Genomic DNA, 69,516 nt, shown 5'->3' on the forward strand with positions numbered 1-69,516 from the left:
CGGTCACGGGCAGGCCGCCGGCTTAGCCTGGTTCGCGCAAGGCTAGTGCCGATGCGCAGTGCCTCCGAGGAGGATCTCAAGAAAAAAATACTGCTACAACCAATTGCACAAGAGCACACATGTCTAGTTTTTTTTATCCTTTCTCAAAATTATTCCCTTAGGGCAGTCCTATGGTAGAAACTAGGGGTAGTTTCTAGAGCATAGGATACTGTACTAGCTAGTCTTCCCGGTGGAGAAATTTCATCTGTTGTCCAGATAAAAATGAACCAATCAGTCTTGGCTCCCAGGATCCTCGACGCAGACAACACGGCCGCTCCCTCCTTGCACAGCAGCACAGCGAGGCGGACCGGCCCCGCCTGGAGCATGCGAGCTCTAGGCGGTGCGGGCTGGCGCGATGGCGAACACGTATGGGTCTGTCACACCTTAAAATTTTTAAATTTCATGATGCGATTGAAATTTAAAAAAAATCTCTTTTCTAAAATTTTTTTCCCAACATTTATTTTCTTTACAGGGAATTTACGACAAAAATAAAAATAATTGATTGTCTTTTAAATTAAATAAAGTTGTTCTCCTTGTGTTGCATTCATGCTTCAGTGCATCATTTATTTGTTTGAGTTTCAATTTGAATTTGAATTCCTTGAGTTCGAATTTAAATTGAATTTGTTTGACTCTTATAAAAAAACGCAAAACCTTTCCCTTTACCCTCTTCTTTTGGCCCAGCCCAACCTTTCCACTCTCCCCTTCCTTTTCCTTTTTCCTCCGCTTGGCCCAAAACTCACCGCCGGCCCCGCTCTTCTTTCCCCAGCCCGTTTTCTCCTTTTTTTCCAGCCCAGTTCGGCGTCCCCTCCTCTCTGCGGCCGACAGGTGGGCCCTACCTGTCGGGGCCGTGCCCTTCCTCCCGTGCGAGGCGCGGACTCGCCTCCAAGTCCGGCCGGCGCAAGCCTCCCGCTCCTCGCCGTGGCCCGCACGCCAAGGCGCCCCTCGGCTCCTATAAATAGCGCCGCGACACCCCCCCCTCTGAACCCCTCTACCCGTTCTGCCCTCTCCAACAAACCCTAGCTCGCGAGCCGCCATTGTTGCTCGAGCTTGGAGCTCTACGCTGCGCCGCCGTTTCCTCGACGACCTCAAGCCGCCCCGGAGCTTCGTGTTGAGGTAGAGAGGCCAATTATTGGTCGTTTTCACATTTGCACATATATTTTGGAGGTACTTCGTTTTTGCAGGTTTTTGACCAATTTTGGAGCATGAAATGGCGAGGCCCACGATCACGCGATGATACGAAGAATGACGAAGGCCAAAGCCCGAACAAAGGGTCGAAGGCCATGATGATTAGAGGCCTATTCATGCACATCCACCCTCCAATGAAGCCCAAAAGACAAAGCCCACAAGATAAGATCGAGATGCTTCAGGGCTAAGCAAAGCAAAGAGATATTTAAGGAAGGATTTTCCATCCTATCCTTCTCCTCGAAGAAATCTCGAAGATAACGACGCCTAAAGGGATGCAATCGTGAAAGACATAAATTCTAGAAGATTCCAGGAGACTTGGGGAGAAAGTTGAGCACCAGCCGGCGAAGGAAAGACCCAGGCCGGCCGGCCTAGGCTCATTGGGCCGGCCGGCCCAGCCTGTTTTTAGGTCGGTTCGACCTCCCCTTTGACCGAGGGTTTCCTGAGGCTATTTAAAGACCCCTCCCCAAGGTTCACGCAGAGATCAATTCGGGAGACGACGCCAAGGAGTAGAGAAGATAGAGGGACACCTCTCGGAGAGCCGAGGGTCGTGCTAGTTGTCTAGGGTTTGCCCTAGCCGACGTGGGAACCTTGCAAGGAAGACCACGTCGGAGTTCTGGAGCTAGGATCATCAAGATCAAGGTAGGGCCCCGGTTGTGATCTTGTGATGTACTATCATTCGTGGTGAAATTATTTGTGTTTCCGAATGTTTAGCGACCATGTTCTCCTCTTTCGATTTCGTTCTTTTCTTTGGGTTCGCTTCATCCTAGATCTATTATCGAGATAGATCACTTAGCATGATCTTGTAGTCATGGTGGCTAGAGGTTCATGGCGGAACTACCAAAGGGGGTTCGACTTGCTTCAGGGTATTTCGTTCAAAAGGGGGGCGTCGTGACAGGCCGTCTCCAAAGAGTAGGCGGAGTATCGAGGGATCGGATTGGAGATTTTGGGTTTAAAGAGGCTTTTCATTGAGATTCACATCTATCTTACTTCACTTTATCTAGCTGGAACTACAACATATGCATGATCTAGGTGATCTAGATTGGTTATCTCTAACTTTCTCTTGCTACCTTCGTTGTTTGTCCTGTTTTTAGTAGATTAGATTCGTTTTCACCATCTCACACAAAGGAATCTCTATGCTAGTAGATTGTTTCTTGTCTCTTTGGTTCCGTGGATTGATAAACCTTGGGGGAATACTCTGAGGGAAAAGCTACACGAAACCGTGCGCTTGCGGTATATAAATCGGGGGCGCTAAGGAGCGTCAACAAGCTTTTCTGGCGCCGTTGCCGGGGAGCCATCGATTTAAGATCCAATCTTACTTGCATTCGTAAATATTTCTTGATTTTTCTTTTTGACCTTTTTAGATCTCTTATTTTTCTGAGCTAACTAAAAAACGGATCTATTCCACGAAGATCAATCTAATCTAGAGTTTGCTTTATTTTTTCTTTTATGTTTTAGATCTTGTATATTCATCTTTTAGATCTCGTATATATTTCTTTTTCACTAACCCCTAACAGGAGATGGACGGGAGCCTCTCCAACAAACCCGAAAATTTTGTGGATGATCCAGAAAAAATTTACAGGCAAAGGAGACGAGAAGCACGATCAAGGTAGCCAGAACTAGTAGATCCAGAAGTTGAAGCCGACGATTCATCGTCTTCACCTCAAGCAACTCCACCAACAAGTCCAAAGGAGGCGTCACTTCACCAAGGGATGGCGCTACCGGAGCCAGAGCGTACGATCGGAGAGCTATGCACTCCAGACGTTCGGGACTTGCCGATCCAAAATCTCGACAACATCGGAGTTCCGTTCGAGATCAAGACTTCAATCATAAGGATGGTGCAAAGCTCGCCCTTCACTGGAAAAGAAGACGCTAATCTACATCTTCAAGCGTTCCTCCAACTATGCCGCACCTTCGACATGCAAGGGATGACACAAGATCAAATAAGAGCGAGGCTCTTTCCGTTCTCTCTACTTGGGAGAGCGTTGCAATGGTTTCATTCTCTGTCACCGCGCACGGTGCAAAATTGGGAGTCCTTGATGAAAGAATTCATGACGGAGTTCTACTCGCCGGGCAAGACCCAGATTCAGCGCAACAAAATTGCAACATTCGCGCAAGCCCCGACGGAGACTATTGCGGAAGCCTATGAGCGCTTCAACGACTACATCCGCGCCGTACCTCATCACAAGTTCTCAAGGGAGGATGTGGTCCAGAAGTTCTATCAAGGCCTCACTACTGCATCAAGGGGGATCATTGACGCATCGGCCGGAGGTTCTATCATTGAGCTCACGCCTACTCAAGTTTTCAAACTATTCAAGAAGGTGGCGGACAATGACGCATGGGCATCATCGGGGCGCCTGCAACCATTCCAAGCCATGGGCGCCGCGAAGAGTGTATTACAAGTGGAACGCGAAGAAGTGCTAGAAGGGAAGATCGACTCGCTCATGAGAAGGTTGGAGAAGATGGAAGTGGAAAAGAGAGAAGCCCAAGCTATCGATTTGAAGGCGGCCGAAGCAAGGTCTACATGTGAAGAATGCGGAGAGTACGGCCATGTGCAAAAGAATTGCCCGGAGGAAGCCAAGATGCTCGACTACATGAAGAAGGGAGAATGGATTCCGCCGACCAACTTCCGCTACGAGCAAGGTAGACCCCAATTTAATGCAAGCTCTTCCATTCAAAATTCGGTGCCTCTTCGTATACAATTGAAGGAGTTCATGGAGGGGCAAGGCAAGATCAACAAGGACACCGTCACCAAGTTCAAGGCTATGGACAAGATCTTGGAGAACATTGATGGCAAGGTGATGGAGGTCGGGAGCTCTAACCTTCAAGTACTCAACATGATGAAGATGCTAGAAACACAAGTAGCCCAGCTCGCCGGACGCCTATCTAGCAACGAAGGAAAATTGCCCGGGCAACCTCAAAGTCCGGAGACGGCTAAGGCAATTCAAACTCGCTCGGGAAAGGAGACCGAAGAACCCGAACATGCAGCAGGAGCAAGGAAGCCTAAGCCAAGAGTTGAAGTGGAGACCATCATCAAGGAGAAGGCACCTACTCCTATGCCAGAGATAGTCACCGAAGAGCTAGAGTTTGAGCTAGATGATATAGACACCAAGATTCTACCGCCAAGGTCACGATACCGCAAAGGTTAACACGAAGATGAGCAATTCAACAAATTTGTTGACATGGTACGCAGGTTGAGCATCAATATGCCGCTCTTGGACGCTCTACAAGTTCCGACGTATTCTCGCTACTTCAAAGACATCATGGGGAACAAGCGCGAGATACCGCCAAGCACTGTCAAGCTAACCGAGGAATGTAGCGCGGCAATCGCTAATGAAGCTCCTGAAAAGAAAAGGGACCCCGGATGTCCTACCATCCCGTGCTCCATTGGATCTCTTATGATCGAAAGAGCACTTTGTGATCTCGGTGCAAGTGTGAGCGTCATGCCAAAGAATGTGTTCGAGAAGCTATGCTTACCAGAGCCGGAGCCCACCGCCATGTGCCTAGAATTAGTGGACAATTCCGTTCGTTATCCTTTGGGAATCGCCGAAGACGTGCCCGTGAAGATTGGAGAACACTTAGTCCCCGTTGACTTTGTGATTCTTGATATGGGAGAAGGGAGCAAGGCGCCTCTCATACTTGGGAGGCCTTTCCTCAAGACCGCAAGGGCAAACATCGACGTTGGCAAGGGGGAGATAAAGTTCGACATCAATGGCACCACAAGCGAATTCAAGTTTCGTCCACGCCACGAGGTATGCAACATGATCAATGTCAAATATGTTCCGCCTCACCGCCGTGTCACAGAGGAGAAACCAAAGAAAGAAGAGGAGCCGAACAAGAAGGAAGCGAAGAAGGAGATAGAAGTCGTCGCGTCCATCGCGACAAAGAAGATCGTTGCACCCGTCAAGAAGAAAGCTAAAAGCCCGCCTGTGAAGACCAAAAAGAAGACTAACGTAGAAGACAAACCCGTACCAAGGATTGTGCGGAAGTGGGTACCCAAGACTGCAGCGCCATCACCGAGCGTTGGTCCGGAGTGAAGAAGAAGAAAGTCTAGCTATAGACTATAAATGAAGCGCTTTGTGGGAGGCAACCCGTTCGTCGAGTCAAGAATAAAGCTACCGGGAGTGCAACCCGTTCGTCGAGTCAAGAATAAAGCTGCCGGGAGTGCAACCCGTTCGTCGAGTCAAGAATAAGCTGCCGGGAGGACAACCCACGAAAGGTTTACGTAAGTGAGTCAAGAATTTTGCTACGCAAGAACATGATATACTTTTGAATAATTGGTAATTCGGTCAATCAATTCGATTTGGATTTTATTCGCTTGGTCATTCCGATGTTATCTCTTATTTTAAACCAATGACATGAGCCATCCTATGATTTATTTGCCTCTTCTTGAGAAAGCCACATCCAAAATTCCATACCTATTTTTGGCAACCGTCCTGTCCATGACGGCCGGACCAAGTTGAGTTAAAACACACGAGTAGAGCCGCGCTATGTTTATATCATTTGAATTCTTGATGCGTAGGTTCGCACAAACATAGAGAGAATTTTCAGTTTCATCACCATAGGACTAGAATTTTCCTAACCTTAATTATTCTCTTTTTCAAAATTCTCTCTCTCATTTTGGCAAAAATTAGAACCTAAACTCAAGACCCACGGTTGAATTCGAGATTGTTCGCTATCAATTCATGAAAGTGAACGATTCCGGTGCAACCAAAATTAATGTAGTCGGGAAATATTTTCGACTTACAAATGTAAAGATGTTTCAATTCCCCTCTAATTATTCATTTAAACTCATTGCATGCTTTGAGTCAATTCTGAAATTTCGAAGTTAGAGGAGGATTAAACATCTAAGCATCATTTAGAAAGGGTTTATGTGCTTGATTAACATCCATTGATCAAAGTGAGTTCACGGGAAAGAGTTGTGCTCTCTACCTACCACCACATGCAAATAATTCAAAGGAGGGAGCAGCCATGCATGGGAAGGACAAGTGATTTTCAGCAAAGATGGCACCATGTGATGAATGATTAAGCATGGGACAAGGTGAATGACACAAAGTGGAGAAATAATGTTGCAAGTGGACATCAAAGGCAAAGAAGGAGTGGTTCACATGATTTGGGCAGTGCAAAGCATACAAGATATACTGGACAGAAGCAAATAATTGCACCACGAAGCCACCAGAGAAAATTGAAGTGGAGAAGAGGGAAAAACACCCTAGGCCGGCCGGCCCCAAGGCCCTAGGCCGGCCGGCTTGGCCCCTATTTAAGCCCTCTGGTGCTCCCTTTGGCAGGTATACTCCTCACTCATTTCCTTGCTTATGTTCTTCAAGTTCTTTGCCCAGAAACATCAGTTAGATCCCTGAAAAATTCGTCCACCAAAATCTACTCCAAGAATCTCAGAAAATTCACCACAATTCCTAGTTTGTTCCACTCTTCGATATATTGTTCTCCCGCCGGCAAGAAACCCCCGGTGTGTTTGTTTTTGAGTGTGTGCAGCAAGGAGTCACCATGAGTGGCCTCATGAAGTTCATCGCCGGGAGGAGAAGGACACGTTCATCAACATCCGACGCATCGGCAAGTTCTTCGCGGAGGCACTCGGTCTCCGAGTCTCCGTGGAGTATGGAGGAAGACAACCCCGCACCGAGGAGCGACATGTTGCTCCTTGGTGGGATGAGAGACCCGAGAAGCTCCTCCATGAGATTCACCGAAGGAATGCCACCTCCTCCACGGCGTTCGACAAGGTCATCCGCACCACCACCATACAAGCCCAAGAATTCAGAATATGGGTTTATTATCTTGTCGAAGGAAGAAGAAGAAAGGCTCAAGTTCATGAAGGGAAGACTACGAGCAAATTATGATTTTGATGATGAAGCATTGGTGAAGCTGGGATTTCATCATGACATCTATGAGCTATTGGAGAACATCGGTTAGAAGTTATTTTCCGACGGTGTCACGGTTGATATGCAAGAAGAAGTGGCTCTTGAGATGTTCATGACATTAGAAAAATCAACGGAAGCGGTGGATGGTGAAGAAGTTTCATGTCTGAAATTTAGGCTCAAGAATGAAGAGAAAGTAATCACCTATGGTGAAATAGGAAGCTTGCTCGCATTCAAAAATAATGCATATGAAATGGTGCAAGTTGAAGATGGAGAGCTTGATGAATTTTGGACAAAAATAGCAAAAGATGTCAACCGCCAAAGAAAGAATATAAGTAATGTTACCCTCCAAATATTCCACTCTTGGTTGAGCAAAAAAATTCTCGGGAGGATGAGAGAATCAAAGGTCACCGACCAGGAATTAAGTTGGATGTATCCTGCATTGGTGAAGAAGCAAGTAATTGATCCCACCAACATCATGGTTGAAAGGTGGCTTTGTGAAGCATCATCCGGCACGGGAGAAGTTGGTTCGGGATGTTATCTCACAATGATAGCCCGAGCAATGAATCCGAGGTTACGAGTGATCCAAAAAAATTTTGTCCCGGGAAGAGATATTGGGATTGATCATTTGAGGCAAGGCCATTATATCGGAGGAGATGAAAAGAAGGGATTTACTATTTCTGAGATGGATATTTCCCTCCCCGATCAAAGGCTGAAATTATTTGCAAGAGGGAGGACCGATTGGCGAGTTGAAAATATTGGAAAAAAGGTGAAGAAATCAAAAGGAGGAAGGTTAATTGAAGGGACATCGGTATCGGCACAACAAGAAGACTTGGAAGTAAACCTTCCACCGCCAAGTTCTGCTTATTGGAGAAATGAATTTCAAGGTGCATCAAGTGGACAGGGATACCCGCAAGGATGGACGAGTCAATGGGAAGGAAGCCAAGAACAAGCATGGGGGCACGCTGCGGCGGCACCCCCACCATTTAGCAACTACGGCTACCCACCCTCGTCATATCAAGGAGAGATGACCGACCCGTCATTTGGGGCACAATATTTTGACCTCCCTCAACCAGAACAAGGAATGAGAATTATGGGTGCTTATACAAGAAGAAATATGGAAGATATAGATGCCATCCGGAGGCATACAACCCAACTAGAAGATGGAACTGCAGGAATTGCATATCAAATGGGACTTCTAGGCCTGGCACCACCGGAACAATTTAATGGAGGAGCATTTCAGCAGTATTATGATCAATGATACAACGCAAGAGCCAATCAAGGAGATTGATCGACGGCATGACCATGAATAAAATACTCGCACGTGTGGTTTGGATTTTCTATTTCTTTTCATTTAATTTCAGCATGTGTGCAAGCTTGTGTGTGCGTAGCAATTTTCTGTTTTATTTATTTCAGCATGTGTGCAATTTGTTTTCTTTTGTCTTCATCACCATGATAAATAAATGCATCACCTACGCTTTCATGTTATGGTTAGTAATGATGATAGAAAGTTTGTGCCATGTTAAAATATGATGATCGTTGCCGCTTTGTCTACTTTCTTGTGCTTGGTTTATGTATGATTAAACTAATGCTCTCTTTAACATGATCTGAAAATTAATTAAATGCCGGCTAATTCAATTGTGGAGGTTATGATAAATTAAGACCCATATCTTTTACTCTTGCTCTCTTACTTAAGCTTGTCAAGGAAAATTTAATTTGGATTTAATTCTGAGCTAACCTTGTCAATAATACCTTTTGCAATTGCTCTACCCTTCTACAAGCCTAAATGATATATCATAACAAACCATAGAGCAAGAATTATTTTCAGGTGAATTAATTCATGATTTATCTTCTTTGGTACGAGACTAAGAAGCTGACCATTCCGTATTTTTGCGTACCTATCTTTTGCTAGCCATTCTATCCATGCATTGTGAGTTTCTATACCGGGAACATCGCAAACCTCGCTGGATATCCACCCCTAACCAAAAACATCTTTTTGTGAAACACCTCCTTGACCACAACCTATATATTGAGTATATATTTATTTCGACGGCAAAATAGTGGAATCAAGAGCAAAATTCAGTAAAACATAAGCTTGGGAAGCATCAAAGAGTTCGCAGAAGAAAAATCCGAAGAAGTGGAGGCCTACAGGCAGTAGGCCGGCCGGCTCAACACCTCTAGGCCGGCCGGCCTGCCCCTTTTCCTCCTCTGTTGGCTTCAATATTTCACGAGGAGATGCTCCCTTGAATTCCAAAGTTATGTCCAGAGAAAAGGTTTTGTGCACCCACTCCATCAAGTTATCATCACTTCATTGCTTGAGGACAAGCAAAAGTTCAAGCATGGGGGGGAGGTGGAGTAAGTGCATTGTGTTGCCAGTGGTTCTGAGGAGCAAAAAGAAAGAAATAAAAAAAGAGGAAGAAAGAAAAAAATGAAATAAATAATGATGAAAAGCTCCTCGGTTCCGTTTGCTTCATTAAACCCCAGGTACTTTGAAGATTATTCTATACTCAATTATTCCAACCATGTGCAATCCGATAACAAGGACTTTAGTCGTGCCTTGGGATCAACCGTTGCCATTTGCACATATCCACCATCTAAAGTGTGTGTTCCATTCTCTCCCTCTCCACAAAGAAATTATTTTCCAATAGTCTTTTTGACGAGTCTCGGTAAATCCATAAGAAGTATTTCTTGTTTTGATAATATCTTGATTATAATATCTTTTGTTAGGACTAATCTTTCCAGAACTCCAGATAAAGCCTCACACATACATATGAGAGAAAGAAATGAGAGAGTTCTAGCAAGTTTGAGAGACAAGATGAGCTGAGAGTTTCCATGAGCAAATTGCAATGGGGTTTGAATTATTGATCTTGGTTTAGCATTACTTATGGAACTTACTTTCTTAATCCTGAGACTTGTTTAATTTTGAAAGCATGTGCTTAATAATTGTGGTGAAGCATTTAACTTGTATCTACCTTCCACATTGAAAAAGCTAGTTACAACTTGAACTATTAACTGCAAAATATTTTTGGGAGCATTGTGTTTTCTTGTGTATGATCAAGTGCAGGGATTGGATACTGAAAGGCAGCGCTGATTTTTATCAAAGACTTACTCGAGGACGAGCAAGGTTTAAGCATGGGGGGAATGTTGGTGCTCCTTAAGTATCCATTTTATCCCCTGTTTAACATTGATAATGGCATGAATTTAATATCAAAATCACTAACCATCCTAACCTCGGCCCAATTATTGGTCGTTTTCACATTTGCACATATATTTTGGAGGTACTTCGTTTTTGCAGGTTTTTGACCAATTTTGGAGCATGAAATGGCGAGGCCCACGATCACGCGATGATACGAAGAATGACGAAGGCCAAAGCCCGAACAAAGGGTCGAAGGCCATGATGATTAGAGGCCTATTCATGCACATCCACCCTCCAATGAAGCCCAAAAGACAAAGCCCACAAGATAAGATCGAGATGCTTCGGGGCTAAGCAAAGCAAAGAGATATTTAAGGAAGGATTTTCCATCCTATCCTTCTCCTTGAAGAAATCTCGAAGATAACGAAGCCTAAAGGGGTGCAATCGTGAAAGACATAAATTCTAGAAGATTCCAGGAGACTTGGGGAGAAAGTTGAGCACCAGCCGGCGAAGGAAAGACCCAGGCCGGCCGGCCTAGGCTCATTGGGCCGGCCGGCCCAGCCTGTTTTTAGGTCGGTTCGACCTCCCCTTTGACCGAGGGTTTCCTGAGGCTATTTAAAGACCCCTCCCCAAGGTTCACGCAGAGATCAATTCGGGAGACAACGCCAAGGAGCAGAGAAGATAGAGGGACACCTTTCGGAGAGCCGAGGGTCGTGCTAGTTGTCTAGGGTTTGCTCTAGCCGACGTGGGAACCATGCAAGGAAGACCACGTCGGAGTTCTGGAGCTAGGATCATCAAAATCAAGGTAGGGCCCCGGTTGTGATCTTGTGATGTACTATCATTCATGGTGAAGTTATTTGTGTTTCCGAATGTTTAGCGACCATGTTCTCCTCTTTCGATTTCGTTCTTTTCTTTGGGTTCGCTTCATCCTAGATCTATTATCGGGATAGATCACTTAGCATGATCTTGTAGTCATGGTGGCTAGAGGTTCATGGAGGAACTACCAAAGGGGGTTCGACTTGCTTCAGGGTATTTCGTTCAAAAGGGGGGCGTCGTGACAGGCCGTCTCCACAGAGTAGGCGGAGTATCGAGGTTTCGGATTGGAGATTTTGGGTTTAAAGAGGCTTTTCATTGAGATTCACATCTATCTTACTTCACTTTATCTAGCTGGAACTACAACATATGCATGATCTAGGTGATCTAGATTGGTTATCTCTAACTTTCTCTTGCTACCTTCGGTGTTTGTCCTGTTTTTAGTAGATTAAATTCGTTTTCACCATCTCACACAAAGGAATCTCTATGCTAGTAGATTGTTTCTTGTCTCTTTGGTTCCGTGGATTGATAAACCTTGGGGGAATACTCTGAGGGAAAAGCTACACGAAACCGTGCGCTTGCGGTATATAAATCGGGGGCGCTAAGGAGCATCAACAGTACACATAGTGATTCTTTGAAAAAACCTCGTAGCGTCCCTATGCAATCACACCTCAGAAGTGTGGTATTGTGCCTGATCAGCACATATGCGTGGTTGGGTTCAAAGTTCTTCGAAATTTTTACGCGAATTGTTGTGAAAGTGTACAACCTGTGCAGAGTGTAAAACTGATATATCTGCCGTGCTCATGGTTATGAACGACTTGGACCCTCACATGATTAATTTAACTTAAAGATGGAATTAAATCATTTTCTGGTTATTTCTTGTGGCCTTGCTGAGTACCAACTATAAGTGTACTCAGCCTTGCATACTGCTGCTCAGAAGGAAAAAGGTGTATAAAGTTTTATGAAGATATTGCTGAGTTCCAGGCGTACGCAACCCCCAGTCGATTGCCTGTGAAGTTTGGAGTCTTCGTTTTCAGGATAAGCTGTATAACTCTGATAGTCTTTTATTTGTTGTATTTCTATTTTTCGTGATACTATTACTGATTATTCACTTATAATGTCTCTATATGTATGAAACTTGATCATGGCATACATATAGTTATGCATTCGGTTTTGTCCTTAAAACCGGGTGTGACAGGGTCCGGCCAACTCCCGCGGCAACGGCGCGTGCGAGCTCCCTCGACAGCGCGCGCAGGGTGGCTCCGCCCGCTCCCTCAATGGCGTGCGCGAGCACGGCGGCTGCGGCCAGCACCCTCCACCAGGCCAAAAACGATTTGTGGTGGCGGTCAAATCGTATTTGTGCTGGCGGGCATGGCATCCGCCAGCACTCATGTGCCAGCACAAATGGCCATCTGTGCTGGCGGGGCGCCTACCCGCCACCACAGATGGAGCTGTGCTGGCGGGCGGCTTAAGCAGCCGCCACCACAGATAGGTTTTGCGCTGGCGGGTCGATAACGACGTCCGCCAGTATAGGATCCAGGATACCGACTAGAGGGGGGTGAATAGGCGGTTTTTGCTTCAATCACAAACACTAGACAAATTTAATTAGAATCACAAGGAGATTTCTACTTCAACCAAATCCTATGTCTAGTTAGGGTTTGCAACCTAGGATGACAAGTATGAATTCAAGCTCTAGTAAAATAAATTGTTCAAAGTAAATTGCAACAAGTAAGAGAGCAAAGAGATCACCACACAAGAGACAAGAATTTTTCCCGTGGTGTCGATGACTTGCCGGTCACCTCTAATCCACGTTGAGGCGGATTCAAAGTTTCAACCAGTCCTCTATCAAGAACACCTCTTGATCTTGAGTCGACTTGAACCAATGAACCTCTCCAAACCTCGATTCCACTAAAGTTGCTCTTCACCGCTCCGGCGAGGTGAGCACAAGGTCCTCTCACAACCAAATCGAGGCTCCACCACAATCTTCTTGGTGAGCTCGTCGATTCCAATTCTCCAAGCCGTCTAGGAGGCAGCAATCCCCAATAGTAACAAGTTGATGACGCTTGCTTGAAAACTCCTTAGTGCCCCAAAGCTCAAACACTTGATGCAATACACTAGGATGCTCTAACACTCTCAAGAATGCAACCACTAAGCAATGTGAGTGAGAGAGAGGAGAGGGCTTGCTCTAGAATGTCAAGAATGCTTTCGAATGAGCCAAAAAAAGCCCCCCACGGCTGGCCATGGGGGTATATATAGCCCCTCCCTCGAAATTCAACCGTTAAGTTCAAACTGCGCAATCGTGGACTGTCCGCTTCACAAAAACCGGACCATCTGTCATTCAAATGCAACGGCTAGAAATGCATTTAATGCGTGTCAGAAACGACCATTTGAGCCCTGGCGGACCGTCCGCGCCCCAGGGGCGGACCGTCTGCAGTTAAAAGTTTCACACCACCAGAGACAAACAACGTCTCTAGTACAAAACTCTCAAAGACCGGCGGACCGTCCGCGCCCCAGGGGCGGACCGTCCGCCGTTGAACTTTCTTTTCCACCAGTGACGATACAAATCTCTGGTACACTTTTGATTAGTGTGGCGGACCGTCCGCTCACTTGGGTTGGACTGTCCGCCAGCCAATTTTAATTCCCACCAGAGCCAGACATGCTCTCTGGTACAGGTGCAGACCGTCCGCACACCAGGAGCGGACTGTCCGCCTTTAGACAGTCAGCTCACAAACTTTAGATCTTTTTCAAACTATTTCAAAACATCGTTAGCCCTCATGCATGCATCTAGACATTTTGAGCAAATGGCACTAAAGACCTGTCAAGCACGAGTACACAACCCCTCTTGATAGTACGGCTATCTATCCAATAAATCCAGTCACTTTTCATCCACTAAACACCTTGTGACCGGTAAAATGCAAAAGCCCTAGTTTATACCTTTGCCTTGAGCCCGAGCTTTGCACATCATCTCTAAAAAACTCCATACGTTCACAATCAAATCTCTTTCATCCGTGGATCAACCTATGCTCATTATCTCAAATGAAATCGTTAATCCACAAACCATTGTCATTAATTACCAAAACTCGAATTAGGGGCCTAGATACTTTCAGCCAGCATAGTTCGTTGTACAAAACAAAACAAAAAAGCCTGCACGGCCCGCCGCTCGCCGCATCGCCGTGGGGAGGGGCCGCCGCTCACGTGGACGACCTCGCTCGTCGTCCTCCATGTCCGCCGGTGGGGAGGGGCGCGGCCGCCGGGGTCCTCTCGCCGCCGGGGAGGGGTGCGGCCGCCGGGGGCCTCTCGGCGGGGAGGGGCGCGGCTGCCTGTGCCTCCCGCCGTCGGGGAGGGCGTGGCCGCCTGGGGCCTCCTGCCGCTAGGGAGAGGCGCGGCCACTGCGGAGGGGCTCCCGACCGGGGAGGGGCGCAGCCGCCGGAGCCTCCCGCAGCCGGGGAGGGCGCGGCCGCCGGAGCCTCCCGCCGCCGAGGAGTGCGCGGCTGCCGGGGTCCTCCCACCGCCAGGGAGGGGCGCGGCCGCCGGGGGCCTCCCGACGGGGAGGGGCGCGGCTGCCGGTGCCTCCCGCCGTCGGGGAGGGCGTGGCCGCCGGGGGCCTCCCGCCGCCGGGTAGAGGCGCGTCCACTGCGGAGGGGATCCCGGCAGGGGAGGGGCGCGGCCGCCCGTGGGGCTCCCGGCCGGGAGAGCCGCGACCGCCGAGGGAGCTCTTGCCGGGGAGGGGGGGCGCACTCGGCCGTCGGCCTCATGCCGCATGGGCCTTGCCCTCTCCGGCCGGCCGCGCCGCTCCTTGCTGCCACGCAAGGCCTAGCCCCGCCGGCCACCAGGGAGAAGAGAGAGGGAGACTGAGTGGAGAGAAAGAGATAAGGGGGAGAAAGAGAGGCGACGGGGAGATGAGAGGGCATGATAGATAATAAAAAGGCAGAGGGAGCTGGTGGCGGATGATGAAATTTTTCGTACATTGCGCGCACTCTCTACGAAAGTTTTGGGACACTGGCAGGTGGTTACATGGCCCGCCAGCACAAATGAAGGCTATTTGTGCTGGCGGGCACTTACGTGGCCCGCCAGCACAGATAACATCTGTGCTGGCGTGTGCTTGTGTCGTAGGCCCAGATCCATTTATGCTGACGGGTGACAACAATGCCTGCCAGCATGTTAAATAGCTGATGTCAGCACAAATCGTTTGTGGCCTAGTGCTCGGTGGTGGCGCGAGCGAGCTCCCCTTGCGGCGCGCGCGAACACGGCGGCTGCAGCCGGCTTCCTTCGCGGCGGAGCGCGCAAGCACGACGGCTCATGCCAGCTCCCTCGGCCGGCTGGCCGGCGACTGCGAGGTGGCTCCAGCTATTTCCTGCACCACATGCAAGCGAGATGGCTCCGGCGAGCTCTCGCTGCACCACGGCACGCGTGCGTGGCGCAGGCAACCAAGGCCAGCCCAAGCCCCTCGAACATAGAAACCACCAGTTTCTTCCCAACGGCAAAAACATAGTTTCTATGTGCCTCGGGTAAAGAGTAGACACCGTTTCTCAACTAGGAAACGGTTTCCTCTGGTTTTCTCCTCTTTCCTCATTAATTGAGCTGCCACATCAGCATTTTGCCTAGCTGGCATCTCATTTAATAGAGATAGAAACTACCATTAATATTCCATTGGGACTGCCCTTAAGCGGCCGGCACACACTTTACTGCCTTTTCTTTCAAAAACTTACCTGAGCAAGTACTGTTTCATTAAGAAGAAGAAAAGGGAAGTTTTCGAGATACACTTTTACCTTATTTGGTTTGAATAAGACTAGCAAATGTGTCCGTGGGTTGCAATGGGAGAGGAAATATTGGTCCGATACTCCTAACCAACTTTGCTGGGCCCTTAACCTCTGCTTGCCTCTGCTCTTCGATCTCACCCGCTCCTGGGCTTCCGTTCGTTGCTGCGTTTTGTTTTTTCGCAGAACCCTCTTTTGTTGCTGTTGGTGAGGTGGTGATGGTGCCGATGTGTTGCTCGATCGTGCTGTTCGATTTTCTCGTTGCTCCTTGTTCACCGAGTGCTGCTTAGAAGCAGCGTGATCTCCCCCCACTTTTTCTCGAATCTTGAGGCTTCTTTTGTGGGGGTTTAAGCCGCACGCTTTGATCGTGTTCTGTGTTCTTTCGTTTGCTTCCGTGCGTTTGTTCCGGCCGTTTGGTTTTGAAGTTAAAGGCTAACTAGCCCTGAGAACCCAGTTGTGATCTCTGCTCGCCTCTGTTCTTCGACTTCACTTGCTTGTGTGCAATACTGCAATCCCGCTTCGTTGCTGTACGCCTGTATTCGTCTATTCTTTTCCAATGCTGTTGGTTTCGAAGTTGGTGGTGATTTTCTCTAGGAGGTGAGGCCAATGATCACCGATACGTGCTGTTACTATTACAGTGGTGATCTTGGTTTGTATCCTCTTATCCAACATGGTGCTCTCCATCTTGACCGCTTTTTTCTGGTCTTTTTTGTACTACTTATTTCCCTTTTGGCAAATTTCTGCATGTGGTGGGACTCTGGTTAATGGTGCAACCAATCTGTGCATCGGCGAATCCTACAGTTTTCTGTATTCATGTTTTTTTTTTCTTTCCGTTTTGGTGCGTTCCAGTAGTGGGTTTTCCTTTCACGACGTGAGGGATTCGTACAGCCATTTCTCTATCTCTTCAGAGCCTCTTCTTTTCTTGTTTTAATCTTCTGCGATGATGTTCTACGAGCGTCTTTGTATCTTGTTTCTTCTGCGCTTTACTAGTGGAAGAACGAGGAACGTGATCTCTGCATGTCGCACTCCTTTGATGCCAGGCTACATTTGAATTTCTCTTGGGTTTTCGATGGGTTGACCTGGTGACCATTCTTCCTGATTCTTGTTTCAGACTGATTGGTTTCTTCTTTTCTTTTGGGGGGTGGGGTGGGGGATGAGTAGTTCCTTCTCGTCTGTTATCTCTAGCTCTAATCTAACTGCTGCTCATTTTCACTTGTTTTTACACTGTTATACGTATTTTGTTAGTATAAATATCAATTCACTTTAAGTAGGTCAATCACTACTAAACCTGAATGATATTATTACTGCTGTGGGATATACCACCCATTGACTGAATAATTTGAAAATTTACCTTGCCATATTATTCATTTATTGCAATAGGGCCACTGGGCCAAGAGGAATGACATGTTAAGCGTCAGACTTTGCAATTATGAGATATCCATATATTTCATTTGCGATCTAATTCTAGCTCTATATACAGTAAATGTTTGTGCTAATTATATTTTCTAGTTCTCCTATTGTCAAGCTTCATGTCTATTTCTACGATAAGCAGTGCAGTTTCAACATATTTAATTCATTTCTTCTCTGACATTGTTTGTAAAATATTTATTGATCATTTCGATGTGGCGTGTAGATTGCAGGTGGCGAGGAGAGGACATTCCTGGAGCTGTGCAAAGAGTGCCAGGGGCCCCGGAGGCTGGGCGTGGATCACAAGTGTCGCACCATCAAGAGAGACGGCCAAGGCCGCTTCCAAAAAAGCGAAGGCCGCGGCAAGACACAAGCGAGTGAACGACAAAATGAAGAGGGGACCGCCACCGCCGCCGGCGGCCGCGGCCGCGGCCGCGCCCGCGCCCACCGCGCCGAGGGGGTGAGGACCGAGGAGACCAGATTACAATCTGTTTTCTTGAGCGTGGTCAAGTCTTATGTTACCCAGATGATGTACTAATTGATGAACAGCTTTCAGCTTTGTACCGGAAGTAGCAGGGGGTTTATCGCCCCGGTGCGCCGGCTTGATACATCAAATATCTTGTTCTTCTTTTCACAACCAGCAATGTGATCCGTGCGTGTATGGAACCTGCCCGGCACCTACACACTGCACACATTTTCTCCGGACTAGTGAAAGAGCAGAGAGGTTGGTGATAGGTTGCTAGGTGTTAATTAGCTCTACCAGGCCAGACCGTGCACTCCCAAAGTTCCAACAGATGCTGCTACTATACTACTACTATGCAGTACTGCTCCAAAGCAAGAAATTGCCGGGCCCTCCACTGGGATCTCCACCGGGAAGCAGGAATAGGACACCCAGCAACCACACACCACACCATGCACGGTCTGAGCATTCCCTAGACACGGCCGACTACAAGGGAAACCGTTGATTCTGGAGCATTCGCTCCTTCCTGTAACAGACCGTGACCCGTTCCATACGGTCGTGTCTCGCCGTCTCCCAGAACAATAACAAATGGGCGGAAAATTTTGCTGGGATTCAACCCGATATGAACAAATGTGAGGTCTCATGCAGTAGTCGACTCTTGTACTGAGACTGTAGACCATGGACAGCGTACGGAGCAGCGAGGAACAGGACCGCGGCCGTGCGGCCGTGCGGGGAGAGCTGAGCTCTGTCCATGTCCACACGACCGGCGAGGCGGCGACTGGACGGACGGCGACGAGGCGACTCCGACTCGACAGGCTGACAGGGATGCGGCCCGAAAGCCCAAGGACTGGGGTCGCCATCGCCGGGCCCGTCCAATCAGGATCTGACGGCCACGACCGTGCCGCCACGTCACGCGCGCCCCACACCAGTGTTTAAAATAGCGGGCTAATGCATTTAGCGGTTGGTGTTTGTAGAGGCTAAGATAGACTATAGCGGGCTATAGCCTATCTAACTCATTTAGCGGTTCTGGAAATACCATGTGTTGAGAAATCGGCGCCTACCACTTTCACCTGGGCACTAATACGAGAGACCAACTCTATATGAGAAATCAACTCTTTATTCATCATAATTTAGTACAACACAATACTCTTGCACTCTTTATATCGCTACCCTACCATGACACTACTACACTACATGGGAACTTTGACATCTTCTACTTGAAACCTCTTATGTCATGGTATGGCAAGAGGGGGATAGGAGCACCCCTATTTATAGAACTCTATGTCTCATATGGTTTTGCCATGTGCCCATCTTCTACACAATGCTTTACAAAATATCTAATTTTAGAATTTCCCCATGCTTTCTAGTCATACAAGTATCTAATTTCTAGAGTATTCCATATTTCACTATGAAATATGATAATCATGGTTCATGCATGCTCTCTAATCTTCTAGAAATTTCTCACAACTATGCATTTATATTTTAATACCATACATAAATATATGAGTAATTTTGCATATAAATATGAAATCAAGAAAATTTCATTGACTGAAGTACATCTTGGGCTTCATTTCCCTCGTTATATCATTGATGAAATACTAAGTTTTGTAAATGATGAGGTTCATTACTAAACAAATAATAAATAAAAAGTATTTATATGGTTTAGCTGGCTAAATAATCCATAATTTAGCGGCTATAGCGGGATATAGCTGGCTATTAGCGGATTTAGCCATTTAGAGCTAAGAGATGCATATCCTAGTTTTCTCCTATCCCAAAGACTATAGCAGGCTATAGCCGGCTATTTAGAACCTTACCCCACACCCCTCACGCTTTGTTCCGGCCCCACCACCTCCACCTCCCCCTCGCCGGACCCATACCGGGTCCGGCAGCGCCCGCCCGGCGCGACCCGGGCCCGCGCGTCATCCGCCCATCGGCACCCCACGGACGCGCCCAGCCGCTCGTGCAACAACCGCTCCGCCCGCGCCGCGCGATCCGCCTCGGGCGGCGCGCCCCCTCCAGCTTCCCCAGAATCCCCCCAGATACGGCAGGCAGGAAGGCAGGCGCGGGCCCACGCAGCGAATCTGGCGCTAATCCCCCCGTGTTAAGGAATAATCCCGCAGGATAATGACCGTCCCCGGCCTTGCCAAAGCCAAACCCAACCCCGCCCGCCCCGCGCGCTGGCTGGAGTTGGACGACGGAACGGAACGGAACGGAATGGGAAGACCCAGAACGGAAGGGGGAACGCGCCACGTGGCCGCCGCCGGTGTGGCGAGGCTCCAACCGCCCGGGCCTCCAAATGTGGAGGGCGAGTCCTACAAAACCGCGTGCCGTTTCACGGCGAGGGATGGCTGGCCGGCCTGGCTGGCTGCTGATATCCCAGCCGGATCATCGCCGTCGCGTCGCCATACACGAATACTGCTCGTGGTATTATTATACCGGCGCATACGTGTCTGGTCTACGTACGAAATCAATGCGGCCAGGGTGCTGGGCGCGACCGTGGGGCGGGCTCACTCGCAGCGAGAGGGAGCGGAGCGGGGCGACGGCCGGGGCGGAACAGGCAGCGAGCGCTCCTGCGACGGAAGGAGCCAAGCAGGCAGGGGGAGCAGGGCACGAGGCGCTGCTCTGCTCTGCTCATACCGGCAGTGGAAGGAACGGCGCGTGCAGGTGGCGTCGCGTGACAGGGGTGCTGCCGCCGAGCCAGAACCCAGAACCAGAAGGCAAAAAGCAGAGGAAAGGCAGCGGGCCAGCCGGCAAAACAAAACAAAAGTTGCAGCGGCAGTGGTACTGGTACTAGCCATTGCCGGTGTGGCTTTCAGGAATCAACGCCGAGCACAGTGGAAAAGCGAGCAGCTGCAGCTTGCTCCTTTCCTCTGCGTAACTGCATTGCTAGAGTCCATGGAGCTTTTGCTCCTGGTGGAGAGCTAGTGTTCAATGCGAGTGCCTGGGATATTCGGCGGAGCATATAGGGCTATGGCTAAGCTACCTCTTTCTTTCCCCATTGCTAGATTTGGATCAAGATTGCTAGATGCTTACTAATAATTAAGATTACTAGATTCCTCGTTCAAGATTACTAATAATCAAGATTACTAGATTCCTCGTTCAAGATTGCTCCTGGAAGTTCGATCCCGTTAATATATGGCCCGTTACGAAATTGGCTACCCTCGGGCGGACGCGTTGAGGTTTGATCCGGCCCGGCCGGATAGAGAGTTGGGGGCCGAACCGCAAACACGATCGGTTCGCCGCGTTGCAAGGCGGCTGTCCTGCCAAACATCTGAGCTGCGAGTCTTGGCCCTTCTCACGTTTTCCTTTTTCTTTCTTCAAAAGAAAAAAAAAGTTTCCCTTTTTGACATATAGCAAAAAAAAAAGATTCCGGCGAAAATGAAACAAACTGTCGGTCCTTCCTCGATTGACGACTTGGTACGAGAAAAACGCCTAATCGAAGCCGTCGCCGGAAAGGCCTGTGAGAGATATTCTACTCCGGTTGGCTGCCTGAAGTGGGTCGAGATGGCCCTGACCAGCAGAAAAGACGTACAGCCTCATCCTTAGCTTACATATATCCGAGTCTCGTAACTCACGATTGGCTGTCACAGCTGAAAGAGAGTGCGCATGCATGCATGTATACATCCTAACCTAATTAAGCTCTTGCTGCTGCCTTCGATGGATCCCCAGCGTGCCAATCCATATAGCATCTCGCCTGTCCTCTACTCCCTCCGTTCCAAATTATAAGTCATTTCAAGAATCTTAGAGAGTCAAAGTTTCTCAAGTTTGACTAAATTTATATGACAAGATAATAACATTTATGACACTAATTAAGTATCATTAGATTCTTTGTTAGCTATATTTTCATAGTGCACCTATTTGATACTCCATAAATCTTTATATTTCTCTCTATAAATTTGATCAAATTTTGAGATGGTTTGACTCTCTAAGATTCTTGGACTTATAATTTGAAACAGAGAGAGTACATCTTTTTTAAAAAATAATAATAATAGAAATTAAACACACTATCCGATCCGCGCGCCTCGGCCTCGTGCAGAATCTATGCGGCTCCTGCTCCCACTAGGTGCACCCGTGGAAGTATCTGCTAGATAGATCTGACGCGACATCGTCTTCGCATGCGCGACGGCGATCTATATAAGAGAGAGAGGCGATGATCGAGCTGGCCGACGGGAGCTCGCGCGGCGCAATAATGGAGTTCTGCGCGCAGCAGCGTTTCAATCCGCCGCCTCCGAGCACCAAACAACCGCCGGCGAGGGCGCCGGCGGCTTGGCCTCGCTCCGGCCACCCCTACACCGCTGGCCGCCGGTCTTCTTCACGCGACCCAAGCCGGGCGCTGCAGGTCACTGCCACCAGGAGTGCTCGTCCGGGTCGTCCCTCTGAAGTCGTCTGCGTGAAGAACAACATCCAGGACACGAAATTACCAAGGTTATATTGTCGCATTATGCTCCCTGCAGAGAACTCAACTGGGAATAATTCAACAGTGTACATGCATGTACGTACGTGTCTTGTTACTTTTTGATGACCTTTTTTGGTGCTAGGGCGGGCAAATTTTTCGAGCTGGAGATGACGGTCCGCGACTGCGACCTCGACAAGTACGGGGTTGTCAACAATGCCGTATATGCTGCTTACATCGAAACAGGTATGTTTCCACTACATCTAAAAAGGTATCACATATGTATAAAACAAATACTCTAGTAAACTAATCAAATTGATAACTATAACAATTATACACAAAATCAGATGCTAACTGCATCTAAAAATAATTGCTAAGTCATGGAGAAAATCGCTAACCTTTTTTACTTCAAAAAGCAAAAATTTCCCTCCACTCCTCTCACTCGTCGACTGCCGTGAGCACTAGTCGGCTGCCATGCTGTGGGGGAGGAGGGGTATTTATAGTCAGATAGCCTCCTGAATTACGAGCTTGATGGGTTATATTTTTTTTTATCCTTATTCAATTATTCATTTCCGTCCTTGATCCGATCCATGCTGGTAACCAATTAACCAGCTCGACAGGAGATGATTGCAAGGCTCGGCGTCCGCACGGCCTCGATCGCGCGCGCAGGCCGCGCCATGGCGGTCTCCGAGCTCAACGTCAAGTACTTCGCGCCTCTAAAGGTACGCGTACCGATTGCATGTGGACTGTATAGCTATCTTTTTTCCAATGAAATCACCACGCTTCGGTGTGCTGCATGTATCGACCGTGATGTTCTTCAGCGCGGCGCCAAGTTCGTGGTCATGGTGAGGGTTGTCGGGATCAAGGGCGTGCGGATGCTCATGGAGCACCTGATCACGACGCTGCCGGAGCGTAAGGTAGTACGTCGCCGGCCGGCGTGCCACCGGTGATAGCAGTCACACACAATAATGCAAACATCTCCTCCCTTAATGACACGGTCGAGAACGCTTATATGTGTGGAATAATGCAGCAGCTCATGTTAGAAGCGATGGCCACCGTCGTCTGCCTCAACGAAGACTACCGTCCGACTCGCATGTTCCCGGAGATGGCGAATCTGCTGCACTTCTTCTCTCAATCGTCCCAACTATAGGATCGATCACGAACTAGCGTACGGCAAAGCTGGCTTGATCTGCTGTTAGTAAGGACTAATTAATAAGGAGTGCAGACTGGTGCAACTCTCGTTAGTTCAATTGAGGGTACTAGTTTTTTAAAATGTTGATAAAGAGGGTCGATGGCGTGACACTTGCATTGGACGCATCAAATTGCACCCCGAACTGTTAATTTGGAGTGGTTAACTCTGAGGCCTATCGTACATCAACAATCCAACCAAGCAGAGGTGCTAATTAATCTTTTTACTCCGATAAAGTTCATAAAAAAATATTAAGATGGTACGGTAGACTCATTGAAACTAATTTGATGCTACAAGTGTCGGTGTATTTTTTTTATAACGTTTAAATTAAAATTTTTGACTTAAATCTGTACCAACATGTCTAATTACAGTTGTGGTCACGGCCAAAAAAAGTTATGGATTATGTTCCCAGTCTTCATGTATTCAGGTTCTTCAACTTTGTTACATATGTTTGTAAGAATCTAGAGGTCCATTGAAAGCCATCCATTCTTATCTTTTCGTTAAGTTCTTTGGGAGCATGGTTATTATTAATTGCACGATGAAAGGGTTTGCAGTGTAGGGGTTGCAATACTTCAGTAGCAACTTCAAGTCCTAGTTTTGACTCCTAGTGAAAGCAAATTTTTTAGCTAGTTAAAAACTCCCACTCACTAGCATAGCCGGGGTTCGGGAGGTTTCTCGACTGGAAAAAACCTTCTTTTTTCTAAAAAAAAAATGGAACCGCATTCTTACTCACCAATCAAAAATTTTTTATAAATTTCTCAGAAAATGATCAAAACTATGCGACTGGAACATACGAGATAGAAGAGAGAAAGACTTTTGGATATATTCATTCCAATTGAATTGCAAATATATCAACGATAGAATCAATTCAATTCTAAATTGCAATAAGCGAGTGGGCTCTCTCGAATAGAGATGAGCTGCTAGACTACGTCGAATGATGAATTCAATAATTAAAAAAACTAAGAGATGGATGAAATTATACAAAGAATCCCGGTTTCAAAGAAAAGGAGAATTGGGATATGGCTAAATCAGTAGACGCTACGGACTTGATTGTATTGAACCTTCATATGGACTATGGAAACCTGCTAAGTGATAACTTCCAAATTCAGAGAAACCTTGGAATGAAAAATGGGCAATCCTGAGCAAATCCCTTTTTTGAAAAAAAAATTGAGTGGTTCTCAAACTAGAACTCAAAGGAAAAGGATAGGTGCAGAGACTCAATGAAAGCTGTTCTAACGAATCAAAGTAATTATGTTGTGTTGGTAATGGAACTCCTTCGAAATTATATAAACAAGGGCTTTATATATACATCTAATACACTGACATAGCAAACGATTAATCATAGAACCCATATCATAATATAGGTTCTTTATTTTATTTTTTAGAATGAAATTAGGAATGATTATGAAATATAAAATTCTGAATTTTTTAGAATTATTGTGAATCCATTCCAATCGAATATTGAGTAGCTCCGTGCAAAAGACGTGACCTGCTATATTTTTAGAAAAAATTAATGAGAAAATGAGTGGAATCCTATTCGTCCTTACTTCGTACTAAATAGGTAGTAGTACAATCGAACTTCAACCTATCGCTGGCTACCAAGCACTACCAAGACTCCAAGAGGACGGACTTCTCTACTACTACAGCCGTAACGACACGCATGCTTGGCGCGTGCGTGGCAACTGTACGTACCTCGAACAAGCTATATATATCCATATAACAATGGCGTGGCAACAGCACAAATGCACAATGGCGTTCAGCATGCAGCAACAGCAATCATTCTGCTTCATCCGACCACCAAGCAACCACCGCCAGCACCGGCGGCGACCACCAAACAAACAACCACCGGCCAGAGCTTACATGCCTCGCTCCGGACACCTTGCCGCCGATCTCCTTGGCCGGCCATGCCCCCGAGGTCGTGCAACAAGGGCAGTGCAGGCCGCTGTCTCAGCGAACTCTAATGGCTCTGAATTCATCCGCGCCAAGAACAACACCATCCAGGACACGAAATTACCAAGGTGCAAGTTCTCCCTTTAGCTAAGTAGAAGTCTAGGAATTCGATCGGCACAGTGTCTGATTTTGATCTTTGTTGCGAAATCTAGAGAGGGCAAGTTTTTCGAAGTGGAGATGACCGTCCGTGACTGCGAGCTCGACAAGTACCGGGTTGTCAGCAGTGCTGTGCTTGCTGCCTACATGGAAACAGGTCAGCTACGACCATCGAGTAGTAACAGTTATTTCATACGGGAGGGACGATTAGGTTGCTTGTGTCGCGTGAGCTGCTGAGCTTGAGCCACTTTCCTGTCTTGATCCATGCATGTCAACCAACTAGCTCGTCAAGAGATGCTCGCAAGCCTAGGCGTCCGCACGGGGTCGATCGCCCGAGCAGGCCGTGCCCTGGCGGTCTCCAAGTTGAACGTCGAGTGCGTGGCGCCACTAAAGGTAAACGCAAGCATGCATGTGATCATCTGAGACCTGCCAGATAATTTTGCTTACTTTTCACCATCAATTTAAAATGATGTCGATCCTCCAGCCCGGCGCCAGGTTCGTTGTCATGGTGAGGGTCGTCCAGATCAAGGGCGTCCGGATGCTCATGGAGCACTTGATCGCGACGCTGCCCGACCGGGAGGTACGGCTCACATGTTAAACTTGTATGCCTATTGGGTGATTAACCAATACGCGTTGCAAATTAACGGACACCTCAGAACTCCTATGCATATTGCAAATTAACAATGTTTTTCTAGATCATGTATGTCAAAATATACTTGGTACTATAGATGGCTAAAAGACCGAGTCCTAGCATGAGCACGGAGTTTTTGACTCAGCCCAAACACGGCATGGCCCAATAACATCGTGTCTGGGCTGGAACAACATACCATGGTGCGTTGTGCTTGGATCACCAACCAGCGCCATATGGCTGGCGGCACAACCGATATTTAAGGCTCGGTCCATTAACAGTCCGCATACATTTCAATCCCACCGGCCCACCAAATATCATCACCATATAACACCTACCCCTCAAAACCCTAACTACCTGGCGCCCCTCATTATTTTTCTCTCGTCGTCGACTCCGTTAATTTCCTCTCCATGGCATCGGTGGGCACGGCAGCCAGTGAGAGGTGTCGGCAGGCGCAGGCAGCGATCGACGGGGGCAGTAGCCGACGGCTAGCGTCGGCAGGCTGCGGCCTCAATCGAGTGCGCAGACGGTGGCTGGCACAGGCATGACGAAGTTCCCGTGCCAAACCGGCTGGCACGACATGAAATAGGCACGCCGTGCCGTGCTTGGGCCGAAGGTCCAACCTGGCCACAACCCGACCCAACTGCACCACCGTGCCCCTGGCTCAGTAACATTGGGCCGTGCTTTTACGGGCCCCTGGCTCAGTAACATTGGGCCGTGCTTTTACGGGCCCGTGCCTGGCAACCCATTTGGCCATCTATACTTGGTAGACCATCTCTAGCGAATTCCCATTTTTCAATCCAAACCAACTATTATATTTATAGTTTTTGTACAAAAATAGTGCTTCAAGTATATTCTCTTTTATCCACATTTTCAGCATTTAATGGGACAAATTAATAAGCCACCCCGAACTCTCCCCAAATAAAGAAGCAGATGGAACTTTCCCAATACTTAGCAGATGGATTGGGATGAGATTATTGAAAAACTCAAGAAGCAACTCCCCAATAACCATAAAAAATATTGAGACATCCCAATTAGTTTGTTAATTTATTGAGGGACTCTAGGGATGTGGAGATTTCTTAAGCAGCATGTTATCTTGGTCTAGCACATTGGTTGTGTTCGGAATCTTTGAAAAAAAATCTATTTTTTACAGTTCATTTATATTTTGTACATTTGAATAACTGAAGCAATGCAACTTTGCATAACCATCCTCACTATTGTATATTCAGAAGTCTGTTTAATCACTTGAAGCTTGTTTCAGAAGCAATGGCCAACATCGTTTGCCTCAACAAAGACTACCGGCCGACTCGCATGTTCCCGGAAATGGTGAAGCTGTTGCAAGTCCTCTCCTAACTAGGATCAGTCATGGCATAATATGTTGTTGTAGGCTTCCTACATGTACCTAGGGGTGGTAATGGGTCATGGCTTTATTGGCCTCTTCACAGCCCACCATGACCCTTAAATATTTTAGCTCAAAATTATATAGAATTAGAGTCCGGCCCTTTTAAGGCCCGGCCTTTATATTCTCTAAGTCAAATTGCAAGGCCCTTTACCACCCCTGCGTGTACCTATATGACTGGTTAAATATGTATGCCGTGTTGGTTCTGAAACAAAGAAAAAATAAAGTAGCTCTTAGTTTGTATTAGTTAATATTATATATGGCTGTAATTAGGAGCCCGACGACGTACGCATTTCTGGCTTTCGGTTTCCGTTATCTTTTGCTGGCGGAGACACGAAGAGGACAGACAGTACTGGCAGTTCATTTGCTGGTGATCTCTGGTGATAAAACTCCTCTCATATACAATTAAACTCTCACTTCTCTCTCCTCATAATGACCTTGCCAAGTTAACAAAATTGTTGATGTAGCATATGATTTAATACTTATATAACTTTTGATAAAACTTCCATTGAGACGGTTCTTAAGCCATGGATCGGGAGCTCGGCACCGAGTCCCATCATGCGGATCCGGGTGGTCGACGCGGTTTAGACCCGGTCTGGTGGCTTAAGGGCAAGTACATTGGTATCGTCTTAAAGTCAGTCTCATCATGTAGTGACACGTAATTTTAAAATGATTTACCTGAAAACTTCTACAATGACTTGTCGTTTTTAGTTATCTCATAGTTATAACACATCCTTAATTTGTGAATAAAGTAAAGAAATATTTTGAGTTGCATGACAGTGACAACTCATACAATGTTGAGAAATAGTCTCATACTCCTAAATTTTAGCTTATGAGACGGTTGTTTTGCGAAGCAACCATCTCTTTCTCTCACCTCACTCTCTCTCTCCTCTATATCACCAAAAAATTCTAGGTGGCATTGCATGAGACGATCTATGAGACCGCTGATATGTAGCAATATACTCGCTCTAAGTATGGGAGCGGCTAGTTCAGTGGTACTCGTGATACTCACACCCGTCAAAAAGGATTAGGAAAAAAAAGAAAGAAAATAAAAATAGAAAGAGGAGAAAAGAACAAGAGAAATAAAGATAGGAAGAAAATAAATAGAAAAAAATAAAAAAAATTGAACAAATGAGTAGTCGGAAAAAGGAGAAGAGGAAAATAAAAATTGGAAGCAAAGGAAAGAGAAGTCAAGAGTATAAGAAATAAACATAAAGAAGAAAATAAATAGAAAACAAAACAAAACAAAAAATAAAAAAGAAGAAGACATTTCATTTGCATGTAGCCGGGATGTTAACCAACGGCTCAGCATGCTGTTATTCAGCACATCGTGAAAGCAATCGCTATTCATAGCATTGATGTGGCATCCAAACTGACCTAGTAGCGTCGGAGCTGTTAGAAATATTATTGGGCTGATTAACATCCCGGTCCTTAGATGAAGTTTGGTGATTTTGCAGCGCCAGCGACATATAGTCGCGGTGTACATAGACTGCAGGGACGCAGCGTATTATATATTGGAAGCATATTATATATTGGACGTAAACGGCTAGAGTGGGAAAAGGTCATAAAATTTAGTCTAAATAATTCGAGTGTTGGATTCTAAAAAAACGGCTATAATTTTATTTAATTTTAAGTTAAATCTATCACTACCCGAAAACGGGAGGCTCGTGACGGTTTTTCAGTCCGACGGGAGCCCAACAGGCAACCACCAGAAAAATCCCCACCCAAGTCGCGGCCCGTCTGGAACCCATTACTCATTCCTGGAATCCTATCTCTTCTCCCCTCTGCCTACCTGCTGCCGCCGCCGCCGCCACTTCGCGACTCCGCCTCGGCGCGTCCGCGCCCCCGCCCCCGCCCATCGCCGCGCGGCTGCGCGGGCGCTGCGAGTCCTCTACGCCCTCCCTTCTTCCCTCCTAGCCCCGCCTACTCGCTCGATTCCATCAGCACTGGCTCGTCGATTGCTTCGCTCGCCCTCATCCTCCCCACGTGTTCGCACGCCGCATTGAAGGTTGGAGATGGGGAGGGCGACGCGGCGGTTTCCGCCTCCCCCACGGCTGCGGGGAAGAAGGCCTGTGAGTGGGCGTCCCTAGCGACCAGATCCTTCTTCGTCGCTGCGTTGCGCCTGCTCCAGGCCGGCGCGCTGCTCGTCGCCTTTGCCGCGCCACGCGGTTGGAGGTAGCCCTCCGGCTGGGGAGGTGTGGCTCGCCATCGCTGTATTCAAGTTCATCAATGCCGCGCCGCCTACACGCAGATGCGAAATTGCAGCATGTATGTTTTACATCTGAAAGTTCTGAGCTTGTGGCGGTGTGTCCGATTTTGGAATCAAGCCGTGTCTGTTCTTGCTTGCTGTCGCAGGGCTTCCTCACAGAGGGATTGCAGAAGACACCGGCTGGGCTACAACAAGGTAAATGAGGTCTTCTTTTTTTTGCAATATAAATATAGTAGTGCTTCCCTAGATTGAACAACTGACACAAGAAAGTGTGTTGTCTCAGTTGAGATATTGCTAAATGTTCATAGTTCAGTGTGATTGTTCAGATTGCATTTAAAACATAGTAATCTTTCTGGTGAAGAACTTGCTGAATGTTTAAGTTGACTAAATGAACACTAGCTCGTTTGATTACCATCATCCTTTTTGATATAATTATATATCTGGTTTTGTTTCCTTAGAAGATAGAACTAGTGTTGATATAATCATATAACTTAATCGTCTTGAATTATTCTCATCTGTTACTTCTTTCGGACTTGTGATTTTCAAACTCATTATTTCTTTCCCTACTCAACAAAACAATGGCCCTGCTTCATTCTGCTTCATTAGTGGTTTTTTCTTCTTGTTTAGAGCAGTTTGGTGAAGAGGAAAAAATGGAGTGTTGGACTAGTAACCTTTTGAAGATAGAATTTGATACAAAAGGTAAGGTTTGAGTGCTGACTATTGGCGAAACATCCTAGTTTTTTCTGGGAGGAAGTGTATTAGTATGGAATGAGAATTGACTCTTTGTTCTGTTCTTATGGGATATATCCTAAAATTTATATGTATGGCATCTTCATGCAGATATCTGATCTAATGCAATTTAATTTCAGGGCAGCAAATTGATAGTTGTGGGACCCTTGTAGCAGGTGTGGTTTTGTCATCTCATCTCTTGATCAGGTAACAACACAATATGATTGCATTATCATTGCATTTTGTGTATATAGTATATCTGTTAATACAATCTACCGGTCATGTATATCTAATATGTGTTCTTTGTTCAGGGATGCTGTTAATTTTTTGTGAACAAATAGATCAGCACTTTATTTGTTGTTGAGTTCATGAATTTATAGAAGGACAAGTGACCTTGATGTTGGCAGCAGACTGGATTGATACTTCCATCATTACTAATTCTTTTTTTATTTTGACAACTTGAACATTATTCGCTGCCATCTGATTCATTTAATTTGGTCATTTGATCAGGTACAAAAATACAATGGGATGGAGCTACCAGAAAGTGTCATCTTGCTTTAGTTCAACTTCAAGGTGAACTTTAGTTGACCTTTAGTTTACATGCCTAAAAGTTATACCGAGCTAATTTACAAGTTCACATAACTAACTGGTGAGTCATATACATAAGGAGATAGAATTTGAAGCAATCTGTCATATGAAGTTCTTTCTTTTTCTGAAAAGAAGTATATTTAGTGCAGTACTCATTTGTTCATTTTGTTGCAATAGCTCAATGGATGTCAATCTGATGTGTATGTACTACAATTTTTGTAGACATGTATATTGAACTATCAGACAAATTAGTTTTGATGGATCTAAGAAATTGTAATTTTGGGTGCAGATGTTCATGTGAATATTATTTTTTAACCTTCGTTAGTTGATTTCCTGACGGTTCCACCATTAGGAATTGGTCATTTTATATTTCGATTGAGACCTTAGGTTGGCCGTCAGGAATATATTTCTGTCGGCCAACCGACAGGAGAGGACACCTTTCCTGATATTGAACTCCCGTTTGCAAAATCCTGGCGGTTTGCCGTCGGGAATATTATTCCTGACGGTTTTCTGGTATATCCTAATGGTTTTTGGCCGTCAGGAACCTGCTGTTTTCTGGTAGTGTATATATATATATACCTACTTATAAAGATCGGACCGTTTCTACAGTATTTTGACTTTTGATCCGCCTTATAACAATGACATGTGGGCCCAAACACTCCTCTTCCTATCTGCCTTAACCAGGCGCATGACATAAGCATGCGCGCGGAGTCGAAAGTGGGGAGTGAGGGGCTTACGGGGACGGCGAGGGCAGGAGGGCTGGGAGGGAGGCGGAGGCGGAGGAGTCGGTAGGGAGTAGGGACCGGGAGTGAGCCCACGCGGAGGTAGCACGTCGGCGGCGGCGACAACCTCCAGCCGACCCACGCACTGCAGCTCCCCAGGCGCGTCCATCCCTGACCGCCATCTTCCGCGGTGCTCAAGGCCTCTAGCACTTCGATCGCCGGAGCTTTCGAGTTGTTTGCTTTGGTAGTCTGCTTGGGAGGCGATTTGTTGGGTTCGAGAAGGCTCTCGGAGGCAGCGGATACTCCTCCAATAGAATTTAGTATGAACTGTATATTAGTGTATACATATTACATATGTTCCTTTTTTATATTTGATGGGTTCGAGATGGCTCTCGGAGGCAGCGGATACAACTCCAATAGGATTGAGTATGTACCGTATATTAGTGTATACAGATCACATATGTTCCTTTTTTATTTATAAAAAAGATTTAGTTATATCTATATCTATATCTATAACGCTATGTCTTTATCTTTTCTTTATCTATTTCTAAAATGCGGACTGTTTTTGCGGTACATTGACTTTTGGTCTGTCAATAGTCACTGACAGTTGGATCCACTCAATCTATGCCCCTCTCTCTAGTCCCGTATAGTCCCTGCGTCGCCTCCGATCGGGACTCGACTGTGCAGCTCCTCCGTGGCTCCGCCCACGTCGTCTTCAACTAGGACTCGGCCATGCACAGCTCCTTCGTCCATGTCACGGCGGCTCGAGTCCTCTTCAACCAGGACTCGGTCCTGCTCGGCGCCGGCGCTACATACTCTCTCCTTGGCGGCCATGCCCGATTCTCTGCGCACACTCCTATTCGCCGCCGCTTCTCGCCTTTGCCATGCGCCGCAATCGCGATACGAACATGCTGATGGAGTAGCGCTGCCACTGTTTTCCTCTGCAAATACGCCACCGCGAGCATCCATGGGACTAGCCTCCATCGCTTCGGGAGCGCCGCCGCAACGTGGAGCCTATCAGACCCGGGACAGCAGGACTGTTTATAGATATAGAATATTCTAGAGTAAGGGATAGCTCATGGATGTACCTTACCTCTTTTGTAACTACCCGAATAGGCATAGAATGAGCTGCAGTACAAAGGAAACTACCTGATTGTTTTGTAGTAGGACTCCATCTGTACTCGGCTAGGACTTTCCATGTAACCCTGTCCCCCCGGATATATAAGAGCGGGCAGGGAACCCCCCCAAACAATAATCAACACATAAGGCAATACAAACCACACAGGATATAGGGTATTACGTAAACTCGCGGCCCGAACCTATCTAAATCTTTGTGTTTCTTGTACCATCGAGTTCTAGAGCAGTCGATCCCTACCTATAAACCCTACTGCTAAGGGTATCCCTTAGCAGGCTTGGCGGTAAACACCGATAGCTGGCGCGCCAGATAGGGGATTCGGCGAGTTCACCAACGAATTCGATGGCTGGACCAAGCGACGCCAACAATGTGCCGGAAGGCACAACCCTCGTTTTTGGCTCTTGGGCATGTGCGGCTGACGGAACGGGAGGCTTCTCCAGTCACCTCGTCACACCTAACTCGCCTAAATCGAAAATCCGCTCCCAACTCACTGACATCCGCGAGTCCGCGGATCTGGATGAGAAAAGAGTTCCACCCGAACTTGACTCGGACAACCCGGGAAACGTGACAACTCAAAACCGAACTCTTGGTTTGGTCGAGTTCATCACAAATTCTGATTCCGAAAAGCCTCACTTTTCCAAAACTATTGGAAAATACCTGACTCATCTCAAGACAATCAAACGCCCTAAGATCAAAAACTTAGAACTACTCGACGGAGTAGACCAAGTTTCATGATCAATTCAGGGCTGCATCAAACTTGCAGAAACCGCTCTCAGCTCATCTGCGCCACAGCAGAACCCTAAAGCACTAAACCCACCGCAGAAGAGGTCGGGCGATATGCTCTCAGGGGTCAATCGGGTAAATCTGAAGCTTGCCAACTGCATTAAGGTGGCTGAAAGCACTCTGCAAACAAAGAACAGAAATCGGGAGGAGGAATCTGCGGGGGAGCTGGTGAGACAAACTCCCGGCTTGTTCGGATGGGACCGTCTATCTCCAGTATACCTCAGAGCCCTTCACCGAAACCTGCTCACACTCGGACTTCGAAACCAGTCGAGTCCAAGTTCGATCAGGACTTTGATCGCTTCATGAACGGTCTCGAGGACTTCGAACCGCTTGATGATCTTGAAGAGTGGTCAGACAACGTCGAGCTGTTCATAGACGCTATGGCCAAACCAACCGAGCATGCCGATGCCCTTTGGGAACTTGCCAAGCTTAAAAAAGGAAAAGCCAAGGCTCCAGAACAATCCAGCGACTCAATCTACGACAAACCCTGGATTAAGGAGCCTGAGGGGCTAACTCCTACTCAATCATGGCTACACTGGATGAACGAGAACGTCCTCCGTGTAGAGATGGGCATACCGCTTCTCGCTCACCCAAAACATACATACTCAAAAATCGGTGGGCTAACCAACTCCGAATACGAGTACTCCTCCGATCCGGAGGAACAACTGGACGACCTAATCCAGTATAGTAAACAAGTCAGGTCCAACTCGGCTAAGAACCTCAAGTCCGATCAGGACTCCCTCCCTAACTTGATTATATATGCAACGCCGCAAGGACGGATGGTGGACCTCAGGAAGGCACAAGATCCCAACGCTTCTGCCTCATAGCCAGCGGATCTGTCTTACCAACATAGCACTCCTTTAGACCTGTCCTCAAGCAAACAAGACCAAGAAGTTCAAGACCTTTGCCGTGAAATCCTCATGGTTCGTATCGCCGAAGAACCTAAGGGCGATCCCACGGAGCGTCTCAACCTCGACGACTACAATTCTGATGATTTCAACGAGTACCTTTCCGACAACATGGAAACTACTCCTCCCACAATCACAGAAGCCCAAGCTACTACCGAGGAGGATCTACCTGCTCCTCCTCCTCCAGTGGTGACCATCACCATCCAACTGGATAAGCAGCATGCAGCTGAAGATCTCTACGAGCGTCATCGCCAGCTCAACCAGAAGAGGGCATTCAGGCGTCAGCGCCTTGCTAACAGCCTACAGGAACAGCAAAATGACAACTACGACTACTCCAACTGCGACCTCCGTAGTGTGATCAACGTCGGGCGCGATGCGCACAACATCATCATCTCAAGAAGAAAGGAATGGGAGGAAGTCGAGGCATATAGCCCTTCCTCCAACTACCACATTCCCCAACGGCTTCCGCATCCTTCAAGAAGCACAAGCCGGCAACCTTCAGTACCCATCCTCAGGGTAAACCATGCACCCAGCATCAAGCTGAATCGTCTCAAAACAGAAACAGGATCAACAAAGTACTGCCACGCAAGTACTTTATCCACCCAAAGAGCTCTCACACGATCTTCCAGTGTGACTCACTCCGCAAGGTCCTTGGGGCACCTCTCCTGAAAGAGACCCCACCAGTAAATCTAGTCGACCTCTGCATCGACTAGCTCTACCCCAAATCTAGTCGACCCCCATATCGACTAGTACTATCTTCGAATAAGTTTTATTCAGCTATGTAAACCATTGCTCACGTCCAACGAGCAAGGGGTAGGTCTTAAGAGTCAGAGTCTGTCACTTTACAGTTATTGTAATTTCGACAAATCCAAATAAAGTTGATTTCTTCTATATTGACTACTTGGCTCTCGCTCACACGACCAATACCCCACCTCGAAAGTCTTGCTCAGCATTAGAGCAGCTATCGAGTAGTTTTTATGGTTTTCACTTGAGTGCTTTTCTGACATTTACATCTTGGGCAACCCGACGGGGTTCGTACCTAACAGTTCTGTCCTAAAAGACACTCTAGTCCTCCGGTAGGACACCCTACTCGCCCTGCTCGAGTAGGTCTTGGATACTCTTTTGGCACCTTCATCTTGGGCAACCCGACGGAGTTAGTACCTAACAGACTTGCCCTAAGAGTTACTCCAGTCCTTGGTTAAAAGGACACCTTATTCGCCTTGCTCGAGTAAGTTTTGGATATCTTTCTGACATTTACGTCTTGGGCAACCCGACGGGGTTCGTACCTAACAGTTCTGTCTTAAGGATTACTCCAGTCCTTAGTTAAAGGACACCTTACTCGCCTCGCTCGAGTAAGTTTTGGATATCTTTCTGACATTTACGTCTTGGGCAACCCGACGGGGTTCGTACCTAATAGTTCTGTCTTAAAGATTACTTCAGTCATTGGTTAAAGGACACCTTACTCGCCTTGCTCGTGTAAGTTTTAGATATCTTTCTGACATTTACGTCTTGGGCAACCCGACGGGGTTCGTACCTAACAGTTCTGTCTTAAGGATTACTCTAGTCCTTGGTTAAAGGACACCTTACTCGTCTTGCTCGAGTAAGTTTTGGATATCCCTTCGACATTTACGTCTTGGGCAACCCGACGGGGTTCGTACTTAACAGTTCTGTCTTATGGATTACTCCAGTCCTTAGGTCTTGAATACTCTTTTGGCGCCTTCATCTTGGACAACCTGACGGGGTTAGTACCTAACAGACTTGCCTTAGAGTTACTCCAATCCTCAGGTAGGACACCTTACTCGCTCTGCTCGAGTAAGTTTGGGATGTTTCTAGAATATTCACGTCTTGGTTAACTCGACGGAGTTCAATCCTAACAGTCCTATTCTAAGAATCAATCCAGTCCATTAATACGACATACTACTCGATACAATCGAGTAGTTCGGGCCATTTTTTGTAAACAGCTGCATACTATCTGGGTAACCGAACAAGGTCTATCCTAAATAGTCAGCTACGAAAACCCCTCAAGGAGTACAGATAAGCCCTTGATACTCTAAAATAAGTTGACACAAGTTTCCCGCTTGCTTGGTTTACTATGGGAATCCCCGTTACAGAATCTTTTTGCCTCGAGTACTTGACGGGTACTACTCGCTGTCTTGAGATACAAAAAGAACTCCTGTTTTCCCTTAGTACTCTGAGTAGTTGTCGAGAGCTGCCTGTCTTTTTATCTATCAAGAAACTTATTATACCTCCTAAAATACTCAATAAGAGTTCTCCCCCCGATTGGACAACAAAGTACATATTAGCTTCGTGCTAATAAAACATTTTCTTTGAAAAGGAAACTCATACTAAGCTACGGCTTTGAACACCCTTATAGTATTATTCCCACTTGGTTAATCCCGAGGGATTCAATCCTAACCGGTCAGCACCCTGGTTTCAATCTAGAACCATACAAACTCGATCCTATTCAAGAATACTATGCCTCCCGAGGCACTTACGGAGACAATGCATCGTATCTACCATTATAACTGAGTGGGCCCGATGCTGCCTACACTCAGGACCTACGAGTACAACCACTCGACACAACAAGAAATTCTACAATTCTACCACCAAGTACTTAACATTACACAAATATCCAACATTTGTTCAAAGTACTTCTGGCCCACACGCCAACTCAATTACAAGAAAAGTTTAAGGGGACTCTGCCCTGCTCAAGGCTTCTACAATCTGATCAGCCACCTCGGAAGTTTCTGCCAAATACTGATGGAACTGATCATCAGTACAATCAGCCTTGGCTCCTCGTCCAAGAGCATCCAGACGAGTGGTTGGCCAATAAGATTTCACCAGTCCAAATACGTGACCTACGTACTGGCGGGTAATGTGGGAGACAAACCTATCTAAGGCTCCAGGCACCCTGCGAAGCCTCCCAGCCAGCGTGAGTGGCTCATCTCCGTACCTTCCCGGGATATCCATGGCCTCAGTTACCTCCAAGGCGGCATCTCTGACTTCTTTTAGCTCCACGAGCTCCTGCTGCATCGAGTCTCGAGACTCCGACAAAGTCTTGAGCTGTTGCAGCATCGATGCTGCCTCTCGGTCAGAATCCTCTTTAATCTTCTTAAGCTTCTCTATCTCATCTGCGTTTCGGTACATAAGAATATTTAAATTCAGTACCAATCTTTCCTGAATCTCTAAAGATTTGGCACAAGCTGCGTACTTGATTAAAAAGAAAATCTTATAAACACCAAGCGGATCTACTAGTCGAGTGCATATCAAATGCTAAAGACTAACATTCTTATATTGGAAAAGCTTTTTCAGCTTCCCTTCAAGAGCAGTCTTCTTAGATGAGAGCATCTTAACCCTCTCCTTGAAAGCATTTAGCTATGTCTCATCTGGCGTCTGGACACCCTTTTGTCCCAGTGCCTACTGCAAAACAAAAAAGATCAGTATACTACTCGATCTACTCTAAAAGTACTCGAAGATTCGACTACTTACTTCCAGCAGCTTGACTGCTAGCTCCACCTTCTCTCTTGGCAAGTCACTTTCTGATATGACTTGGGAAGTACTCGCCACCACATGAGTAACAGCCTTTTTGGGCACTTCCCCAATCCTTGTTCCAAGTATGAGGTGAAAGCAGCGATTTCCCCTGTATTTTTATACGGATGATCTTTCCCCAAGACATGACGCCATTGGATAACAGATCTGGAAACTGAAAGACCATGCGACACCAGAGAATCTAAGTTAGATTGAGAACACTTACTTGTGTTCCTATCCTCAACACGAGTTGGCTCTACAGCCACACCCTTTTCTTTGGTCGATTTCTTGGGGGGCATCCAGAAATCTACGGATCGCTTCACGCGCATACACTGGCGGAAACCCTAGGGTGATAGTGGGGAGCAAAGAAAAACAAGAACTTTGGATCTGGGAGCTCGAGAGCGAAAAGACAGATCTGAAGTAGTAAAAACAAGTGGCGGCCGGTGAGGTAAAACCTAAGTTACCGCTTCATTTTATAATGGCGGTGGCAACATGGTAAAAACACCCAACAGGCCAACAGTCCATTGGAAATCGCAGAAAAAACTGGATTTAAAAGAGACATTCCCTTTTCTGAGATTATATTCTGGAAAAGAAATCACTCACATCCCTAGTCGACTACTTGACATTCTTTTCCTTATCTGAGATTACATTCCAGAACAAGGATAAGTACTCGACACAATACAACTACTCGACATTACAACTCGAGTACTTTTTACATAACTTTACAAATGACTCGGGTTTGCATGCATACTTCTTGGCTTCCTGAGAAGCACGCTGCAGCTAGATCGGCCCGAGGCCGTGACAAAGTACAAACTTATTATTCCCATTTCGGGAATAAAGATATTTGTATTCAGGGAGATAAGCTACAAGAGTATGGATGCAGATTACAGTAATCACCTCAAAAGTCCTCTTGTAGTATCTTGCAGAGACATTTCTCTTTCTCCCTGAACACTTTGTGGCAAGATCAAGCTTCCCCGCTTGAGATGTCAGTTCTTGAGCACCTAGAAACAGGCAAAACCCCAAGGATGTGACACAACAAGACTCACCCTAGCGACCCCAAAACTGCCTCATTGGAAGATGCAAGGACATAATGTCCAGCATGAATCCGATGAGGGCATTAGGGACGCAGGAGGAGGCAGCAGAGACTTCTCTTGTCACTCGCAAGTTCTCTTCTAGCATCTTTTGTTGGAAAGAACTACAAAAATCTCAGGAGGGCGAGAGCAAGAACACCAAAGAGAAGTCATGGTCGCTACACTTTGGTGCTTCTGGCAAAAGCCTCTTCTCTACCTTTTATAGCCACAAGGAGACTTGCTGAAGGAGAACCCGTGAATCAACAGTGCACGTTTCACGGACGCATTCATGGCAGCATTCACAGACGCAGTCAAAGTTGCAATAATACAGATTCTCCAAACAGTAACGTCTCATGTGAGCATTGAATAAAGAGCCGTACATCTCGGGTTTTATTCCTGAAATTATTTCGGGTGCAATCAGTGTGGCGGATCCAATTGTATCATTTTTCTGGGATTTTACCCGAAAAAGAGGTCTTTTCGGATTCCGGATCTGATGAATCCTGCAAATAATTTAAAGAACAAAATCTGATGCCACGACTTAAATCCTTAATTCCAAATCTACACTCGGGGGCTACTCGTAGCAAAAGGGATTTTAATTTAAGGCTCGGGGGCTGCTGGATATAGGCATCAGAGATTTATTTTTCAAATTTTTTGGAAAATAGTCTGAAGTGACCCTCAGCCTAATTCTGCGATTCAACGTAAGGCTCGGATGCTACTCCATATGGAGCGCGAGTACTTCGCGCACCATATATGATCAAGATTTCAGGGCTTGAGTACCTCACAGTCTCGAAGCAAACGGAAGTACTTGAAGGACTACTCGAAGTATCTGAAGTAAGGACCAGAAGCAACCAGAAGGATGTTCTGACTACTTGACGTACTCGAAGACGCCCAACCAAGTACTCGATGCCTGCAGGACTCGGCTACGAAGAGCTCGGGGGCTTGTCAGACCCGGGACAGCAGGACTGCTGTACCTTACCTCTTTTGTAACTACCCGAATAGGTATAGAACTAGCTGCAGTACAAAGAAAACTACCCGATTGTGTTGTAGTATGACTCCAACTGCACTCGGCTAGGACTTCCCATGTAACTCTGTCCCCCCGGATATATAAGGGTGGGCAAGGAACCCCCTCCAAATAATAATCAACACCTAAGGCAATTCAAACCACACAGAACGTAGGGTATTATGCAAACTCGTAGCCCGAACTTGTCTAAATCTTTGTGTTCGTTGTACCATCGAGTTCTAGAACAGTCGATCCCTACTTACAAATCCTATTGTTAAGAGTATCCCTAAGCAGATTTGGCGGTAAACACCAACAGAACCTGAACCACCTCCGTCTTCTTCAAGGACAAGCAGCCTCACTCTCCACCGTTCGCTATTGGTGCGCACCATCACGCTCTCCCGGGCTCTTCTTCTCCTTGCCTTCTAAGCTGTCCGTCGTAACTCTCTTCCTGGCGGAGTGCTGGCGATGCTACTCAGCGAATCGAGGATGGTGAGCGTGAATCAAGGGTAATGCCACCCACCAGCACAGCGCTGCTCCTAGCTACGACGCTATTAGCGAGCAGATTGATCGCCGCCTTGTGACCGTGCGAGTCTATTGCCGGCTATCAGCTTGCTACAGAAATTCCACACAATATTGCTTGCCTGCAAAGGTGGGTACGTTATATGTGTCTATGTGATACTAATTAATTCTTTATATCTTATAAAGATTTTGATTTCATAGTATTACTGTTCATTTGTACTTAACTGCTGAATTAGGATCTTCCAATAAGCATCCAACAAACTGTTTTTTGTAAACATTAACTGCAAGTGACACAAAGTTAATGTATACCATATGGTACTATTCCCGGTCGAGCAGATGGGAAAGTGTTTCCTCCACTGGTTTTTGAGAAAATTCCCTGCAAGGTCCTCAAATAAATCAAGCTCCCTTTTATGGTCCTGGAAAACTGAAACTTCCTTATCTGACCCTATTTTCGTTTTTCTTCCCTTCCATGACCCTGCCGTTACATCTGCAGTTAAGTCCCACTTAAGTGGCTGTGAAAAGACAATAGTACCCCTGGTCAAAAGGGCTGCCGCCGAGCTCATGCGCGCCTGCGCCGGGAGGCGTGCGGCCGCCGCGAGGCCCTATGCGCGTGCCCCTGGGGGAGGGCCTCCTCCGCGCATACCCCTGGGGAGCCCTCCACCGCGCCCCTTGGGAGGGCCCCTCTGGTACCGCCGCCTAGGGAGGCCCTGCGCACGCGCCCCCGTGGAGGGCCTCCTCCACGGCCTTGGGGAGGGCCCCACCGCGCGCCGACGCCTGGGGAGCGGCTCCTCCACGCGCCGCCGGGAGGCCACGTGAGAGGGATGAGGGACCCACGGGATAGGGATGGGGGAGATGGGGTCAGGGGGTGGGGGTGGCAGGGGTAGTTCAGTGCTTCTCCCCTCAAACCTCAAACCCTAACAGATTGGGCTAACGGATCTAACGGTAGAGCCATAGAAGGAAACAAAAATAAAAAGTAGGCCACAAAAGGGCGTTTCAGTTTTTCAGGGCCATAGAAGGGAGCGTGATTTGTTTGAGGGCCTTCCAGGGAATTTTCTCTTGGTTTTTGCTTATGCAGCTCTTGTCACGTTTCAGTTCATTATTTGAACTGATCTTGTTACACAAAGTGAACTTAAATATTTATTGTTATGATTTCCCAATAACTATGTAGGATTTCACTCAGTATAGCCTCCTTTTCCAGGAGTTTGATTGTAGAAGTTCTTGATGGCAATGAGTGGAAATTTCGTCACGTCTTCTATGATGGGCAATTCTACCCTTAGAAAGAGGTGTGTCTTGATGCTATTATCTTTCATTTGGAATTTACACATATTGTTGTCTTGAACCAACAATTCAATGTATGAAATAAGCATTGTTCTAGCTAAAACTCGGCAACTATTTCTCTTGTGCTATGGAAAATCTTCTTTGTAGATCTTTTGGTAGTGCTCTGATCTTAACTAGATAGACCCTTTGAACGTGTACATGTTTTTATTTAATATAATCATGCCCAACTATTAGGATTTCTATTGCAATTATTTTCTTTCTGATGGATATGGTCAAACATGTGTGCAATGCTGAATGGCCCGATGAGAAAAGGTAACTATACTAGCAAAAAGGTGTTATGGGTGGAATATCAGTATGCTGCACCTGCATGGGGAAGCAGCAGAAGTGATTTTGGTGGCATCAATGATATTTTAGCCTGGACCAACTACAATTCTTTTCTGCAATAGCAACAATAATTAATAATATATTTATACGATATTAGTCCGTAGCAACGCACGGACACTTGTGCTAGTATATATATAAGTTAGATTATCTAAAAAGCACTAGAATCATGATGGGTTATCAAACTAAGCGGCAGGTCTGATCGTGAGGCCGATCCGTCCGTAGAAGGAATCATCTTTCAAAGTTGTGTTCTTTTTCGCATAAAAAATATCTTCCAAGTTCGTTTCGTTGCTGGTGTTGGGACCGGTTAGCATCGCTCCGCGCGCATATAAGCAAGCACGCCCGGCCCCCCAAAAAAAAAAAAGCCAACCCGCCGCCCCCGGCCCCCCACCCGCACCCACGAAACCACGAGCCGCCGCCGCCCGCCATCGTAATGTGGATGGTAGGGTTAGGGTCGCTGTTGCGCCGCCGCGCCGCTGGTGGTGCCCTCGGCCACGAGCCGAAGCCGATCCCGCGGTGGGAGGAGGAGCGCGAGGTGATGCGCGCCACAGCCAAGGGCTTCAAGGAGATGGCTTTCTCTCACGTCCACGCCAAAAACTGTACGTCGTCGGTTGTTGTCATGCATGCATCTTAATCGATGCTAATTAGTGCAATTTATCTGTCAGCTATATTATATACTCACCCATAAATCATGATGTGATGATGACGCAGGGAGAGAAGCCGCACTGGCGTTCGGCGAGCAGGCTGCATACGACCTCAAGGTTTGCTCAAACCCATCCATGAACACCAACACTACTTAATATTATTTACCTATCACCAATTCTTTGTTGCCACGACTTGCGGTTAAAGGTGATAACGAATCATGGTGGCAGCAGTCTCTTCACAATCCAATCTGGTTCTTATATATATTTTTAGGTCAAAAGTGTATAAGATTAGAGTCCGACCCTTTTAGGATCGGACTGTTAGATTATCTAATCAAATTTTAAGACCCTTTATCATACCACTACTTGCAGTTAGGTGATGAACACAGCGCGGCATCTGCGCTTCTCCGTTCCGCTAAATGCTACGCTTGGATCCATGAGGAAGGTAACAACGCCTTTTTTTTTCTGTCCCAGCTCTACTACTCGTGCTGTTGCTTTGTGTGTGCTGACACGCTCTCGCCCCTCGGTCGACACCCGCGCAGACGAGGGGGCAATCGCCGCCACGAAACTCGCATTGGACAAGGCCCTCGCGTTGTTCGTCAAGAGAAACGATCTGGAAATGGCTGCCGTCAGTTGTGAGGAGCTGGCAGAGTTACATGTGGAGCAGCGGGAGCTACAGACCGCTTTGGATTTCTTCGAAAAGGCCGCGGATTATTACGGCAGCAATCTCTGCAGCCGGAGCTGCAGATTCGAAGCTGGTCGGCTGAGGTTTCTCTTGGACAACAAAGAGACCTATCTTCAGTCATCTGACCCTGACTGACGTTCACAATTGTACGAGGTGTTTGCTACTGGTATAATGTAGCCCTCATCCTTGGTTGTAAAACTACTGGCTCAAGCTTCTGTCAGTAAAAATTAGACTAAGATTAGAGTTGTTGACACTGTTTTCTGACACGTGTCAAGGGAGGTGATTTTTGTGAGGAGAAGATGGCCGGTTTGGAAGAAACCAAAAGGTGCACAGTGTTGGAATCGGCCGATAGAATCCGTCCAATGAACCAGAGGAATATGTCGTGAAGATGCTGATCCGCTGGCTCTGGTATCCGGCCGATTGAGAAGTTGCCGATGAAATCAAGGAAGGAGAAGAGGATCCGGACTCTGCGAAAATCTTAATGATTCGGTTGTAATATTTTAGGTAGTTTATCTTTTAAATAGTCTTTTCTTTAGGATCAAGTAATGTTTGCCGTAATCGGCTAGGACTTGATAGCGCTAGGCTATAAATACCGGTTGTAAGGGACCGGAAAAACTTGATACACATCCAATACAACAAACTTTACAATTTCTTTGCATTTTTTCGGCGAATTCTCCTTTTCTCTTCTTTTTTCGACGAGTTCTTTCAAGTTGATCAAGGACGCCTCACATTCGAGCGACTTGATTTGTTGTTGAGTTTTCGTTTTACCGAGTATATTTGAGCTTTAGCTACCGGGCGCATCGATGTGGCTTCGTTCAAATCTATTCAAAAGTTATCGAGTTCATCTAGGCTTTGACTTCCGGGCGCATCGCTGTCGTCTCGTCTAGATTTATTCACCAATTATCGATATCGGCTAGATTTGTAGGTTTTCCCTATGCTTTTTAGCCATTATCACATCTAAAAATATACTAGATCGGTTTTAGGTTTTGGAGTGACACTTTTGTTATCTCAAGAGCCGGTTTAGATCTGTTTTTAGCTTCGCATCATCTAATTTACACATTCGTAACTTAGATCTTGCCATACATACGCGATCGGCTGTCTAAAAAGCTGATTTTGTCGCCTAGTGTATCGGTTGATCCTGCCGATATGCTCGTCCACTACGCGCTCGCATTTAATATATTTTTGTCATCTATAGTATCGGCAAAGCTTGCCGATGCACCCACCTGAGAGATATTCGGAATCCCAGCCGATACGCTCTTGAATTTAATTTTGTTTTCTCCCTTGTCAATTACAGGTCAAATTGACCGGCATGCTTGGTTGACTTTTCCGTGACTCGACGAACACTTGCCCTCGGATTCCAGTGTGTTGATTTTTTGCGTAAACACATCTTTTGGCACGCTCGGTGGGACACGAAAGCTTCAACATGGTGGAACTCACAGATAAATCTGCAGTTAGCGAAGAAAACCAGATTCCTGTTCCTGAAGATAAGCTCAAAGAAGAACAAAAGAAGTTATTTGAAGATCTGGTGGAGAAATTCAAGTGTGAATGCCTCAAGTCGTACAGCATCAACAGATCGGCTAACCCATCAGCTACACAGCCGACGATGACTCAGCAGATACCTAATTAGATGTCCCAGCAAGCCCAACAGATGCAATCGGCTGGACAGCCGATGAACCATGTAGCTCTTCAACTTGCGATGATGACCAATGCAGCGAACATGGTTTCTCCTCAGCAGATATAGTTGAGCCACAAGTTGATTGGAGCACAAAAATAGATGAAGTGATGAGGGAGCAGTTTGGTTTGAGGCCAAAACAACAATCTGTTATGTACAAGACTTCTTATCCTCCGGCTTATGATCAGATTCCTCTCCCACACAAGTGCAAGATGCCTGATTTCACAAAGTTCTCAGGGCAGGGAGAAGTTTCTACGATGGAACATGTTAATAGGTTTCTTCTACAGTTGGGAGAAGCGGGCAACCAGGATGCAATCAGAGTCCGTTTGTTCTCCTTATTTTTGTCTGGATCGGCCTTTGCTTGGTTCATCACTTTGCCAGCAAACTCCATATTATATTGGGCCGATCTAGAAAGACAATTTCATCAGTTCTTCTTCTCTGTGATTACTGAGTTAAAGTTGACCGATTTGACCGGCTTGAGGCAAAGAAATGGTGAATTGGTTGCTGCTTTTATCCAGAGGTTCAAATATGTCAAGAACCGATGTTACAGTTTGGTTCTGTCCGATCAGCAATTGGCCGATGCAGCATTTAATGGACTCTTGCCACACATTAAAGATAAATATGCATCGCAAGAGTTTGGAAGTATTAGCCAGATCGCAAGTCGGATGACAGGAGAGACTCGATCCTACGAGTCCAAAAAGCCTTTTCAGAAGAAGATCAACTATGTGAAGTATTCTACTAATGATGAGACTGAAGAGGAGCAAGAAATGGTCGCATCGGCTGAGTGGATACAGAACAGTAAAAAGCTGGTGACGTGTCCGTTTGGAAAGAAAGAGCCTGAGTCGTATGGGTTCGACATCACCAAAGCCGACAAGATCTTTGACTTATTATTGTCGGAAGGTTTGATCAAGTTGAAGCCATATCACAAGATTTCATCGGAGGATGAGCTCAAGAATATAAAATACTGCAAGTGGCACAACGCCACATCGCATGATACAAATGAGTGCAAGGTCTTCCGACATCAGATTCAGATAGCTTTCGAACAAGAGAGGTTGAAATTCAAGGCTCCCAAGAAGACGATGAAGATCGACGGACATCCTTTCGCCACAAACATGGTTGATGTGACTAGAGATGAAGGTTCTTCTCAAGCTAAGATTCTGACGTCATCATCGGCCAAGAATTCTGGAGTTGTTGGTCCTAAAGCGCAGATAGCGGCCGATGAGGTCAAAGGAAAGGGTCCGTTGAGGAATGCTGAACGTTCATCGGCACCAGTAGACATGTAACGCCTCAAATGCTGTTGAACAAGTTTCAGCGTGATCGTGAAAGGTGACAGCGTAGAGAAGAAGAGGAACGACGCGAACAAAATCATTGGAGGTGTCCTTTCTTTGTCTACTGCTGGGAAGAAGGGTTGACATTGCCATCGGCATATGATTGTCCCGAGTGCAATGGTCAAGGCAGCCGATCATATGAAAGGTCGTGTCATGAGCCTTATCGGCGTGAACGTACTCCTGTGCATGATCGGCTAGGAAAAAGAGTATCGGTGCATGATCGACTGGGGGGCAGGACAATGCTATGTGATCCTACTGGGAGAAGAGTACCTGTACATGATCGGCTAGAACAGATGGCCGATGACAGAGTACAAGATGACCAGTCGATGCGAAGAGATTCAGAACGTGAACCTGATCGCACGGATCAATCTCAATGGTGCCCAGGGGGTTTGACCAGATCTCAGAAGCGACGTGTTCAGAGGTTACGCCAGCTGGAGATCATTGAAGAAGAGCACGAACAGACTCTGAGCAAGAAAAGGGTCAAATCACAAGTCTGGCGTGTCAAGGCTAAGGCCGATGGTGAATCGGCCAGTAACAGTTCCACACCGATCCAAGCAGTCGGTTCTTCAGAAAGTTCCTGATGGATTAGTTCCTAAAGGAAGAAGGGAAGTTGGGGCATGAGTTTACGTCGGCCGATTTACTAGAGGAAATTGATATTGGAGATGGTGATAGACCAAGGCCGACGTTTATTAGTGCCAATTTGGATCCCAAATACAAATAAGAATTGAAGAGTTTATTAAAAGAATACAAAGATTGTTTTGCTTGGGAATACTATGATATGCCTGGCTTGGATATATCTTTTGTGGAATATTGTTTGCCTATAAAACCGGGATATCGGCCATATCAACAAGGAGCGAGGCGATGTAATCCTAAGATTTTGCCAGATATAAAGGCCGAAATTACACGGTTAATTGAAGCTAATTTTATTCGGCAGTGTCGTTATGCCGAATGGATTTCTAATATGCTTCCTATTTACAAGAAGAATGACAAAATACGAGTGTGCATTAATTTTAGAGATCTCAATAAAGCTACACCGATAGATGGTTACCCTATGCCAATAGCTGATATGTTGGTAGATGCTGCTACTGGGCACAAAGTGATCAGTTTTATGGATGGCAATGCTGGTTACAATCAGATTTTATGACAAAGGAAGACATCCACAAGACTGCGTTCAGATGTCCAGGACATCTCGGTTTATTCGAGTGGGTAGTCATGACCTTCGGATTAAAAAATGCCAGTGCTACGTACCAGAGAGCCATGAATTATATCTTTCATAAACTCATCGGCAAAAATGTGGAAATATACATTGATGACGTGGTTGTGAAGTCAAAGGGGCACCAAGAACATTTGGCCGATCTACGTAGAGTTCTGGAATGCACCAGGAGACATGGTTTGAAGATGAATCCAAACAAGTATGCTTTTGGTGTATCAGCTAGACAATTCTTGAGTTTTATGGTACATGAACGAGGAATTAAAATTAGTCAGAAGACTATATCAGCTATCGACAAAGTTGAAGCCCCTACGACGAAGGTTGAACTTCAGTCATTGATCGGCAAGATTAATTTTATTCGAAGATTTATATCTAATCTGTCAGGAAAAATTCAGCCGTTCAGTTTTTTACTGAAGTTGAAGGCCGATCAGGAATTTATATGGAGAGAAGAACATCAGAAAGTCTTGGATGAAATCAAACATTATTTGGTAAATCCTCCGGTGTTGGTTCCTCCCCAAAAGCACAAGCCGTTTAAATTGTATTTATCGGCTGATGAGCGTGCTATCGGATCGGCCCTTATTCAAGAATTTGAAGGAAAGTAGAGAGCTATTTATTTTGTGAGCAGAAGATTGCTGAATGCTGAAACCAGGTATTCACATGTCGAGAGATTGTGTCATTGCTTATACTTCTCCTGTACCAAGTTTAGACATTATTTATTATCGGCCGAATGTGTTGTTGTGAGCAAAGACGACGTTATTAGATATATGCTCTCATTGCCGATTTTAAAAGGGAGAATAGAGAAATGGATTTTGGTATTGTCAGAGTTTGATTTGAGATATGAATTGGCTAAAGCAGTTAAGGGTCAAGCCGTAGCCGATTTTATTGTACAACATTGTGGACCAGAGCTAAACATGGTAGATCTTGTTCCTTGGACTTTATTCTTTGATGGATCTTCATGTGAGAATGGTTCTGGAATTGGTGTGGTGCTGATTTCCCCTCGGGGGGCAAATTTTGAGTTCTCGTTTCCGATTGAAGCATCCACAACCAATAATCAAGCTGAGTATCGTGCTATTCTCAAGCGAATTCAATTACTTTGAGATATCAAAGTCGATGCCGTTGAGATTTTTGGGGATTCTACGCTGGTGATCAACCAGTTGGTTGGGGAGTACGAATGCAAAGATGATATTTTATAATTATATCATGAAGAATGTCTCCGGCTGTTGAAGGAATTCAAGAAGGTAACCATCGAGCATGTTCCCAAATTTTATAACAGTGATGCGAATCGGCTGGCTCAGCATGCTTCAAGATATCGGCCGATGGAAGGAATAATGGCCTTGGAATTAACAGCCGATGATTGGAGGAAAGAAATTATTAATTATTTGAAAGATCCATCGAAGAAAGTGAACAGAAGAATCAGATTCCAGGCAATCAAGTATGTATTGTTGGAGGAAGATTTATATTATCAGACGATTGATGGAATTTTGCTCAGATGCATCGATAAAGAAGAAGCAAAGGTGTTAATGGGTGAAATTCATGGAGGTGTCTGTGGATCTCATCAATCGGCATATAAGATGAAATGGGTGATCAGGAGGAATGTATATTTTTGGCCGACGATGTTGGAAGATTGCTTCACATATTACAGGGGTTGCCAAGAATGTCAGAGGTTTGGAAGCGTGCAAAGAGTTCCTGCGTCAGCCATGAATCACATAATTAAGCCGTGGCCGTTTAGAGGATGGGGAATTGACTTGATCGGCCAGATATATCCTCCATCCAGTAAAAATCATAAGTTTATCTTGGTGGCTTCCAATTATTTCACCAAGTGGGTTGAAGTAATTCCTCTAAAAAATGTTACATCAAAGAAGATGATTGAATTCGTCAAAGAGCATATTATCTATCGGTTTGGTATTCCACAGACCATTACGACCGATCAGGGTACTATGTTTACGTCAGATGAATTTGAGGAATTTGCTACTGGAATGGGAATTAAATTGTTGAATTCTTCTCCATATTATGCCCAAGCTAATGGTCAGGCAGAAGCATCTAATAAAGGAATCATCAAACTGATCAAGAGAAAGATTGATGAATATCCTAGAAAGTGGCATATTGTAATTCATGAAGCTCTATGGCCATACAGGATGGCCTGTCATGGTGCTACAAAGGTGTCTCCATATCATTTGGTGTATGGACATGAAATTGTTCTTCCATGAGAATTGAAACTTGATTCATGGCGTGTCATGTTTCAGAATCAATTAACGGCCGATGAATATTCTGCTCTGATGAAAGATGAATTAGAGGATTTGGCTGGCCATCGTCTGAAGGCTCTTATAAATGTTAAGGCAAATAAAGCTAGAGTTAGCCGATGGTATGATAAGAAGGTAAAAGCCAAAACCTTTGAACAAACGGAATTGGTTTGGAAGTTGATACTGCTGATAGGAACAAAGAGTTCAAAGTTCGGCAAATGGTCGCCAACGTGGGAAGGACCATTCAGGATAAACAGATGCGTTCCTGGCAATACTTGTATTCTAGAAACAATTAAGGGGGAAGAATATTCTAGAGCTCTTAACGGAAAATATTTGAAGAAGTATTACCCTAGCGTTTGGGTTGATGCATAGCCGATTGGTTTGAGTCATCGGTTAAGTTGTTATGGCCGATATGATATGTATCGCCCTTAGTGCAAAAAATCTACACACTCCAAAGTATTTGGATTCAGTGGAAGTCAGTAGAGAAAAGAAATACTTCGTTGATAATAGTATTTACAAAAGTGCCGATCAGATGATCTGGCCGATACAGCAAAAGCTATTCCTAGAAGATGCTACTCCTAGAAATCTAGTCATCGGCAAAAATATTGCCGATGATCGTCTCTATGCTAACATCTTCAGAGATGGCAGCAGCTGCCATCTTCATGTCGTCGGCAAGATCCTCGAAAGCCAACCAATCCTCGCTGCCCGGCGGGAAGTGGGTCGGTTCAACTTGCGAGAAGTCGTAGCCGAACTCGAGTTGAGCTGTGGCGAGGGCCACGGCGGCGCCACGACGAACCCCATGACCGACGACCTCCCGGACGCGGTTGGGGATGTCTTGCAGACGGGCAGTGACGGTGTCGCCGCGAGCGTTCACCGATCCGGTCGCGGTGGTAGCTGCGGCATGGAGGGCTTGAACCTGCGACTCCAGAACTGAGGCAAAGAAATTAGAGATTAAAAAAAATCAAGAAAGGAAAGGGTAATGCTTCGAGAAAAAATAACTTACAGGCAACCCTGGAGTCGGCGGCGCTAAGTTGGGCCCAGACAACTGCCCGATCGGATTGCGCCGTTTCCAGTTCGGCGGCGAGGCGCTAAGACCTGATGGTCTCTTGGGAGTGGTTCTCCCGAGCCTCATCTTTCTCGCGAAGGAGCTGGCGAATGAATTCTTTAGTGCTCTCAGGAACACCAGGGAAGGGGGGGCCCTCCGAGTCGGAGGAGTCCGAAGAAGAGGAGGTGTCGTCGCTGTGCAAAGATTGGAGATCAAAACCAGGCAAAAATGTGGTAATTAAGAGATAAAAAGAAGGGCCTTACCCCAAGCGGCGGCAGATCGCCGGAGGAGCGTCAGAAGGACCTTTATCAGAGCGCTTGACACCCGCAATTGTTACAGGAAGACCTAGGGTTTTTGCTGGAAGAAGAAGAAAGGAGGTCCTGTAGCTAATGGAGACTTGTTGCCAATACAAGGACGGAAGGTGATATTTATGGCCCAGTCTGGGAAAGTGAAAAGACGAAAGGTGAATCGGCACGTTAGGTTTGTGCGGACAGAAGGTGAAAAGTTAGGGGCAAAGAAGAGTTTTACCTAGTTGTACGGGGCAAGCCGTGTGCACGAAGTACGAGGAATGGCTTTAAATGCCGGTTTGAGTAGTTTCGGAACAAAATAAATTATTCCAAAACTGGGGGGCATGTGTTAACACCGTTTTTTGACACGTGTCAAGAAAGGTGATTTTTATGAAGAGAAGATGACCGGTTTGGAAGAAACTAAAAGGTGCACAGTGTTGGAATCGGCCGATAGAGTCCGTCCAATGAACCAGAGGAATATGCCGTGAAGATGCTGATCCGCTGGCTCTGGTATCCGGCCGATTGAGAAGTTGCCGATGAAATCAAGGAAGGAGAAGAGGATCCGGACTCTGCGAAAATCTTAATGATTCGGTTGTAATATTTTAGGTAGTTTATCTTTTAAATAGTCTTTTCTTTAGGATCAAGTAATGTTTGCCGTAATCGGCTAGGACTTGATAGCGCTAGGCTATAAATACCGGTTGTAAGGGACCGGAAAAACTTGATACACATCAAATACAACAAACTTTACAATTCCTTTGCATTTTTTCGGCGAATTCTCCTTTTCTCTTCTTTTTTCGACGAGTTCTTTCAAGTTGATCAAGGACGCCTCACATTCGAGCGACTTGATTTGTTGTTGAGTTTTCGTTTTACCGAGTATATTTGAGCTTTAGCTACCGGGCGCATCGATGTGGCTTCGTTCAAATCTATTCAAAAGTTATCGAGTTCATCTAGGCTTTGACTTCCGGGCGCATCGCTGTCGTCTCGTCTAGATTTATTCACCAATTATCGATATCGGCTAGATTTGTAGGTTTTCCCTATGCTTTTTGGCCATTATCACATCTAAAAACATACTAGATCGGTTTTAGGTTTTGGAGTGACACTTTTGTTATCTCAAGAGCTGGTTTAGATCTGTTTTTAGCTTTGCATCATCTAAGTTACACATTCGTAGCTTAGATCTTGCCATACATACGCGATCGGCTGCCTAAAAGGCCGGTTTTGTCGCCTAGTGTAGCGGCTGATCCTGCCGATACGCTCGTCCACTACGCGCTCGTATTTAATATCTTTTTGTCGTCTATAGTATCGGCAAAGCTTGCCGATGCACCCACCTGAGAGATATTCGGAATCCCAGCCGATACGCTCTCGAATTTGATTTTGTTTTCTCTCTTGTCAATTACAGGTCAAATTGACTGGCACGCTTGGTTGACTTTTCTGTGACTCGGCGAACACTTGACTTCGGATTCCAGTGTGTTGATTTTTCGTCAAGAAGAGTAGTAGAATCATAACATGAATTCAGCCAACAGAAACAATAACAAAATGATTAAATCCAACATTAATCAATTCCTGGACTAACCAAATGGAAAGGCGCCCGGGTTCAATCGGGCTTCATTTGATTGGGCTCTTTTCTCAGAAAAAAAAAAGGCTTCCATCCGGCCCAGACAGCTGCTGATTGCCCGGCCTTTCAGGTCAAACAGCCATTATGAGCCCACTAGCTGCAGGGAAGTCGGCAAGCCCGCAGTTGAAGCGCCGGGATAACCAGACAGTCCAGATTCGCCGTCGCCTCAGACGACGCAGCCAGGTCCGGCGACATGGGCGCCGCGGCGGCCGACCTCGAGGCCCGTCAGCTCCGCATCCTCGCCCGGATCGCGGACCTCGAGCTGGCTGCGCAGCAGCGCCGCCTCGGGGCGTTCTCCATCTCCGCCGCGCCGCCCTCGGAGGACGGCGACGCCGGCGCGGGGGCCACCGAGGCGCGGCTCTCGGCCCTCCTGGCCGCGCGGGGCGTGCGGGACTTCGCCTTCCGGCGCGTGCCCGCGGACTACTACGACCGCCCCCTCGAGGAGCGACGCGGCCTCCTCCGCGCCGACTCGGTCGCTCAGCTCTGCAAGAGCATCGTCATGGTACGGCCCGTTCCCTTTCCAGTTTCCATTTCCTTGAGAGCATTTCGTCGAGCGCTTGGCCTGTATAACTGCGTTAGGTTTGCTACAGTTACGTTGATGTGTCATTTTGTCAAGCGATTGGCGTGATCATGTTATGGGTCCATTTAGAGCTGCATTAGTTGTTAGTAGTATGTGGAATGTGAAGGAAATGATGTTTAGATTAATTTCTTCTTGATTGTTAAATGTGATACGATCTGTAGGTTGCAAAAACGCCAGTAATGTTCGGATCTGTTACACAAATAATACTAGATTACAGTCAATAAGACTATTGCTATCTTCTATTGTGTGTTTGCAATGTTCTCTACCATAGGCCTTTCTATGACTGTACATATATGTTGGGTGAATGCTGTTGTAGCTGACTTGCTTCAGGTCGAACTGCTCTAGTTTTGAGTTTTTGAAATCCAACAATTCTAGTACCTGTACATAGGTTAGGATAATTTACCGATGATATAGAGCTGTTAATGATGAACTGCTATTTGAGGGCTGCAACATGCAAATAGTTGCGTTGATTTGTATTAACTATTCAGTTGAGATCAAGCAATGAAGAAAATTAATCTCATGTCCCCAATAGTCTAGTCTCCCTCCAAGCTGACTCCACCCAGCTATCTTCCTGGCGGTGTTTACCCTAGTGAACTACAGTTCATACTTTTCAAAAAAAAAAAACTACAGTTCATAACAATTTCTGGTACAATAGTTAGTTGGTGACATATTAAATATCCTGAGTTATTCTAGTTGTTGGAATGGTAATTATAACTTGGCAAGTGCTTGGGTGGAGAATGAGTGGTAGTGGAAGTATGTTCTCTTTTAAGATTCAGATAAAGGACAGATCAGCTGTTTGTCTTTCATTGCACATACGCTGATATGCCGCGTAGTTTACGATGTGTAGGCTGGTGAACATATGAAACTGTGACAGGTTGGCAACGAAAATTGTTATGACATTCCTAGCTTAGCAGATAACCACTACCAAGTTTATCAGAAGAAGTTATTATTTTTTGCTTATACCAGCATTTTCTAATGTTTATTATGTCATTGAATCATGTATAATTGCTTGAGTCTATTTTCGTAGCTTAGCAGATAACCACCGCCAAGGCTTGCTAATTTGTTGATAAAACAATTCATTAATATGGTGTAGGTTTGTTGTACAGAAAGATTGAGCATGTAAATTGGGTTACTGATCCTTTATTGTTTAAAGGAGGAAGTTCTTAACCTAGCTTAGGTGTTTGCAGATAATGGCTGCTATCTCTTATGTATGTCATAGTCATACAACCATTAGAAGATGAAGATGAGCCTCGTTCTTAGCGAACATGGTTGTGCTTCAAAGAAAACAAGGATAAGCCAATATGGCCGTGCCCTTATTGGATTTTTTTTTAGATTTAATCCCACTTGAATATTTGTGCAACATTTTTTTTCTCGAAAGAAGAAGAAGAAAGGGGTAATATTTGTTGTTCAACATATAATTGATCTTTTAAATTGCATTGGCCTTATTTGAATTATACACTATTTGAGAATCAGAGATGCAATCTGAACAATAGTGGTTAGTTCACTGCCTGTCTGCTTCAAGTAGTATAGGAATAATTGAAGGGATGAGTTCTATTTTATCTTGGGAGCTGTACACAATGATTTACTTCCTAGGCATAGAAGTATAGAACTACATTGTGTCCATGTCTCAAAATCCAGCAATAATCTTTCTTCAACATTAGTTGTGATGAATTTGTCCTTTGTTTATTAGGTGAACACCCAAGCCGCTGCAGATGTTGTTGACTGCAGCAATCCAAAGAATTCAAAATACTATGTCGTTGTTATTCAGGTAAGCCTTAAGGTACCAGAGTACAATTCTGAATTTATAACCTTATATTTATGTTGAGAAAATGTATATCCTTGCAGTATATGGCACGGCTTAACGCTGAAAACATCAAGAACTTCCTGTACGAACTAAATGAGAAGCAAACACCCAAAAAGAGATTTAACAGTAAGATTCTTTACAATGTAACTGGAGTTCCTTTTTTTTATTTGTTTGTAGGCTGATATGCTTATTGTTCTCCCTTTGTCTTTTACCAGAAATCTGTACCCTAGACTCCTCTCTTATGATGTACAAAGTAAATAGAGTGCATTCACACGGCATATCTCATTGCTTGACGCTATAGAGCAGCTTGGGCAGGGACCATCTCCTATCCTATGTGTTTGATTGTCTCCACATAGAGCTCCTCTGTTCATTACGGGGAGTTCTTCTAAACACATATTGCCGTCATCAAGGATGTAGAAATGTTCTAAATCATGTACAGGTTGCAACGAGGTATTGCTGAGGAATGGAGAGCCTTAACCTTGATAATCAAAAGATGTTAGATGCGCGATTAATACATTTTGGTAAAAAAAAATTGCCTTAATAACTTTTGCCACGGGCACAGTTTGTCTGTATTCCTGGCCAGATTGCCAGCTATTCTTCTTCCCTTTACTTGATTGCTGATGGAGTGATGGTACTTCAAGGAACTGACCTTCCAGGCCACACAGCAAGTAGTGGGTTCTACTGATTTCTGAAACAATGGTGCATGGCATACTTTATATATGCACTGAAGGAAATGTCCTGGGAACCAACTAGTTGTTTTCTTCATTCTTCCATTGTAATTCTGCTGCTTCTGTCTTTTAGACAGTTCCATTGCCTACTAATAAGGATTGATGTTTACCATAGTCCAGGTATTAAATGGCGGCAAGCCTACTATTGCTGTCATCTGAAACTGACCTTCCTATTTACTTGTTCAATGCAGTGAGGTTGGCACCAGAAGAGGAGTCGCACAAGCTCACTGGGTTTGTGCACAACGCTGTCACATGCATCGGGATGGAAACAAACATACCGGTAATATAAAGTTGTAGTTAAGTGTAGCTATTGAATTGCAAAGATAATGTGTAATTTGCATGGCATTCTGTACTAAACATCTTATTTAGCTTTTCCAGTCTTATGGCTATGGTCCTACTCCAGTTACATAAGAGGGAATGAATGGTAGCAGTAAGCCAATACATAGATGGTCCTACTCCAGTTACATATGAGTAAATGCATGGTAGCAATAGCCAATAGATAGATAGTTAGAACTCTTATCTGTGAGTATGGAGATAACATTTTGTCTGAAACTCCCAGTCCCAAAATGGGCCGTTTTAGTTTCATCCTAAGTCAACTTTTCTAATTTTGACCAAGTTTATAGAAAAATATAACACAATCTACAATACCGAATAAAAACAAAGTTACAGGGTTAGCCGATCACTATAATACCAGGGAAATAAAATTACCTTTTGCACTTTGGATAAATTTTTGTCAAGTTGATGCTTTTGGTAGATTTTTATGTAGACTTGCTCAAAATGTACGTCTTGTGAGCGAACATATAAAATTAGCAAGTTGTTTGATGCAAAAGGTTCCTCCTCAGGTTATCATAGATGAAGCTATCACCAAGTTGGATGAGGATTTCTTCTGGCTGGGTGGTGGAGAAGTTGACCTCAAGCTCGGGATGCGAACCTCACAATACCTAAGTGCCTTCAGTCCATTCGTTGTGAAATGCAGCTGATGGTGATCCGCAACGAAAGAGAAGCTTCTGCTCCATTTGGTTCTAGGGAGCGTCCATCGATGCATCACATGCAGGCACACGGCACACCACAATAGATTTTGCTTGGATCTGGGGTTGGGATGTCTGTCTTTTTTGGAGCAGGCTATCCCCTTCCATTTGCTCGCCTCACATTGTTTACAGCTGACTGCTGGTAAGATTGATGTAGTGGAGGGGGCATTCTTGGGAAGATTGAGATATTTGCCACAACTAGGCATATAATATTACTCTTCGCAGTTTGTGCCAAAAAATTCACATTGGACACCCGTGTGGTTACATGGTTTAGTCATGGTAATTTATCTGAAAGCTGTCCTGACACTAATTTACCACTTTTATTTCACCGTATGAACCATAAACCAAGATCATTTCTGTTGTAAACGCAACATGAAAGCAATAACAACTGAATGGTTTCGGCTGCAACTATGTGCAATTAGAGAGGCGCAAGAATAGAGCGATACGGTTGTGAACTTCTGAACGCGGAGCATGAACAGTTGACGTAGCTGGGGCTAGTTGTGAACAGGGATCCATTCAAACACTAGATTCTCGGTCTTCCTATACAACAGCACAAGATGTGCTGAAGTCAAGCAACTGCAGAGAGCTGCTAACCACGCTGTGTATCAACATCGACTGGGAAAGAGGCCTGACAGAGTGGATTCCTGTTGTGTCGCTTGTCTGCTTGATGCACTCCCCTGTCACTGCTACCTGTTATGAACAGCCGGTGCTGGGTGCGCATCTAGGTAGTCCATGGCTACTAGGGCTTCTGCGGCGTAAGCTGTGGTCGCGTTCGATCCTACTTGCTCGTTGTTGTACTCCGCTCCTAGCACCGACCGCTCTCGCAAGCTCGACCTCACCTACACAGCAAGACATGCATAAAAGGTTTTTCCTATCACTTCCTCTCGCAAATGCCTTGCAATGCCAATCGCTACTACAAATGTTGGGAAATGCCTTACACAAGCCGCGTACCTTCATCCCTTCTGACTTTTTTCTCAAAGAACAACAACAAGAATCACCTGCAAATCAGACGGCGATTTTCTATGAATGATCTATCCATCAATCAAGGAGGCTAGAGCTACAAAAAGTTTGTGCGCGCACGCATTACCGGCGAGTAACCTAGGTTTCAGAGTGGTCATTCTAATGTTTCATTGGCTCTAGATCCAAATGTCTACAGGCAAAACTAGGGTCAATTACACAAGGATCGCTCCTTGTATATACCAAATAACCAGACCATGCACATACAGATGAATATTGCCTAAAGGGCAATGGCGAAGGGCAAGGCGAGGAAAATATTTTAAGGCAAAACTACATTAGGGTCACAGCTTGGTACATGACATTCTCTCATCGGTTATGATGCGGAGTATGGGTTCTAGGTTGAGCGTAATCCAGATGGATTCCCTGATCGTCTTCATGCCAACGATGATGAAGCTGTTGCAAAACCCTAACAACGTTTCTAGCATTTCTAGCTACCACACCTGATGATGCCACTTCCTTCTTGACCTCGGTCACTGCTTCGTCATCGCTCATTGATGCATCCAGCATGTTGCTTCCAACTAGAACCTCCGGTGAGGAGCTCATCTTCCCTTTGGCAGCACCATCATCATCTATTACACCCTATGGAACAGAGAGAGAAAATGAAAAAAAAAACACTTTTAGGAAATAGAAAACTTGACCAAATGGTGAAGCTGGTAAATTCCATAGAATGAATTTAGTAATATTAGAATGTGAATAAGCTTATTATTACCTTGGGTGGTGAGGGAGACAGCTTGCTTGGGCAGTCGTCCTGGCTGCCATGAACACGGAGATGGCGACCTTCGCAGGCGGTAACGTATAGAGTTAGGATGAACACAATTAGGAGGACGGTAGTGGAGGTGCTTGGCTTTAGCTGCTTCTTGTTGAGAGCTAGGGTAGATCTCAGGCTAAACATGGAGGCGTGGTGTGAATGCTTGTAATGATCTCTTAGAAGACATGGATAGGTAATAAGAGAAGAAGGGGCATGAAGGTAGCCACAAGAAGGATGAAGTATCAGAGACGGTTATGCGTTTCGCGGCCCAACCTATATATATTCTTTGTATCATCGTTCCAGTGGGAGATAGAACGAGGAAAAACATTCAGAACCAAATTGGTTTCACGACGTTTCCAATGGGTCAAAATATATACAAGTACACAATGCAATGTATTGGGGGGGGGGGTGAAGGTACCGAGGTGTACTCCAAAGTGTTCTTCATTTCAAGTGGTTAATATATGCACCTAGCCAAATACTTATTCTACATGTTGGATGCTAGTATTTTATTGAATTTATTCTAGAATTTAACAAGCATTTTCTTTCAGCGTGTCCCGATAGCAAGGTGTCTATGATGACTTCGTCGATTTCAAAATCTATCGGTCTTGTTTTTATTCATAAAGATAGGGTTGCATGCATATACGTGAACGTATATGTCTGCATTGTGTTGCAAAAGAAGAATATATACGAAAAGTAGATCGGATTCTACTGGACCTTGCAGAAATTCAAAAGTCAAGTTTACTTGAGGGGCAGATATGTATTTGACAGTATAGGGATGTTAATGACATGCCGTCCCAAGTTAAGAACAGTCCATATATATACTACTACTCTTTAACTAAACGTTATGAATCTTTGATCACGCAAAGGGAGCTGGGATCAGCGCGTCAAAAGCAAGGAGAGGAATGGACCACCATCCCTTCCTAGTCCAGGAGGAAGGAAGAATTTGGCATGTTTAGTTGGTGAAAAAGTTTGGGTTTTGGTACTGCAGTATATTTTGTTGTTACTTGGCAAATAATGTTCAATTATGAATTAATTAGACTTAAAAGATTTATCTCGTGCTGATCAGTTAGACTGTGTAATTGATTATTTTTTTCAACTACATTTAATCATTTATGCATGTGTTGGAAGATTCAATATAATGGGTACTGTAGGAAATTTTTTGAAAAACAGAACCTTAACACTATCTGCCGGGGCGCGCGGAGCCATCTACTCAACCGCACATGAATGTCTCGATCCGTCCGTCCCCGTCCTTGAGGCGCCGCGCGTCGCGTAGATTTTGTGGGCGGCGCGCCCGGGCTGCGCGCCGCCATCATGAGTTCATGACACGCAGTGCGATCCACTGTTTCGGCAAGGCGGGGAGCAGGGTCCGTAGCATCGAGCCGATTAATCTAACGGTGTTTCGGTCGCCTCGATGTGACCAAGTTGGCATTCTTAAGCTCGACTCTACTTCAGTTCAGTTCGGTGTTTTTATTTTATTTACTCGTATCCCTTCTGTTGCAGAGCTGGTAGCTTCGGCTGATGGATCCGTTGACACGGACATGATGAACTTGAGGCTTAAATAAAGCGTGTTTTTACTTTCCTTTTTCTTCTTCTTCTGGTTGCACTGCAAAGTTGTTTGCGAGCATCGATCGACTAGAACTCTAGAAGAGAGGAGCGTTGGTCTGTCTGAACACTGAAAACAAACGGATGCGGCTAGTGTGCTACGCTCTCGAGCGCGTGCGGGCCGGGGTGCGCAGCGCCGATCGCCGTGCGCGCGCGCGTGCGGTGGGGCCGGCCGGTTTGCTTGGCGAGGCTGGCTGGCTGGCTGGCGGCGTTGGCGAAAGTGCCGGGGAAAAGGAAGGACGGCTTGCTGGGCTGGGCGCCTGGGCTGTCGCAGGAAGAGCTAGCGCGCGCCTGCCCCGCCGCCGTGTCGGCCGCGCGCCCGCACGCCTCGCCAGCCGTCCCACCCCCGCGCTGGCCGCTCCCCGTTGTCGCCCGGCGCGCGCGCGCACGCAGCACCACCACCCCGCCCCCTGTCGGTAGTCGCGTCGGTTCCGGAGCACTCCCGGCAGCAGATCACGCCGCGCTCGTGCCAACTGAACCTGCGCTCGTGGTTAGCCGCCGGTCAGAGTTGGCATCCCCTCGTGGCGCGGCCGGCGCTGCTCTGCGGTTTCGGCGTGGGCCGCGTGGTAAAGCGCCGGGCGAGCCTTTAGTTCGCAAAAAAATTTATGTTTTGGTATTGTAGCAGTTTTGTTGGTACTTCTCCGTTTCAAATCATAAGACATCTCAAAAATCTTAGAGAGTAAAAATAATCTCAAGTTTGATCAAGATTATAAAAAAAATATAAAAATTTATGATATCAAATTGATGTACTATGAAAATATAATAAATAAAAAATCTAATGGTACTTAGTTTATATAATAAATATTATTATTCTATTATATAAATTTGGTCAAACATAAAAAAAATTGACTCTCCAAGATTGTTGGAATGCCTAATAATTTGAAACGGAGTATTTGATAATTAATGTAGAATTATGGACTAATTAGGTTTAAAAGATTTGTCTTGTCGTTTACAGTTAAATTGTATAACGAGTTATTTTTTTCAACTACATTTAATGCTCCATGCATACAACAACAACATAGCCTTTTGTCCCAAGCGAGTTGGGGTAGGCTAGAGATGAAACCCAAAAGAAACAAAGGTCATGGTTCAGGCACGTTGATAGCTAGTCTCCAAACGCTCCTATCCAAAACGCTCCTATATTTAATGCTCTATACATATATTTGAAAATTCGATGTGATAGGTACTGTAGAAATTTTTTTGAGAACTAAACATGGCTTTAGTATAGTGTCACCGAAATCGCAGTGGATCTGATTTGCTAGTAGGATACGCCAGGCAACGATGATGAACGAACGGGCGGGTGGTTGGGAGAAAAGATCGGATACAGATAGATATCACTGATATCGTGTTTTCATATTTGTGTTCGAATACGGAGTCGGATACTAATAGTGTTAGTTTTTATCGGATAAGATTGTTATGAATATCGACATCATAAAAATGTAACTTTTGACCATTTCAATACGAATCGGTTACGAATAGCGGATAGTCAGAATCGGATACGGAAGGATAAAAATCTTTTCAGGCTAGATAGAATTCAAATACAGTCAGAAAATATTCGTATCATTTACGTCCTGTTTAGGACTAGCCGGCGGCTTCAGCAGCTGCTCCTGCCCGGATCATCATCCAAACGATGAGGATTGGGTAGTTGGGCCGGACGTGACAACCCACTAAAGTTGTGGGAAATACCCTGCAGGCCGGCCCGGACCAACCCTACCTACATTCCGGGCCTCGTTGCCTTTGAAACCGTACCGGAAGCGGCCCAGTTACATTTACAGATCCCGGCACGCCTCCCCCTGGCCCTCTCACTCTGCACAGCAGTCATCACTGAGCACTGTACATCGTCACTGCCACTGCGCCAGTACAGTAGTACTACTCCTACTCGAGAGCAGGGGAGGGGACTATCGAGGGACGTTCATCATTGTGATCATCATCTAGTACACCCACAACGCAACTGTACGAGACCCACATGAACCGTGCTCCTGCCTGCTCCGTGCCGCAGCAGCACCTCCTCGGCTCTGCCATGTGCGACCGTCCAGCCCAGCGATCTCGCGCGTGCTGACTTGCTGACAGGAACGGCCAGCCCCAAGGACATGTTGCCAGGCAGGCGGCAACAGATGCCGCGCGCTGTTCGTGACCATAAACAACCGCGCGAGGCACTGGATTTATTATACTAATGTCTGTATTGCCCTTTCTCTCTTGCCTGAAATTTATTTTAGATTTTTTTTTGAAAAGATGAATTGATTTTGCATGCCCGAGAGAAATACGGCCATGCTTGTGCAGGGACCGGGACTGGACAAGTGAACAGGGGAAGGGACGGGAAAGGAGCACGCTCCTGTTTTAGGACCATCGGGCAAGCAAAAGGAAAGGGAAGCAATCTTGCTGGGTTTAGTTCCAAAATTTCTCTCCAAATTTTACTATTTATCTATCACGTCAAATCTTTTGCTTTATGTATGGAGTATTAAATGTAGGTAAATAAAAAAACTAATTGCATAGTTTTGATGTACACGACGAGACGAATCTTTTGAGTCTAATTAAGTCATGATAGGACAATAATTACCACAAACAAACGAAAAGTGTTACAGTATGCTACAGCGTCCGATACAACCTTTTTCACTATTATTTTAGTGATGTAAACACAACCCTAGGCGAACTCATCCCAGCTTTCCATCATTAATGCCAAAAGGCTTAGGAGCCAGTCCCTCGTCTACCATAAATGGAAAAGAAACAGCCCAATGATCGCCTCAAGAAAACTTTGTGGCCACAAACAAAAAACTCCCCAGGATTGGACATCGGTATCGTATCCCTCCCCAGAGTTCTTTTTTTTTTCTATTGCTCCCCGGAGCGAAGGAGGAGCAGCTCTTTATCCGCGTCGATGGGGACCCCTTTTTTTTCCCTGAAATTTAATTTCGATGGGGACATTTTGGCGTATGGATGGGGGCATTTTCGGTCTGGGAAAAGAAACTTCATTCCAGTGGCATCGATGCGGCGGAAATTGGCGTGGGCCCCGCTTGCGACCGTGACACGTGGAAGCGACATGGCTTGTTGTAGTTTTTTTTCTGTACGTCTGTTGTCAGTGAGATCAAATTGCCTGATGAGTATACAGTATACCCCAAAAGAAAACGAACGAAAAAATATAATTGAAAAAAAATATTTTATAGTAACTGTCACATCGAATGTTCGGACACATGCATAAAGCATTAAATATAATTAAAAATAATTAATTACACAATCTAACTGATTACCACGAGATGAATTTTTTAAGCCTAATTAATTTATAATTAGATATTATTTGTCAAATAACAACGAAATATGCTACAGTATCAAAATCCAAACCTTTACGCGAACTAAACACAACGGGAGACGCCTCGGTAAACAGTAAAATCACACAGCAAATTACGTCCAGTGTCCTGACGCGAGGGAGGACGGTGACTTCTCACTCGCCCCTGCCTTCAGGGGCATTTTGGTCAGATGAGCTAGCAGCAATGATAGCGCCAGTATTTGTTTGGGACCAAATTGCTTTAAGAAATTCTTTCTTTCCCCCACTATCCCTTTCTTTCTTTCGGGGTCTCTGGTTATTATTATTTCCTTTTGGACCCGGTCTCGAGCCGAGCCCCCTCTGGTCACAGTCAGTCCGGTCACTGTTCAAAAGACTGTAAAAAGTGAGCGAGGCGACTGGCCGGGGCTAGCTAGAAAAATGGCACAGGATTCTCTGCCCCTGCAGCTCAAACGGTGCCAGGGCAGGGCAGGGCAAGGGCTTGCTGTGTTTCAAAATGTTCCGGTCCAGCGCGACGGGCCTCTGCCCGATAGGATGGGACGACGCCATGTGTCATGTGGGAAATGTTTCCTTTTGGCGGTAAAAGGTGCCGGATTTTACAAATTTTTGTCTATACTTTGCGTCGATGTTCTTAATTGGGAATTTCGAGGTATTCAAGCTTTTCCTTTTTCACCTCAAAAAAAAATTCCGCATCTAGTTTTCCGGTGTCCAAACTCTAGAATTTTTGTTTCTTAATCCCTCTATATGCATCTTACTCAATCTAGGGTCGCGACCTTTGACATATAATGTTGTACCGTTTTATCACAATATTTCCTTTTTCAATTCAGACACATTTTGTCATAATATTTCTTTTTTTAACTCAAATACAGTACAACTCAAACACATCATCCTAGGCTAGGTCCATTAACAATTTCAGACATTCTATTAAATCTCAAAGGCCCATGAATGCAAGAAAAAGTGGTGCAAGTTTAGTCTCACATTGCTAGTGGAGGAGAGAGATGAGAGTCGGCTTTCCTATATATATAGGACCCATCACCCTCCACTAAAGACTCAACAAAAACAAGTTATGATTTTGCCTCTTTCTTGCTTTTGCACTGCAGTTAGCCTTCTCGAAGTCTTCATCACAGCGCATCCTTTGTCCAACTGCGTAACCTCATGGGACAACCGCCTTTGTCAACTCCAGCTGTGGTGGTTCATCATCGTCCACCCTACCGCCAAGGCTTACGCTTAGTACGTGTTACGTAATCTCTTCTGTTTTTCAGCAACTATCCTGAGATCCTGGCTATGTTATTTATACTGATGTCTAGTAAGTTAGATCTATGCATGCTAATTCCTATGCTTATTATGATTTATTTTATATAGATTTTAATACAGTGATTGTCTATTAATTCAGCAATATCCTAATGAACATGGCGTTACGTCGAATTTCTTAGCACTGGTGCGCTAAGTTTGGCATGTTTACGTAGTTTTCAGTTCATTAGTTCATTGCCGTTCAGCACACTTTTTTAAAGTGAATTTACAACACCTTTTTTGCGGCAAAATCTAGCAATACCTAAAAATCGTCAGTTTAAAATGCATTAGCTTTGCATGAAACTCAGAGAATGGAAAAAAGAAAGGAAAAGAGCTAGCGAAGTCCATGCTCCGAAGTCTCATTTGTTTTTTTTACAGCCATGGCGACAGCTACTTTGCTCGCCAGACGTGAGGACAAAGGCTTCAGGACGCGTAGGGTGAGCAGTAACATGTGGTTACGACGTTTTCAGTTTTAGCCATACAGTACCCATGTCATGCTAGTCCACGGCGTAGACGTCACATGATTGGAGCCTCGCACGGACTGTTAACCGAACAAAACACTCGTCAAAGCTCCGCCCCAAAGATTTCGTGCAGTACATCTGCATTGACTGGCTAGCGTCAGTCCAATAATTTTGCTTTGCTTCAAGAAAGATTATGTTGCTCTCCACGTTCCACGTAAATAGGTACTGGTAAAAGTAAAAAAAAAAGTCCGTGGCTTGTAAAAGGTAAAAATACAGGAACTCTACTAGAGTTACGGCAGATATACTAGTAAAACGTAGGTAGGGGGAAAAAAGCGAGGGGCGGATTGAAAACGATGGAGAGAGAGGGGGGGCACTTTTAAAACCTTTTTTATGTTGCACGCATCCAGGGACGATTGCAGTAGAGAGAGAAGAGGCCACAGAGCGAGCAAGGAGAGAGGAGACCATAGCAGCAGCTTGCAGCAGCGGAGGAGAGAGAGAGAGCAGAGGCACAAGGCAGGCAAGGGCACGCGGTGCTCCTGCCTTGCCCCCACCTCCTCCCTGTTCTATACTCGCACAGTCGCACGCCCCCCGTCCCCCACCCCACCCCATCAGACGCGCCGCGCCAAGAAACTCCCCTTAGCCACAAGCCATCCCCGGGTTGCGCCGCGCTGCCTGCCCCCCCCCCCCCCCCCAGATCTCGCCGCGAGATTATGTGGGATTAGGTAGATGAGGGCGGCGCTGTTCGGTGCCGAGCGGAACGGGGCAGCAGACCTCGGCGGCGGCGGGAAGGCGCTGTACTGGCCGGAGGGGAAGGCGAAGGCGCTGGTGGAGCCGAGGTCCGTGCTGGACTGCACGCGGAGCCCCAGCCCCAACAACTCCACATCGACGCTGTCGTCGTCCCTGGGCGGCGGCGGCGGCGCGGACTCGACCGGCGTGGCGGCGGTCTCGGACAGCAGCGCCGCCGCCGCTGCCGAAGCCACCAAATGGGGAGCCCCTGGCGAGCGCGGCGGCGGCGGGAAGGAGGACTGGGCCGGCGGCTGTGAGCTGCCGCCGATCCCCGCCGGCCTCGACATGGGGCTCGTCGGCGGCGACAGCTGGGACGCCGTGCTCGGCAACGCCGCTGCCGCGGGGCAGGACCAGACCTTCCTCAACTGGATCATTGGGGCCGCCGGCGACCTGGATCAGCCGGGGCCGCCGCTCCCCGTGCACCAGCAGCCGCTCCTGGACAATGCGGCCTTCGGGTTCCCTGCCGCGGACCCGCTGGGCTTCTCGCTCGATCCCCATCTCGGCGGCGTCGCCTCCGACATGTCATCCCCGGGTGCTGTGTCGCACACTACCAACAGCGGCGGGGGCAGCAAGGTGTCCTCAGCTTTCGGCCTCTTCTCGACGGAGTCCGCCTCCCTGCAGCCGCCGCCGCCGCCTCCGGTGCTGTTCCACGAAGGTATCGACACAAAGCCCCCTCTTCTCGGTGCGCAGCCGCCCGGACCCCTCCTCCACCAGTTCCAGCACCAGCCGCCGCCCGCCACAACCTTCTTCATGCCACTTCCGTCTTTCCCTGATCACAACCAGCAGTCCCCACTCCTCCAGCCTCCACCCAAACGCCATCAATCCATGGGAGATGACCTCTATCTCGCCAGAAACCGGGCGGCGGCGGCGGCGGCGCAGGGTCTCCCCTTTCCACCACTGCATGGCCCTGCTCCATTCCAGCTCCAGCCTTCGCCGCCGCCGCCCCAGGGGGCGATGAAGACGACAGCTGCGGAGGCGGCGCAGCAGCAGTTGCTGGACGAGCTGGCCGCGGCGGCAAAGGCCGCCGAAGCCGGCAATTCCATTGGCGCGCGAGAGATATTGGCGCGGCTCAATCACCAGCTTCCCCCGCTCGGGAAGCCGTTCCTCCGCTCCGCCTCCTACCTCAAGGAGGCCCTCCTCCTCGCGCTCGCCGAAGGTTACCACGGCGCCTGCCGCCTCACATCACCACTGGACGTTGCCCTCAAGCTCGCGGCGTACAAGTCTTTCTCTGACCTGTCGCCCGTGCTCCAGTTCACCAACTTCACGGCAACGCAGGCGCTTCTTGACGAAACTGCAGGCAGCACAGCTTCCTGCATCCATGTCATTGATTTTGATCTCGGCGTTGGAGGCCAGTGGGCATCCTTCTTGCAGGAGCTCGCACACCGCCGCGGCGCAGGTGGTGCAGCTCTGCCGTTCGTTAAGCTCACTGCCTTTGTATCAGCTGCTTCCCACCATCCACTGGAGCTGCGTCTTACCCGGGATAACATCGCACAGTTTGCTGCAGACCTTGGAATTCCCTTCGAGTTCAATGCTGTCAGTGCGGATACGATCAATCCTGCGGAGCTCATTTCTACCACTGGCGATGAAGTTGTAGCTGTTGTCCTCCCTGTTGGCTGCTCTGCTCGTGCACCACCGCTGCCAGCAATCCTTCGGTTGGTGAAACAGCTTGGCCCTAAGATTGTGGTTGCCATAGACCATGGCGGTGATCGTGCTGACCTTCCGTTCTCGCAGCACTTCTTGAATTGCTTCCAGTCTTGTGTGTTCCTCCTTGATTCACTCGATGCCGCTGGCATTGATGCTGATTCTGCCTGCAAGATTGAGAAGTTTCTGATTCAACCAAGAATTGAGGATGCGGTGCTTGGGCGGGGCAAGGTGGACAAGCCAATGGCATGGAGGAGTGCATTTACTGCTGCTGGGTTCGCACCTGTTCCACCCAGCAACCTAGCGGAGGCACAGGCCGACTGCCTCCTGAAGCGGGTGCAGGTCCGCGGCTTCCATGTGGAGAAATGTGGGGTTGGGCTGACACTCTATTGGCAACGCGGCGAGCTTGTCACTGTATCAGCGTGGCGGTGCTGATCAGCAATCCTCTGCTGTGCCTACAATGTTTCACCACCACTCGCTGGCATCTTCAACTCCAGTAATGTGTATTTTGTCTTGCAATTAAATGTTGCGAAGAAAACTAATATCTTGGTATTGAACACTTCATGTTGATTCTCTTTGCAGCTTATTAGCTAGAACTAGTGGGTTTAGCAATGTTGGTGCCAGTGTCTCTAGTGTAATGATGTTGCTCTAGGTTTTTACCATGCTTGCTCTCTGCTCACTCAGACATTCTCATGTCATTTGAAACACTGCTTGTGAGGAGAGGGTATAATTAACCTATCAAATGTTTCTGTGGTACAGATTAATATGTGGTCCTATTTCTTTATAGCTGTGCCTATTCGTATGTGTTTTCATCGTGCAGTTCAATCGTTACGGACCAACTTTAATGCATCCTGTTATGTTATCTGCAATTCACTTTCACATTGCTGATGCCATCCATCGTCCAATATGAAACTATGGGTCTGGCTGTCATCAGACTGAAGCATTAAAAATACTCTTTATGGATAATTATTTCAAAAGGTTAGCGGTTAGCGTGCTGGTTTTGCTTAGAGTGTTAACCAGATATATCAGAATACTTACATTATGTTTCCAGAAGAGAATTAGAGATTGTTTTAATTGCCCATTTACTGATTCACACTGTGCAATTCCATTTGAGTTGTACATCATAATCATGCGGTTTGTCAAGTCCTCATAAGTATATAGAAGGACATGTTGAAGTTATCTTGAAATTTAGTTTTCTATAGTTTGGAAGGAATTTCATGTTCTAGCTAGTTTTCATGTGAACTGTGACACCAGACTTGTCAAATAATGAGTCCTGATCACACCACATGTTTTGGGAAAGCTGATAAGAAATGGAAATATTGTATTCAAGGTGTTTGTTTCTATACAAGAAACTAAAAGAAAACAAATGACATCTGCAAGAATGTAAATTGCTACTTGTTCTGCAAATGTGCCAAACGTAGACAGCAAGCAACCCAGGCAATTCACACTTCACAAACCGTTCTGTTATATTTCCGCAACAGACTTGATGCCAGCAGGACTCGGCAAGCACAAAAGACAGAACCACACACGTTTGTTCATGAGCGAAGGGCCAGATTTCCACTTGTCACCTTGTATGATGAGCAGCACAAGAAGGTTTTTCTCAGTGATGTGCTTAGGTCAGCTTGCTGGTTGCCCTTGTTTGTGGCTCATGGCATTTCTTCTTTGCTAAAG

The 69,516-nt window shown here is 46.3% G+C and overlaps 7 protein-coding genes and 1 long non-coding RNA gene across 15 annotated transcripts; 6 read left to right on the forward strand and 2 right to left on the reverse strand.

Annotated features, from left to right (window-relative positions):
* Positions 1 to 14,133: 14,133 nt before the first annotated feature.
* Positions 14,134 to 14,802, reverse strand: LOC120655760 (nascent polypeptide-associated complex subunit alpha, muscle-specific form-like). Its single transcript, XM_039933725.1, has one exon. It carries the CDS (start codon positions 14,800 to 14,802, stop codon positions 14,134 to 14,136), a length of 669 nt encoding a protein of 222 aa, XP_039789659.1.
* Positions 14,803 to 21,814: 7,012 nt separating this feature from the next.
* Positions 21,815 to 23,207, forward strand: LOC120655767 (acyl-acyl carrier protein thioesterase ATL4, chloroplastic-like). The gene is made up of 5 exons (XM_039933734.1): positions 21,815 to 22,089; positions 22,203 to 22,303; positions 22,670 to 22,779; positions 22,879 to 22,974; positions 23,091 to 23,207. Exons 1-5 carry the CDS (start codon positions 21,815 to 21,817, stop codon positions 23,205 to 23,207), a joined length of 699 nt encoding a protein of 232 aa, XP_039789668.1.
* A 1,788-nt stretch (positions 23,208 to 24,995) lies between these two features.
* Positions 24,996 to 27,382, forward strand: LOC120655775 (acyl-acyl carrier protein thioesterase ATL4, chloroplastic-like). The gene is made up of 5 exons (XM_039933744.1): positions 24,996 to 25,264; positions 25,349 to 25,449; positions 25,576 to 25,685; positions 25,777 to 25,872; positions 27,172 to 27,382. The coding sequence occupies exons 1-5, from the start codon at positions 24,996 to 24,998 to the stop codon at positions 27,271 to 27,273; spliced, it is 678 nt and encodes a 225-aa protein (XP_039789678.1). The 3' UTR covers positions 27,274 to 27,382.
* Positions 27,383 to 29,066: 1,684 nt separating this feature from the next.
* Positions 29,067 to 31,147, forward strand: LOC120711736. Of its 8 annotated transcripts, none has more exons than XM_039997398.1 (5): positions 29,067 to 29,587; positions 29,675 to 29,723; positions 30,156 to 30,227; positions 30,398 to 30,464; positions 30,768 to 31,147. In XM_039997398.1, the coding sequence occupies exons 1-5, from the start codon at positions 29,549 to 29,551 to the stop codon at positions 30,832 to 30,834; spliced, it is 294 nt and encodes a 97-aa protein (XP_039853332.1). In that variant the 5' UTR covers positions 29,067 to 29,548; the 3' UTR covers positions 30,835 to 31,147. The 8 variants fall into 8 exon arrangements, 6 of the variants coding, with proteins under 6 accessions (XP_039853332.1, XP_039853313.1, XP_039853322.1 ...); XR_005690473.1 differs by having other exon boundaries at positions 29,140 to 29,514; XR_005690469.1 differs by having other exon boundaries at positions 29,141 to 29,514; positions 30,161 to 30,227.
* An 11,733-nt stretch (positions 31,148 to 42,880) lies between these two features.
* On the forward strand, positions 42,881 to 43,778 carry LOC120657397. The gene is made up of 3 exons (XR_005668155.1): positions 42,881 to 42,930; positions 43,183 to 43,255; positions 43,353 to 43,778. It is a non-coding gene; the product is annotated as an uncharacterized LOC120657397 (long non-coding RNA).
* A 9,215-nt stretch (positions 43,779 to 52,993) lies between these two features.
* LOC120711776 lies at positions 52,994 to 57,339 on the forward strand. Its single transcript, XM_039997419.1, has 5 exons — positions 52,994 to 53,391; positions 55,160 to 55,237; positions 55,315 to 55,399; positions 56,193 to 56,281; positions 56,844 to 57,339. Exons 1-5 carry the CDS (start codon positions 53,083 to 53,085, stop codon positions 56,979 to 56,981), a joined length of 699 nt encoding a protein of 232 aa, XP_039853353.1. The 5' UTR covers positions 52,994 to 53,082; the 3' UTR covers positions 56,982 to 57,339.
* Positions 57,340 to 58,301: 962 nt separating this feature from the next.
* On the reverse strand, positions 58,302 to 59,007 carry LOC120657404. The gene is made up of 2 exons (XM_039935717.1): positions 58,756 to 59,007; positions 58,302 to 58,625 (listed from the first exon to the last, which is right to left on the reverse strand). Exons 1-2 carry the CDS (start codon positions 58,936 to 58,938, stop codon positions 58,353 to 58,355), a joined length of 456 nt encoding a protein of 151 aa, XP_039791651.1. The 5' UTR covers positions 58,939 to 59,007; the 3' UTR covers positions 58,302 to 58,352.
* A 6,823-nt stretch (positions 59,008 to 65,830) lies between these two features.
* Positions 65,831 to 68,629, forward strand: LOC120711786 (scarecrow-like protein 27). The gene has a single exon (XM_039997430.1). It carries the CDS (start codon positions 66,145 to 66,147, stop codon positions 68,278 to 68,280), a length of 2,136 nt encoding a protein of 711 aa, XP_039853364.1. The 5' UTR covers positions 65,831 to 66,144; the 3' UTR covers positions 68,281 to 68,629.
* Positions 68,630 to 69,516: the final 887 nt, after the last annotated feature.

Source organism: Panicum virgatum, chromosome 1K (genome assembly GCF_016808335.1).
Source record: "Panicum virgatum strain AP13 chromosome 1K, P.virgatum_v5, whole genome shotgun sequence".
Taxonomy (NCBI): domain Eukaryota; kingdom Viridiplantae; phylum Streptophyta; class Magnoliopsida; order Poales; family Poaceae; genus Panicum; species Panicum virgatum.

Bases quoted from the DNA above. Each gene is read 5' to 3' on its own strand.
- LOC120655760 (XM_039933725.1), bottom strand. From the start codon at position 14,802: ATGCGGCATGAGGCCGACGGCCGAGTGCGCCCCCCCTCCCCGGCAAGA.
- LOC120655767 (XM_039933734.1), top strand. From the start codon at position 21,815: ATGATCGAGCTGGCCGACGGGAGCTCGCGCGGCGCAATAATGGAGTTC. The intron at 22,780-22,878 runs GTACGCGTACCG...GATGTTCTTCAG, and splicing joins AGTACTTCGCGCCTCTAAAG to CGCGGCGCCAAGTTCGTGGT. The intron at 22,975-23,090 runs GTAGTACGTCGC...ATAATGCAGCAG, and splicing joins CGACGCTGCCGGAGCGTAAG to CTCATGTTAGAAGCGATGGC.
- LOC120655775 (XM_039933744.1), top strand. From the start codon at position 24,996: ATGGCGTTCAGCATGCAGCAACAGCAATCATTCTGCTTCATCCGACCA. The intron at 25,686-25,776 runs GTAAACGCAAGC...TCGATCCTCCAG, and splicing joins AGTGCGTGGCGCCACTAAAG to CCCGGCGCCAGGTTCGTTGT. The intron at 25,873-27,171 runs GTACGGCTCACA...AATCACTTGAAG, and splicing joins CGACGCTGCCCGACCGGGAG to CTTGTTTCAGAAGCAATGGC.
- LOC120711736 (XM_039997366.1), top strand. From the start codon at position 29,549: ATGCCGCGCCGCCTACACGCAGATGCGAAATTGCAGCATGTATGTTTT. The intron at 30,228-30,397 runs GTAAGGTTTGAG...ATTTAATTTCAG, and splicing joins GATAGAATTTGATACAAAAG to GGCAGCAAATTGATAGTTGT. The intron at 30,465-30,767 runs GTAACAACACAA...TCATTTGATCAG, and splicing joins TCATCTCATCTCTTGATCAG to GTACAAAAATACAATGGGAT.
- LOC120711776 (XM_039997419.1), top strand. From the start codon at position 53,083: ATGGGCGCCGCGGCGGCCGACCTCGAGGCCCGTCAGCTCCGCATCCTC. The intron at 55,400-56,192 runs GTAAGATTCTTT...TGTTCAATGCAG, and splicing joins ACCCAAAAAGAGATTTAACA to TGAGGTTGGCACCAGAAGAG. The intron at 56,282-56,843 runs GTAATATAAAGT...GTTCCTCCTCAG, and splicing joins GGATGGAAACAAACATACCG to GTTATCATAGATGAAGCTAT.
- LOC120657404 (XM_039935717.1), bottom strand. From the start codon at position 58,938: ATGTTTAGCCTGAGATCTACCCTAGCTCTCAACAAGAAGCAGCTAAAG. The intron at 58,626-58,755 runs GTAATAATAAGC...TCTGTTCCATAG, and splicing joins TGTCTCCCTCACCACCCAAG to GGTGTAATAGATGATGATGG.
- LOC120711786 (XM_039997430.1), top strand. From the start codon at position 66,145: ATGAGGGCGGCGCTGTTCGGTGCCGAGCGGAACGGGGCAGCAGACCTC.